The following is a 72,089-nucleotide window of genomic DNA, read 5'->3' as shown; positions in this document are numbered from 1 at the left end:
CCAAAGTCTCCAACTCTAGCTCAGAGAAGATCCTGGGGACCAGGGGAATTTCCCATCGGAAGTTGAAACTTCCAGGAAATTCACACATAGGTCAGCATGTCAGGACTTCCACAGGGTCCCGACATGCATCTCTAGTCGTACGTCCTAGTCCCGACAGTCCAGAAACTGGAAGATTTGCGTCATTGAAGTAATATCAGGATTGCTAACACCTGTGATTCTAGCAACAATATGCTGATTTTGTACTATTGGTCTGCCAGGTGCAATGCACTGAGGTAAAGAGGAGGGCAATACATAGGGCAGGATTTTGCCATTGGCGAGCAGGGGGCGGGTCCCTCTCGCCGACACGTAAAATGACACGGGATGACGTTGGGCAGAACCCCCGACGTCACCGCACCCTATTTAAATTTTTAGGAAGGCGGGGGCACAGCAAAATCAGCTGTGCACCCACCAACCTGTCAACAGCCAATTGAGGCCATTGACAGGATCATTTAAACAATTAAAGGACCTGCCCGTCCAACCTTAAGGTTGGTGGACAGGCCAGGAGCCCCGGCGGGATCTAGAAAAAACATGAAACCTCATCCAGCGGCGGGATGAGGTTTCATGTAGGGTTTTAAACAGTTTAATAGACTTATTATGTAATTTATCAACAGTCCAATCTCATGTCACATTATCACATGAGGGGGACATGTTAGGGAATATTTTTTCTATTTTTAATCTTTTTAAAAGTGTAAGCGATCTCCCTGAGGCTGCACTTAGTACACGTGCGATAAAGAGCGCACTCACGCTTTTGGGGAACTCCCCCCCCCCCCCCCCCCCCCCCCAGCCCGCACTGGAAGTGCATAGTGCAACCCGCCGGGTGTCACGCTGATTAAGGCCAGCCCATGTAAAATGGCGGCAGGGCCCGCTTCTCCAGCGGGGATCGGCTCTCCGCCCGCCGGAGATTGGGTCGGACCCGCCTGCCCGGCAGGCAGAAGGTTCTGCCCATAGTTCCTGGAGAGGGGACAGAGAAGATTTACAAGGATGATATCAGAAATGTGTGGGTATATATATCAGGAAAGAATTGATAGGCTGGGTCCCTATCCTTTTGGAAAAAAATGCTGGCTGAGACTAGTAGAAGTCTTTAAAATCATGAAGGGCTTGACTTTCCTCGGAGTGGCAATCCGTGTCGGACTGCCCATCCATGCCCAGTTTCTTACCTGATTTTTTTATCCCCGGCCTACCTCGCCTGACCTTCCAATTCCGGCTGGGCAAGATCCAGACAGTGAGCACGTTCCTGGTGGCCAGAGTTGAACTGCAGCTGAATCGAAGGGAAGGAAGCCACACCCCCTCCTTTCTTTTATAAGTGCAAACTTCCTCTGGGCAATTGCCCTGCACTCGAAGCCAAACAAAAATACAATTTAAATCATTAACTTTGGATGGGTCTGACTGGGTTACACCAATGGTTACCCAGAAATTGTTAGAAAGATTAAAACCACTTCCAGCTTCTGGGTAACTATTGTACAGGCCCAGACTGACCCCCCCCATAGGATTCACCCACCCCCTCGACCCACACCCGCCACCCCCCCCCCCCCCCCCCCAGGGGTCTCCTCCCACCCCTTGACTACCACCCCATGGGATTCCCTCACTTACCCCAAACCCCAGGGGGCTCCCCCCCACTCCCCCCCTCCCAGAGGACTACCCCCACCCTGACTACTCCCCCACACTGGACGACCCTACCTCTTGAGCTCCCAGGACTCCCCCGCACCTTCCGACCACCCCCCCCCCCCATAGAATTCCCCCCAACTGCATGAGACTCTCACCCTCCCCCCGCTCCTGCAACTCTCACGTAGAATCCGCACCCCTAAGTCGGACCCAACCCAACTGGCCTGTAGCTCAAATTGCCACCCCCCAAAGCTCAACACCCTCCAACGCCCAAGACCCAAAACCCACCTCGAGGCCCTCCCCCGCCTGGCCCCCCAAAGCCCAACAACCTCCCCCCAAGGCCTGACATCTGCTGTAAACCAGGTAAGTTTAAAGATCCATTGAAATTTAAGGGTCCTTGACTGTCTAGGGAGAAGGTAAGTGTGTAAGGCAAGTGGATAGGATTTGAGGGGTGGGCGGAATCGGAGGTCAGGAAGGGTTAATTGGAGGTTGGAGGTGTTGGGGGGAGGTCATAGTGTCATGCAGTCATAGTCATAGAGGTCTACACCACAGAAGAAGGCCCTTCAGTCCATCGAGTCTGTACCGGTCAAACAAGTACCTAACAATTCTAATCCCATTTTCCAGCCCCAGGCCCATAGCCTTGTATGCCATGGCAATGCAAGTGCACATCGAAATACGTCTTAAATGTTATGAGGGTTTCTGCCTCTACTAACCTTTCAGGCAGTGAGTTCCAGATTCCCACCACCCTCTGGGTGAAAAAATTCTTCCTTGCATCCCCTCTAAACCTCTTGCCCCTTACCTTAAATCTATGCCCTCTGGTTATTGATCCCTCCACCAAGGAGAAAAATTCCTTCCTGTCTACCCTATCCATGCCCCTCTTAATTTTATACACCTCAATCATGTCCCCCCTCAATCTCCTCTGCTCCAGGGAAAATAACCTCATTCTATTCAATCTTTCCTCATAACTAAAACTCTCCAGCCCAAGCAACATCCTGGTAAATCTCCTCTGCACTCTCTGTAGTGCAATCACATCCTTCCTATAATGCGGATTGCAGAACTGCAAGCAATACTCTAGCTGTGGCCTAACCAGCGTTTTATACAGTTCCAGCATAACATCCCTGCTCTTATATTCTTTGTCTCAGCTAATAAAGGCAAGTATCCCATTTGCCTTCTTAACCACCTTATCTACCTGTCCCGCTACCTTAAGGGACCGGTGGGTTTAAACTAACGTGGCAAGGGGAATGGAATCTTGAGAGGAGTTTCAGCAAGGGGAGATGCACAGCCAAAATTAGAAGTGAGAGCAAGTGAGCCTGGAAGGCCTAGAAATTATAGGCCAGTTAAGGCACAAGGGAGTTTGGCAAGGCTGGATGGTATTTATTTTAATGCAAGGAGTCTGATGAATAAGGCAGATGAGTTGAGGTCACAAATTAACACGTAAATATGATGTTATTGCTGTCACAGAGACATGGTTGAGAGAGGGGCAGGATTGGCAGCTCAATATTCCAGGATATAGGGTCTTCAGGCGAGACAGGGAGGGAGGTAAAAGAGGAGGGAGTATTGCAATATTGATCAAGGAATCAAATACAGCAGTGAGGAGGGATGACATCTTAGAAGGGTCCTCAAATGAAGCCATATGGGTAGAACTGAAAAACAAAAAAGGAGCAATCACATTGCTGGGAGTGTACTATAGGCCCCCAAACAGTCAGAGAGAAATAGAAGAGCAGATATGTAGGCAAACTTCAGAGAAGTGTAAAAATAATAGGATACTAACAGTGGGGGATTTCAACTTCCCCAACATTAACTGGGTTACTCATAGTTTGATAGGTTTAGAGGGAGCAGAATTCTTAAAATGCACCCAGGAGAGCTTTTTAAGCCAGGACATAGAAGGCCCTACAAGAGAGGGGGCGGTCCTGGACTTAATTTTAGGGAATGAAGCCTGGAAAGTGGTAGAGGTATCAGTGGGGGAGCATTTTGCAGATGGTGATCATAACTCTGTTAAATTCAAGGTTGTTATGGAAAAGGACAAGGAGGGGCCAGAAATCAGATTCTAAACTAGGGGAAGGCCGATTTTAAATAGATCACATATGACTTTGCCAGAGTGGACTGGGAACAGCTACTTTTAAGTAAATCTGCGTCAGAATAGTGGGACTCATTCAAGAAGCAAATAGGGATACAGGGCCAACATATTCCAGTCAAGGGAAAGGGTGGGACCAATAAATCCAGGGAACCCTGGATGTCAAGGCATATACAGAATTGGATAAAGAAAAAAAGGGAGGCTTATGGAAGATACCGAGGGCTCAGAACAGCGGAAGCTCTAGAGGAATATAGAATGTGTAGGGGGATCTTAAAAGGGAAATTAGGAGAGCAAAAAGGAGGCACGATAAAAACATTGGCACGTAAAATAAAGGAAAATCCAAAGTTATTTTACTAGTACATTAAGAATAAGAGGATAACTAGGGAAGGAGTAGGGCCCATTAAGGACCATAGTGGTAATTTGTGTGTGGGGGCAGAAGACATAGGCAGGGTTCTAAATGAATACTTTGTGTCGGTGTTCACAAGTGAGAGGGATGATGTGGGTGTGGAAATCAGGCAGAAGGACTGTGATATAATGAAAGAAATTAGCATAGAAAGGGAGGTGGTTCTAAGTGATCTGGCATGCTTAAAAGTAGATAAATCTCCAGGTCCAGATATATCCCAAGCTGTTGAGTGAGGCAAGGGAGGAGATAACAAGGGTGCTGGCAATAATTTTCAATACTTTTCTGGTTAGAGGAGAAGTGCCAGAGGACTGGAGGACAGCCAATGTGGTACCGTTATTCAAGAAGGGAGGAAGGGATAAACCAGTGAACTACAGGCTAGTCAGTCTAACCTCAGTGGTGGGGAAACTATTGGAAGCAATTCTAAGGGATAGAATTAATCTACACTTGGAGAGGTAGGGATTAATCAAGAACAGTCAGCATGGTTTTGTTCAGGGGAGGTAATGTCTGATCAATTTGATTGACTTTTTTGAAGAGGTGACCAGGTGTGTAGATGAGGGCAATGCATTTGATGTAGTCTACTTGGACTTCAGCAAGGCTTTTGATAAGGTCCTCTATGGGAGACTGATAACGAAGGTAAAGGCTTATGCGATCCAAGGCGATTTGGCAAACCACATGGAGTGGTTGAAGTACATAGCATAGATGTATTTAAATGGAAGCTAGATAAGCATTTGAGGGAGAAAAGAATAGATGGTTACGATGATAAATTTGGATGAGGAAAGATGGGCGAAGGCTTGCATGAAGCATAAACAGAAGCATGGACTGGTTGGGCCAAATGGCCTGTTTCTGCGCCCAAGTAATCCTCTTTCCCTTTCTCCTAGCCCGTTTTTCAGGACAGCAGATCGAGCAGATAAGCTAACCTTATGGAATGCACTACTGATGGAATGCAATGTTGTCAGTCATGCTGTCTTCCAGTTGAGATGTTAAACCAAGGCATGGTAAAGTGGATGTAAAAGATCCCATGGCACTATCTGAAGAATAGACATTTTTCATTGTGGCCTAGGTGTCATTTCTCCATGAGCCAACATCAACAAAAATAGATTAACTGGCCAATTATTACACTTGCTGTTTGCTGGACCTTGCCTATAGGGCTGACATTCTTGCCTATATAAAAATAGTGACAACACTTCAGAAAGTAATCTGTTGCATGTGAGGTGCTTAAGGACATCCTGAGATATGATAACAATGATAAGGTTATAAATAATATGGTGTGGAGGGTGAAATGTTGACCAGGACCCTGAGATACTCCTTCGGTCTTCTTTCTTTCTTTATTCTCCATGAATCACGTGCATTAACACAATAGTGCAAGATCAATAAATTAACAGAATTGTGTGTGTTATCAAAGCTTTAGTGTTAAAATGTCAGAAATATATTCACAGAAGTTTCTGTGCAAATTAAAGAAAGCACTTTATACTTTTTTATGTCATCCGTTTTCATAATTAATGATCCTTAACCCTCTCTTAAATATCAATTAAACATTCCTACATAATTTATGTGTGACACATGCAATAACAGTCCTCAAATTTAAGGTTTCTTTGATATGTTTTCATATAGACAAAAAATGTCAGAAGGATTGCTTTTATTTCAGATTTCCAACATTTGTTATTTTTTTCTCTTCAAATCAGTCTTGCTTTTGTTCTACTTAACATAGCTTACTGTAAATGGACTTGAAACATTTTTGGTCTAAAGCAGTTAACAATGGCACAGTGACAGACCATGTTGGCATTTTGGCATAGTACATCACAGGAGCGTTCCAGACTCTGATCCTAATCTTGATCATGTGATTAAGTGACAAAGCTGAGGCCAGGCACTTCTCCACAGGGAGACAGAAAGAGAGAGAAATAATATAAGGGGACCCAGTGGGTTCCCTATTACTAAAGGTTTTGACTGTTAAATATAATTAGCATTGCATATCACTTCAGGCAAATTGATTGTGAAATTGTGCTTCATAGCATGCTGTACAAATCAGTATAAATTTGAAAATTTGTGCATAATGTGTTGGGAAGTCACAATGGCTGACATATGACAACTTAAAATGTCTTAGTTGATCTCCTGCAACTTTGCTTATAGACAAAAGTGAAATTTGTGTTTCATTGTCTTTATTTAATTGCCTGCTCTTTGTCTCTTACACTCCACTTATTCAATCTTTATGCCCAAACTTTATCAAGCTCTTTTTGTCTCTCTCTTATGGGTCTGAGTCACCTTCTCCTCATGTTGTCCCGGTATCTAATGCCATCAGGTGTTTTTTATATTTTGTGCCTGCCCCTTTTCTGTTGGTGTCCATTCTACCTCCTGTAAACTTGAGGTCATCCAAAACTCTGCTGCCCGTGTTGTACTTTGCACAAAATTTCATCAACCCATCACCCTGTGCTGGTTAAGCATTGTCTCAGTTTTAAAACTTCCATCCTTGTTTACAAATTCCTTCAAAGCCTTGCCCCTCCCTCTTTGTAAACTCCACCGGCCTCACAATTCTCCAAGATATTTTTGCATGCTTCAGCAATAGCAGTTTTTTTTTTTCTATTCTTTCATGGGATTGGGTATCACTGGCAAGGTCAGCATGTGTTGCCCATCCCTAATTGCCCTTAAGAAGATATGAGAAGTTCCAGGAAGCCATAAGGAAGCAAACAAAGAAGGGAAATTGAGGTCAAAGGAGGATTCTCTGGCGGAAAAGCAGAGGTGAGAGGAACTTTGTTTCCAAAAATAGTAACTCACTGAGATTACACCAGTAAGTGGTAGTAATACTGGTAATACTCAGAACCAATAATAATACCATAACTCACTAATAGTCTATATGCTATTGTTAGTAAAAGGTATAAAACACTAATATCTTGCTAGTAATAATCCTATTACTCACTGGTAGCCATGTTATAACTGCAGTCAGAATTCTCCTACTACACATGGTGTAGTCAGGCTCCCCAGTCAATTCCATGTCCCATCTACTTGGCATCTGGTTTGGACTAAGGTTCAGTATGAAGCTGACAACTGTGAACTGGGAGCCTCAGCCAGAGCCAGTCAGTACTTGGCCTTCACACATCAAAAGTGATTGGCACAATCTGACCTGAACCAAACTGAGAGATCCCACAAAGGGCAGCGTGCTTCCTGTTTGGGCTCTTCTCTGGCTACATTGTCCTAAACTCAACTCAGTACCAACATTTTTGAAACACTCCCTGGGCTTAGAGTCAATGATAGGAGGAAGCCATTTTGCCCTTGGTGCTCATGCCACTGCTGTCTGTAACTGCATTCCGCCAAAATCTTATTGTTTTACTTTCAAATACTCCCATTTCCTTTTAAAGGTTGTCCTAATCTTTCTCTCTATAAGTGCTTGTGGTAAAGATCCCATCATTCAATAGCCCGAAGTTCATGAACCTTCCTTCTCCCTTCTTGGTTTTCGTGTGAGAATTCCAAGCCTCTATCCCATTATTCTTTCACCAGTGGACTCAGTGGACTCAGCTTTTAACTATTTACCCACAGTAAAAGTCCCAGGTTTCCCTTGTCCTTTTACTGGCTGCCCTGTGTTCAGTTCCCACTCACCATGTTATTGCTGTTCCCGGTGGTGTAAAAAATCCTTCGATCCACATCCAAGTCAGTCCCCAATCCCCCTCTCTCCATGCCTACATGAACCCCAATCACCCAGTCCTCATTCACCAGTCTCCTGCTCTCCCTCCTGTCCGAGTCACAGTTACCATTCAGCAGTCTCCCTCTCTCTTCAGTTCGCCTGATCCCTCTACGCCCATGCCAGTCATCAGTCCCCCTCTGTCCACCCCTTCATGAACCCCAATCACCCAGTCCTCATTCACCAGTCTCCTGCTCTCCATCTTGTCCGAGTCACAGTCCCCACTCGGCAGTCTCCCTCTCTCTTCATTCACCTGGTCCCTTCGCTCTAATTGACCCTAAACCAATTTCAACACAATGCTAAATAGTTGCAGGTGATTAAAAAAAAAATTCTCAAAGGAAACAAGAACCTCAAAAGAAAGCACATTTGACTTTGGTGGAGCAGTCTATGTAAAAATCTATAAATAAGAGAAAAGCAAAAACACTGCAGGTGCTGGAAATCCAAAACAAAAACAAAAATACCTGGAAAAACTCAGCAGGTCAGACAGCATCTGCGGAGAGGAACACGGTTAACGTTAACTGTGTCCCTCTCCGCAGATGCTGTCAGACCTGCTGAGCTTTTCCAGGTATTTTTGTTTTTGTCTGTAAATAAGAGAAGTGTTTCTGTCAGATGTCTAGACTCTTTTCATTTTAATGGCGCACAATTGAAGACTTGCACACAAAAAGAAACTACATGCGGATGAGTAAAGGGGTGATTAAGGTTTATGATGTTCTTCTGAGTCTGGAGTACTTTGAATGGTGTAAATATCAGAACCCTGATGATGCTGCTCATCTAAAGCAAGGAGGAATGTTCAATATTCCACTGGGAAAAGCTGCTCGGGGAAAGCTGAGAACAGATCACTTCTGTGATCAGCCCAATTATTGCAGTCAATGACAAATGTTCCCCTGTGTGCTATATCTCACAACTGAAGAAAGCCTCTGGCTTTCCCTGTAATTTTTTCAGCATTTATTTCAAAGAACTCATATGGCTCTTTAAGGAATGAGAGCATTAGGGGCTGTTAAAGAAGGCCAGTGGTCTGCGATTTTGGAAGTGGTGGGTTGCGCTTCAAGCAAGGTTGCAGTAGGGCAATAACCTTTACTAGTTAATTTGTTGGGATGAGATATATTATGGCAACTTGTCAAGGACAGCATGCCATGATTAGTTCTATATTAAATGCTTCATATGGCAGCTTGTTATTTAGTAAGTTGTCATCACAATTCCATGTGATTGTGTAATAAACAGGTACCATGGGGATAGTACAGATGCAAAAAGCTGCCTAAGAGTGTTCCGTTTGCAAAAGTGCCAACTCAGTGACCAAATTACTAAGCTCGTTGACCCAAGTGGTGCAAAAGAACTTGGGACATCTACTTGTAAAATTTTCATTAACTTCTTTTTGCAAACCTCTCTGAGGAACTGCATACTTGATACAATTCATTACTGTTTAATTAATTTTGCTGCAACTGTGGTTGCATTCCATTCTATGGGTTACATTTTTACTGAAACCCAATTGTGGGGGTGGGGTTTATGGAGCCTGCAAGAGCAGGAAATGTGGCGTGTGGGGTGACTGAATTAAACAGGAGTCGATTTCGATTTCACGACAGCAGAGATAAAATTAGTGGCATGTCAGGCCTTGCACCTCCCATGGCCTGATCCCCACTTGTAATATGCCATGAATACTCATTAAGGTAAAACTTTTTCTAATTATGGCTTACCTTCTAGATGAAGTCAATGATGCAAGAGAATCTCATGGCACCTGTTTCACGTCCGTTTAAAGAGGGGAGCAGAGAAAGAGGCTCCAAGCAGAAAAAGGGCTACAGTTGGCAAACTTTGAGTGGTGATGAAAGAGGGCTCAGGAGAAGCCTAGGTGATCAAAGAGGGCAGCAGAAGTTTGGTGACTCTGTGCTGCAGGGCATTGGGGTGAAGGTAACCTTTTGGAGCTTCTTTCTCTGATCGTCCTTTTTAACTGGGACCTCTCCCTGTCCCCTTTCCCTAGCTCCTGCCTGGGACTCTTCTCTGAATATGGTGCCCCGTTCCTGGTCACATGATTGGGGTTTTCAAGCCGTTTCTTTCTTTTGCTCTCTTCACGCATCTGCCCTGAGAACTCTAAAATGCTGTGCTGCACATACGTAGCCCGCTCCCACTCTGTACATGCATGGAACTCCTGAGGCAAGCTGGGAGTTGTAGTTCCCAGCCTCCCGACAATGAGGTTAGTCTGAATCTCACAACAACAGTCAGTCAAGGTAAGAAAATCAGGGGCCTATAGGGCAATGCCAGTACTGTCCACATGTTGGTCCATCTCAGAGTGTTGGCTCTCAGAATCCTTACAGGGCTCTGAGATCAACTACACCATTATCCTCACTGAGACTGATCTCGGACAATGTTCCTTACAATGCATAGGAGGGAGGGCCACCTGAGCCTGTGGTTCAGCTATGGACACTAACACTAACATTCAATAAACAGTGAACAAAAAAACACATCATTGTTTCTTCCACAATAAAGGAAATGTCTCTAACTCCCCTGTAACCATTGATATGTGCAAACCATGAGGTGTCCAGTACATTTAGCTCTCTAACTGAGCTAGTCTCAACAAATAATGATGATGCATAGATGAATAAAGTGAAACCAATGTAATGTGAAATATTTACAAGTGAAGTTTAAGTTTGGAAAACACCCCGCCATCTTTGTGCTCGCAAGTCTTATGTTAATGGCAATGCAGGTGTGCAGGAAAGCTGTGGGTGTGACGAAGAGCCTCCCTCTTTTACCAGGAGGCTCTTTTGTAGCCTGCCCATACATGCTGCATTGCAACTGATGGCAGGTTTCACCACAGAAAAGCTTCCTTACCCTGCTGGAAACCATGAAACCCAGTCTATAGAGTTAGTCATAAAAATCTAAAAGAAACTTAGCTTTGTGTGAATTAAAAGCACCATCAGAATGCTTGACTTTCAAGACTAAGCAAGGAATTGTCATAAGTCATGAAGCAGTTTGGAAAGTTTAATGTACAATTTTTGGGCCTACATGTCTCAGGATCTGAAGCTGCAGTCAGTGAAATCCTATTTTTGATGATTTGGCAGAGTGCAATCCAAAGTTAGATAGTTATAAAAACAGTGTTTGGCAGATTCCATTAAGGTAAGAGAAACAAAGTGGAAAGCACATCTTTAATTATAAATGCAATGCATGTTATATCATGTATATACTGCAACTGAAACTGATCATATTTAATCAGCTTGTTGTAACTGCGACTTAAATTAAGATGGCATGGTACTTGCACTAACCATTTATGGAGATAATAAGATTATAGTCATTCTCATTAACTCATTAGTATCACATCAATGCTCATTACAGCTGAATTAGGATTATGTTTCACTTTTCTACCCAAAGACATATGGAGATACTTTCCTCATGTTGAGCGTGCCTCTCACGAGCCCAACAGGCAAGCATCAATTCAGCAGTTCATGGACTGAAGCCTCTTTCACTGTTAGCAATACTTCTTTTAATATAAATTGTTGCTAACAAAATAAATTAGATTGATTACAAGATCACTTGAGCTTCATTCAAGGCACATTACCCAGGACGTTCAGAAAATAGACTCTGTTCTCAAAGATTATACTGAGTGTTCTGCAGTCCTTGATTAAAACATCGCGTGAATAGCTTGAAAGCTGGCATAGAACTGGGATGCATACTGTGTAAGTGTCTACATTTCAAGCATCTCTTAGACAGTTGAGAGTAGCTTTGTTCATGTGCCAAACTTCATGCTGATACAAACATATTTAACAAGGAAAAGTGCTGTTCCTGATTGATGAATTATGAAATAAACCTTTACTACATGAACTTTCATGTATTTATTTGGCACAACTCAAACGCTAAAATTGTGATTTGTTTTGTCTGAACCATTCAACTGCTGTCAATATTTGTGCTGGTGCCAACTGTTTATATTCACCCTGTTGCCTCAATGTGCAAAGAGACCGCTGGAGGAAGGTTGAAAATTCTGTTTTTGAGCCCTTGCCAAACTTATAGATGATGTAATGGATGGATCAGTTAATGGTCCTAAGACTGATCTTTAATCAATGTATTGTCCCCGGAATTGAATTGAAAGGAAAATGGGCTGGCTAAAAATTTGTAATGATATTGAAACATTTTGAAATGGCCAGAATAAATTTGTATCTTTGGAAGATTCTTCCACACCAAAAGCACTATATAAAATAAAATTTATTGCTGCTGTCATTGTCATTAATGATATTTGTTAATGGTTTCCCTCTATTTTTCCTCCTAACACAACTCATATTTATATAAAGTTTTAACATAATGAAACATCCCAACGCACTTCAAAGGAGCATTGTAAGACAAAATATGATACTGAACGATATAAGGTGATAATACAAGGTGATATAACTCTGAAGAGGAGTCATATGGGCTCGAAACGTTAACTTTGTTCCTCTCTCCACAGTTGCTGCCCGACCTGCTGAGCTTTTCCAGCACTTTCTGTTTTAATTACAGATTTCCAACATCTGAAATATTTTGCTTTTAATTAAGGTGATATTAGGACAGATGACCAAAATTTTCATCAAGGAGATAGGTTTTAAGAAGCATCTTAAGGGAAGAGAAGGAGGCATAGAGATAGAGAGGTGTAGTGGCGGGCGAAGGGTGTGTGGTTTGTGGGGTGGGGGAGTTCCAGAGCTTAGGGCCTAGACAACTGAAGGCACAGCCACCAATGGTGGAGCAATTAAAATTACGGATTCTCAAGAAGCCAGAATTAGATTAATGCAAATATTTCAGAAGGTAGTGGGGCTCAAGGAGCTAACAAAGATAGGGAGGGCTGAGACTATGGAGGTTTTGAAATTAAGGATCAGGATTTTGAAATCCAGATGTTGCTTGACCGGGAGCCAACATAGGACAGCAGGCACCAGGGTAATGGTTGAATGGGACCTGATGTGAGTTAAAACTTGGGCAACAAAGTTTTAGATGATCTCAAGTTTACTAAGGGTAGCATGTGGGGGGCCAGCTAGGGGCACTTTGGAATAGTCAAATCTAAAGGTAACAAAGGGATGATTGAGGGCTTCAGCAGCATTTCAGCTGAAGCAGGGGTGATGTTAGGAAATGTTAGAGGTGTAATGCAGAGAAGATAGGGGGTCTAGTGATGGCATGAATATGTGGCCGGAAGCTTAACTCAGGGTCAAATTTGATACCAAGGTTGCAAACAGTCTGATTTAACCTCAGGCAGTTGTCAGAGAGAGGGATGGAGTGGATAGCTAAGGAATGGAATTTGGAACAGCGTACCAAAAACCATGGTTTCAGTCTCCCTAGTGTTTAATTAGAGGAAATTTCTGCTCAGTGCAGGATATCAGATAAGCAGTGTGATAATTTGGCAACAATGGAGGAGTCGAGAGAAGTGATGGTAAGTCTGTTAATAAGAACGTAAGAAGTAGGAACAGGAGTAGGCCATTCGGCCCCTTGAGCCTGCTCTGCTATTCAATAAGATCATGGTTGATCTTCTTGTGTTTCAATTTCCACATTCCTATCTAACCCCGATAACTTTCAATTCCCTTGCCTAACAAGAATCTATTTACCTCTGCCTTAAAAATATTCAATGATCCACCACCTTCTGAAGCAGAGAATTCCAAAGTCGCACAACCCTCTGAGAAAAAAAAATTCTCTTCATCTCTGCCTAAAAGGATGACCCCTAATTTTAAAACAGTGCCCCCTAGTTCTGGACTCACCCACAAGAGGAAACATCCTTTCCACATCCACCTTGTCAAGGCCGTTCAGGATCTTGTAAACTTCAATCAAATCACCCCTCACTCTTCTAAACTCCAGTGGAAACAAGCCCAGTCTGTCCAACCTTCCCTCATAAGACAACCCACTCATTCCAATTATCATGGTTTTATCTCAGGATAGATTAGCTTTTTACTCTAGAAGAGATCTTGCTGGAGGCAATGATATTTTGGTGAAAACACATTTATTTACATATTAACTATTTGCAAAGGTTAAGTAAGACCAAGAGCTAGCTGGAGCTACTCTCCTTAGATGCTTCTCAGCCATATTCTCTTAGTGAGTGACATCACTCTGACATGGCTCCTTACGCGCATACTTAATAACTATCATTAGAGTTAACCCTTTATGCTTCAGTAAAGTAAAACTGAGTGTTGTCAACATACAACTGAAAATTAATGCTAAAAGCAAAAAACTGCAGATGTTGGAAATCCAAAACAAAAATAAAAATACCTGGAAAAACTCAGCAGGTCTGACAGCATCTGCAAAGAGGAACACAGTTAACGTTGCGAGTCCATATGTTCCGTTGAAGAGTCATACGGACTCGAAACGTTAACTGTGTTCCTCTCCCCCCGGAAGTCCTCATGTAAGGATTGCATGACGGTTGTCTTGGAAGTTCAAACTTCCATTGGACAATTACCCTGTACTGGGAACCATTTGATACTCAGATTTAAATTGCAGACTTCAGATGGTTCCAACCCTCTTACAGGAATAGTTACGCAGGAAAAGCTAGAAGAATTAAAGCCACTTCTAACTCCTGGATAACTGAAGTATTGACCCTGTCTCCGCGCCCTGACTACCAAAGGTTCCTCGGCAACCATCCCTTCTCCACTGGACCCCCTCCCTGACCACCCCCAACACCCAACTACCCCCCACCCCACAACTACCCCAGTCCACCCCCGGATTACTTTCCTAATTGCCCTCCCGACAACCTGATTACTGCCTAGTTCCCCTGACTACCCCCCCCACCCACCCCGGACTTCCCTCATCGACTGCACACCACCCCCTACTGATTACCCCCTCTCTGCTGACCAGCAGACAACATCCCCACCACCCAACGCCCCACCCGACCGCCCAACCCCCCCCCATGATCACCCGGCCCCCCTGAATGACCACCTGACCACCCCCAATGAGTGCCCAACCATCCCTAATCACCTGATCTCCCGAATAACCACCCGACCACCCCCTGACAACCCAACTCATCCGACCCCCCAACACCCACCCCCACAACCTGCCCACCCACCCACCCCAATACTATTCATTTATCATCCACACTTACCTTCTCCCTGGCTCCTGAAAGTTGCTGGACCTTTAAACTTGCCTGCTTTATGGCAGCTACTGCTGTAAAAAAGGGAGCGTGTCTTCCTTCTGTCCAACTCTCCTGCACTCAACTGAGAGGATCCCTGGACTCCTGTGCTGCACTTTTCTCACCCAGCCCAAGTCAGAAGGTTGGGTGAGAAAGGTGTGGCTGCGTTTTAGCCTAAGTAAATTGGAGCAGGGTGACAATCCGACTGTGATTTCCACTCCATGGATGTTATGACCAAATATACCACCCCCCTTTCTTTAAAATGTGTATATATAATGCCTCAATATCAATATAATTGTTTCAATCATTAATTTTTTTTTTCTAAATTAAACAAGTTAACAACTGACTTTTTATTTTAAAAAATCTGAACGCCTTTAGAGTCTTTGATACTTTGTTTTCCTTTCTACAAGTATAATTCATGGTATTGCTTCACTGGTAGGATGCTGTGTCTCCTTCTCTTTGATTTGGCAATGTTCACTCTCAGAGTTGGCACACTGCACAGGCGATGTGTGTGTTGCTTCTACTGTTGTATGAGTCGTGCTTAATGTCACTAATGTGTCACTTGGTGGTGATGTTGTTTATGTTTCACTGCTTGCTATTGATGTTGTCTCTCTCTGGTTAGTGATGTTGCTGGTGTTTTTGATCATCTTTTCTGCTTTTTCAGCTCAGGACTCTATTCCTTCCTACATTGCATATAGACCCCATTCTTTTGATGTCTTTATAGTTGCAGTACACAGCTGACCTGGCTCTCAGCTTACAGTTTTCCATTCCCATGTGATCTTCTTGCATCTTCTGGAGAAGTAATTTTGGTATTGTTTTGGACATGATTATTCTGGATCTGGCTAGCAGAACATCACCTTCCAATGAAATGCCATCTCTGATAGACCAATACTACCATATTGCTGGCTGCGTTTTCTATATCTTATCAGGCCATGGACCATACGTTGAGGGAGCATCTGTAAATCATCATCTTTGCTGACCTCATCTCTAATTTAACTTAGTTTCAGTAGTGATGGATCTTGAGGTGTAGATTTTTTATGTTGTGTTTCTCCCATGGTGTCAACCAAGATAGGGTAACTGCTAGAAACATTTCTCTTTCTGGCTTGTATTTCAGAATGGAATTGTAACTCTAAAGCCTCAAGACTAACCTCTGCTGTCTTGCTGTAGCACCACAATAGATTTTTCTTGTAGATCTGCTCCAGTGGCAATCATCATTCTACACTCTGATCTTTCCCACATAGAGATTTGTATGGAACTTTTCATATACATACGTGACTGACAAAAGCTTTCTTTCAATGTTGGCGTATCTGTCTCAGCTGGTGTTAGAGCTTTAGTTGTGAATGCTACTAATCTTCCCTCTTGGATTAGGGCTGCTCTCAGTCATTTTGTAGAAGCACCTATGTGCAGAGTAGCAGGTTTCTTTCTGTTGTGGTGCGGTAGACTTGTTTCTTTGCAAACTACTTTGAGTATGTTGAAGCTCCTCTCATGTGACCTCTTCTTTCATCAGCTCTTGAAGGTTTGCAGTGCGTTGCGACATGTGAGATTTGAAAGAACTCATTTACCAGATCAAGCTGAGGAAACTTCTCAACTCTTCCTTGTCTCTTGGAGCTTCCATCTCAGTGATGGCTCTGATTTTGCAAGCCTTGGCTTGACTCGCTCAGCTGTGTGCACCATTCTGCAGAACTGACATTCTGTCACCTTCACAGTGCATTATCTGCATTTAGTTTGATCCCAGGTTTCCTGATTCTCTCCACGGCTTCATGCAGATTGTGGTCATGATCTTTTTCATCTACAATACACAAGGCAGGATTTTCCATTCATTGGGCAGGCTTGGCAGGAATGGGCGGGGCCAATTAAGGCCCGCCCTGCGCGGATCGTGAGTGGCAGTATTGAGCACTGCCTGTGCAGGCGGGGGGAGGAGGGAGAGCCGGGCCTAGCGCGTGGTTCAAGCATGCGCGAGAAAGAGTGCTTCAGTCTACCTGAAGCACGGAGCTGCCTCAGAGACTGAAGCACTTTATGAAAAATTAATAAAGAGCAGAAAAATTCAATGGAACGTGTCTCCTCATGTGACTGTGTCACATGAGCTGGGACATGTTTTTAAGTTCAAATGAAACTTTTTATTTAATTTGTAACAGCTTCAGGAAACCTCATTCCGCTCGTGGATGAGGTTTCCTAATAAACGTAAAGGCCGCTTGGCCTTTTCGTCTGCCCGCCAACCATTAGGTTGAACGAAATATCGCGCGACTTCACAATGACGACAGGATGTATCACCCGACATCATCGCATGTCATTTTACCTTCCGGCATGTTGGCTCGCGCCCGCACGCCTAATGTAAAATTCTGCCCCGTGGCCTAGATTTTTGCCGAGTCCGACTGACCTGTGAGCCTTTTAAAAATAGCAGGTCCAGTCCCCATTCCGGGACTCCTGACCCCATTCCCGGGCTGTCCGATTTTCAGGAGTGCTTTTTAAAGCTGCAGACTGGTTCAGGTCGCGGCCGGCTCCATTGCGAAGACAGGCGTGCCCCACTCCTCTGCAATCTTCATGGAGGCAGGGCAAGTTTTTAAAGAGCCATGGTTCACAGTAACTCAGAGGTGTCATGAACCATAGTTTGCATTAGGGGACCTTTCAAAAAGGCTCTCCTCATGCCACCCCCGTGCCAAGGCATCCTCCTCCAGCCAACCCCATGGCCCCACATGCCCCCTATGCTAAGCTATACCCTTCCACTCACCCCCATGGCCTCCCAAGCCCGCTAAGCCAACTTGCATTACCATTGACCCACTGTACAATATATCAAACCAATGAGACCTATAGGGCAGAATCTTCTGGCTTGTGTGTGGCTGGCGGAGCCCGCATGCCAGCGCTTAAAATGTTGCGTGAACATCCCGATATTTCGGTTGGCGAGCGCGCTATGCAGCGGGACACGCGCTCGCCATTAATTAAAGGCCTCATTAAGGCCCTTAACTTGCCAACCATCGACGATTTTGAGGGGCCCGTGCGAACTTCGGCTCGGCGCACAGACCCAACGGCCAGGCGGGTAGGTGATTTTTTTTTTTACAAATCTCATCCAGTGGCGGGATGAGGTTTGATAGCGGTTTTGAAAAGGTTTAGTAAAGTTTTTGTTTATTTCATTAACATGTCCCATCTCGTGTGACATTTTCACATGAGGGGGACATGTTAATGAATTTTTTATTGTTATATTTGCCAGCCTTTCAGCGATCTCCCTGAGGCAGCACTTTGCCTCAGGGAGATGTGTGCTCTTCCACGTGCATGTGCGCTAAAGAGCACACACTGACAGTTTGGGAATCCTTCCCCCCGCCGCACAGGAAACGCATAGCGCTTCCCGTTGGGCGACCCGCTGGGCGGGCCTTAATTGGCCCATCCACTTAAAACAATGGCGGGGCCTGTTTCGACGGCAGCGATCGGCTGCCCGCCCACTGCCAAGCCGGTGGGGCCTGCCCACTCCGCCCACCCCACCCACCCTTCAAGGGCAAAATTCTGCCCATAGTGACAATAGGATGTGTAAAAAAAAAAAGTTTTTAAAAAGTCAATTCATTACTTTCCACTATGTTAATAAAGCTCCTTTTTACTATAGACCAATAAAAGTTTCAATATCCAGACCCTGTGATTGATCAATAACAGAAACTGCATGCTCTTGAAACCTCATGACCTTGCACCACTAAATGTAGTGCAATTGACAGCAGAAATCAGAGAGCCAGAGCTGTCAATCAAGCAATGATTTCTCTGGGGCTCAGGTGTTTCAGCAGCATAATGGATGTCTTGGCTCTCAGCCAAGAATACATGAGGCCTGCTTCTGCTGACTTAACTGAAAGCTAGTCATCTGGGTAGTTAGCAGTTTCATCCATCTATTCATGGCTTTACATGCTGTGGCAATGCCTACAGCCTGCAATATTGTGAGTTTATCCCTCCTGATCAATTCTTTTTGTAAGTCAGGGTGTGCAGAGCCCCATATGAGCTGATCTAGCAGCCTTTCATCCATGTCCTTAAATTTACATTTTATGGCTGCATGTTGCAGTCTTGTTAAAAAAAATTGTCACCAGGCTCACCTGTTTCTTACCTCTGACCTTTGAAATTCATATTGGTAAATCTGATGATTTGTTTTTGACAAATGTGTGCTGAATTTTATTTAAAAAATTGCCTGGATTTCTGCTGTCTGCTTCACTCAGTGTCCACTTATTAAACAAACTGAACCTTTTCACTCCTGCCCACAACAGATGTAGCTGACTCTTATTGCTTCAGTAGTACCTTTTAGAAAGATACTGAATGTTAGCCTACATTTTTGTTTATGCTTCTCTGATGCCTCCTTGACACCGTCAGCCTCCCAATTCATCATGGGCTGGAGGTGTGTGTTCCTTTCATGGTGGCGGCCATTTCACATTCACGCCATTCACTCAATTTTTCTCTCTCCCTCTGGCAAAATTTGAGTTGATTTCCAACCTAATTCAGCATTAGACTTGTTTAAAATGTTTGGGTTTTATTCACCCCACTGCCACCATGTTATGTCTTCTGGTTCCCATAAGTTAGAAATAATTACATTTTAGTTTTAAAATGCTGGATCTTCATCAAGTGCATTTCTTTCAACTCTCCGTGTGGCTGGTGAACTAATAAAGTTGTACATAGTTGCTCAGCCATGACTCCAATGCAGCAGTAACATGTGGCACCCCAGATGCCTGTTCTCATAACAATTAGTTCCTATTTCTTTACAAATAATACAGCAGTATAACAGGAACTGGTTATTCGCCTAATCTCAATGCACTAGACATATGAAAAATAGTGCTCTTTCACTTTAGCTACTCTTCATTTTGTTATTAGTATCTACTGAGAGAAAGAGACATGGCATCAGCTTTTCAACTCAATTTTCATTTTAGATTTTGCAACGTTACTTAGTACATTAGCAATATTGCTTTTAAAAGCTCCTGCCCATGCAATGTCATATAGAAGGTTGTTGGAAAAATAAGAGAGTACAGGCTGGGAGGATGCCTGTATTGCAATTTTGAAAGAGTTACCAAAACCTTGGATAGAATTTAGCCCTCGATGGGCGGGCGGGCAGCTGAACTCTGTCACCGGAATGGGCTCCGCTGCCATTTTGAGTGGGTGGGCCAATTAAGTGGGCTGCTCAACAGGAAGCGCTATGTGCTTCCTGTGCGGGGTTGGGGGGGCTGTGGGGGAGAGGGATCCCCCAACTGTCAAGGTGTGCTGTTTCGCACATGTGCACGAAAGAGTGCACTGCTCCCTGAGACTAAGTGCTGTCTCAGGGAGAGTGCTGAAAGTTTAATAAACCTAAAAAAATAACAAAATAAAAAAATTATTAACATGTCCCCGTCATGTGACAATGTCACACGAGATGGGACATGTTAATAAGTATTACATAAAGTTTATTAAAGTTTTTAAAAACAGACATGAAACCTCATCCCGCCAGTGGATGAGGTTTCATGCTTTTTCAGAAGCCCACTGGGGCTCCTGGCCTGCCCGCCAGCCTTAAAGTCCTTTAATTGGGTTAATTATCCTGTCAATGGCCTCTGGCCATTGACAGGTCAGCGGGCGGACAACTGATCGCGCTGTCCGCCCACTTTCTTGAATATTTATATGAGGTGGAATGATATCGGGGGTTCCTCCCGACATCATCCCGCGTCATTTTTGCGTCAGCGAGCAGGCCCCGCCCCCTTCTCACCGACAGAAAAATTCTGGCCCTTGTGTTCAATTATCATTAAATCACACAAGAAAAATCCATATTACATATTATGCTACACTTTAAATGTAGAATGCTATGTACGCATGCAGCGTGACTTATCTTCGCATGAAAATGGAAGTCTAATTGATCTCAAAATGCTACCTAATTTACAGTTTTTACCTCCCAAGTCATATACTGTTGACATATTCTACATTATTTATTCTGAAGATGAATTGCAATTAAGCTAATTTGCTTAAAAGCAACCTCCTCAGACTTATCTGAAAACCAATTGACTTATGTGTCTCAACTGAAAATGTAAGCCTCCCACCTGTATTGCAGGAGTTAGGAACACTAACATTACCTTATTTAGTGTGGGAGTTTTGTTTACATTCTGCAGATTAAACTATTCAAAATTACAAATGATGGAGCTTCATGCATTTCGCTGTTGTGGAAACAAATCTTTCGCATCTGTATTAATAACCAAATCCAATTCTGGCCTCTTGTGCATTCTCAAACTTAATGGCTGCACCAATGGAGGCTATGCGTTCAGTTGCCTGCACCTAAGGTTCATTTACTAAACCTCTCTGCCTCTTTACCTCTCTTTCTGCTCCTTTAAGATGCTCCGTAACCCTACTTCTTTGACCAAGCTTTGGGTCATAATATCTCCTTATGTAGCTTGGCATCAAATTTTGTTTCATAATGCTCCTGTGAAGCATCTTGGGGTTTTTGTTATAATATGTTATATAAATTGTTGTACATCTTAGGTCAAATTCATAGCTGATGTGCCCATAATCAGCACTGAAGTTTTTTTGTATAAAGTGACCAAGTGAAGCACAATTGATTTCATTGCTGTCAGCTGAATTATTTCCATTATAGGTCACGTACTGATCGCCACCACCGCTACTTGTCAAATTGTAGCAGCAGAAGACTTTCATTGTTTATCTGGGTATGTTGTGTATTATTGTAATAACATTGTAATTCTCATTTTGTACCTTCTGAATAACTTGGACGACGTACAGTCTTTGGTTTGTACCACTTAATTACTTTAACAAGATACTTAAGTGATGAAATAAAAGACACCCTACAATGACCATTTTCTGTTTCATCTGCTCAACATTTTGCTAATTTATTTTGAGTATTGTACACTCATTTGTTCAGGGGAAGCTAAATTTCTAAAGTAAATTAACATTTTATGGCAACTTATATGATAAAAGCATTTTAGCGGATTAATAGATTAATTGATAATAACTAAGAAATCGGCAGAACATGTATTTTTCCATAGATGTTGTCTGTTGCTGAGGGCCCTCCCATGGCATTTCTGATAGGTAGTTTGATTCTTGGAGCAAGTTAAATTAACTACCTGGGCCTGTCCCTGTAAGGTCATTGTCCAAGAACACTCCCATGGGAAGAGATCCAAGTAGATTAAGCCAAGTCATTGTAATCGCTTTTGTACTTAGGAGACCAGTAAGAGGGCAATTGTAATTGATTGTAAATTTCAGGCTCCAGGTTAACAATTGGCTTTTAATCACTTTTATGTAAGATTCTTTTGCATCTACAGAATGTGAGACTGATGGCACTATGCTTAATGCAAAATTTTGTTGGTTAGAATTTTGTCGTGTTCACCTGGATGAGAATGTGGCAGTTTGGAATGAAATGAACATTGGATAGTTTCTATAAATGTCAGGAGATCTGCCATGTCATACTGCCCAAGGCTGTGAAGGAAAGAGATTATATAGTCTACATATTCAGATAAAATTAATAGTTCTTATCCTTGACAAGCCTTAATGCAGATGCTTTACAGATGAGATGATAGAATCAGTTTAGGCAGGTAAAGGTGCAGCTTTAGAACCTTGATCCCAGTACTGAGAATCCAAACTGTCAGAGAGATACAAAACACACATTTATTATAATTTGTGGATGCACCCAAAGAACTAGAAATTAATTTGCTCTAGTCATAATTGTTTCTTTTCAACACATTCTTTGGCTTATTTTGACACATGTTCATGTTCAGTTCTGTTGCTCTCATAATTTGAAGTATTGCTAGAAAGTTTGTTGCATTGCAAATTTGAACCTACATTTCTGTCAAGCTTTAACAGTGAACTAAATCTGAACTGAAGTTAATTTTGAGAGTTGGAAGTGTTCTTCTAGCCTTTGAAATGAGCTGAATGAATGAATATTTTATCTTTCAAGAATGAGCTGCAACAGTTTGTAATGCAACTCAACAGCAGCATTTCTGGGCATTCTGAAAAAAGTTTGTTCTGAGAGGACTTTAAGGTTTTCCATTATAGAAGAACTGCAGTCAGCACAAGTGTGGATCTCCCACCATTGTTGGTACCTGAAAAAAATAGGTTAAATGCACTGATCCAGTACTCCCAATAGGGAGCAATGTTCAGAAAGAGCATTTATTACAGGTAGGCCTGACAGCATCTGTGGAGAGAGAAATAGAGTTAACGTTTCAAGTCTGTATGACTAAGAGTTAACTCTGTTTCTCTCTCCACAGACGTTGTCAGACCTGCTGAACTTTTCCAGCATTTTCAATTTTTATTTCTGATTTCCAGCATCTGCAGCATTTTGCTTTTAAATTATTACAGGTATTGTTGATTCTCCAACATACGTTTCCTTCACACATGTCACCCTGCTGTGAGAATGAGATAGGTGAACGTACCATTGCAAGAGTGCCAATTTACTTTATTTTGACAGGAGCAGAGGCCTACATTTTTGAGGAGCTTTGTAAATTCTTACTGGATTCACTTGATCTGCTTTTGTCTGGTGTCTAATGTGCCACGTGTAAATGTAAACAAGGGGGTTGGCTGATATGGCATTCCTCTCTGAGAAATGAAACCGCAAAGTAACACTTCTTTTAGGCAGGTAAAGGTGCAGCTTTAGAACCTTGATCCCAGTACCGAGAATCCAAATTGTCAGAGAGATACAAAACACACATTTATTATAATTTGTGGATGCACCCAAAGAACTAGAAATTAACTTGCTCTAGTCATAACTGTTTCTTTTCAACAGATTAAGCGACTTTTCAGAAATTTATAACATGGAATGAATCCATCAGCAACTCGTGTTACACATTTGTTTTCTTTTTTGATTATATAATATCCTAAAGTAGGTCAAAACTGAGAAAAGATGGAACCCTCTGTTAGCATGGTTCAACTGGCTAGTTGGGCTGAAGATGGATTGAGTGATGCAGTGGATTAGACATTGCCTTTTTAGCTCTGAGACCTAGGTTTGGGCTAGAATGCAGTGTAGATTTTTGGGACATAAACCCCCCCTCTTATCTGTTGACTATAAGGGTACAAAATTAAATAGGTTTGAGCAATTAGATTCCTAAGAGCATGAATCCCTATTACAAAACTGATCCTAATTCAGCACTAATTGCCTCTATGCTAGTAATCTCACCCAGCAAATTCAATGTAGCTGGTGCAAGAAATGTAAAACTATTCAGTTTGAGGTGATCTTATGAGGTCGATGTTGGAAAAGAGCAAGGGAACTTTACTCTGCATCGAATAATGTTACATCCGTCCTGGAGGTGCTTGATGCAGATACTGGATGGCTTAAGTGTTATGTGCCAACATCCCTCACTTTAATGAGTATGAGAGAAAAAAAGATTTGACTGTTGTAATAATGGAAGAAAATTATTGTAGTAACTCCAGTGAACCAGATAAAAGAGATTAAACCATTTATTTATATAATCAACACACAACTTGTACAAGTATTGATTAACTAATATTACAAGCTGACTACATAAGAAAGATATTGCTTTTATGCATCACGATTTCATGTTAGGGGAAAAAGTATAACACTTTGAAAGGAATAAAGATTTCTCTTTCCATATGCTCTTAGATATCTACAGGCCTACTTGATTAGGGTTCAGCCTATCAGTTTACGTGAACATGATATATTTGTAGATGTCAAGCATCATAATTTCCCTATTGACAATGTCTTCATAGCTGTTTATCTTCAGCCTTCATTGACAGTTTCAGCTCAGGCACGTTCTCTGTCTCCAGCTCATGCTGTGGCGATCAATGCACAGCTACAGCTGGTTGAAGGGGACCAAATCCATAGAAGAGTTGATTTGGTTCCATTTTACCAGCTTTAGCAAAGCATTTGACTCAAGAAAGGGCAGTTGTTTATCTGAAATATTGATTTATCAATTAAAAAAACATTCACATTTTCTGTAAGAATGTAATCGATTATCATATCTTAATCAGCATACAGCCACTTTGCAGATCCACTGCTACGTAGAATAATATTGTACTTACCAATTGCACTGGTAAAATTTCAGCCACATCAACTTTTTAATGGTATTTTAGCCTATCACTGTTCATTTACTGTATGTAGTTCTCTAAGTATTCGACTATTCTATATCTTATTTATTGGCAGATAAGCATTTCGCATTTGAAAGTTTAAGAACAGACATTAACGTCTCCTAGAAAATTGCAGACAGGCACTTTTGTCCTCTTCAGAGTTTCCTAGTTATGAGCAGAAAAAAAAGGAATAACATTAAAAGCAAAGGTGGTTATTGTTTTCTGCAGATCAATTTGTGATCTCTATGACAGCACCGTTCTGTAACCGGCACCACCTCTTAAATTGTACATCTCTGATGAATGTAAGACCCGCATTCTATCATAACTACAAATCAGCATTGAAGCACTTATAATTCAAGAAGTAGCAAAATATATATTCAGTTAACATTAACTTCCTTGTGCTAGATAGAGATATTCTCTCCTCTCCCGACTCAAGCAATTAACAGGAATTTGTAAGAAATATGCAAAAGTTAGGAAAGGCATAGTGGAATAAAATGAATAGCTAAAAGGAGGCAATAAATTGCAATTTCAACACAGTGCAGGAAAAATTAACACCCAGAAGCTGACAGGTTGAAAAATATACCCAGATGGCAATTAATCTGCAAATATATATTGGTAATTCTTATATGGTTTCTGCAATTAACAAAACAAAACATCTGATGCAGTGTTACTGATTCCCATTCTAAGCTGCTATTGAACTAAAACTATCTCCTTATAGCATAGTACCTTTTGCTGTCATGATGCGCCAGAATAAACATGCAGAGCTCAGCAGTAAGTTCAAGTAAACACATTCTATGATTATCCTAGGGCAATGGAAAAATAAGTGCTGGTTTAACTTGGATCTCCAGAATGGTCCTGGAGAAGAGAATGGTTTGATAGAGGATAGTGAGCAGGACTTGATCCCGTCAAATCTGGTGATGGGCACTACGTCAGCTGTGCATCAGGAAAGGTCCAGTCTGTATCCCTTTTACTGAAGGAGCAAAAGATGAAGGGCTTGGATTTTCATCCTCAAGATGGGTAGCGGGAGTTGGGAAAATTCCCAGCTCGGGAGAAAGTGCCCACAAAGGCGGGATTTCCATTGTTTAGTATGGGGAGGTAGTAGGTGCAGGCTAGAGTCTGGCCAGACAAACTGGGAAAGAGTTCTGAGGCAGCCATAGGAGCTGCTGAGTTTAGAGGCGGACTGCTAAAAGGCCTGCCTCGTTGGTGTGGGGCATCGTCTCAGTTAGAATAGAAATAGAAAGGCCCTCACCCCTCACAGCCTCTCGCATCCACACACTCCCCATGCCCCATCCATGCCTCCTCATATCTCCCACCAAGCCCCTAAACAGGCTTATGGATTTCTGGGTTCTCAGCATGCCTCATTATTTATTCCTGGCTGAGAGCCCAGACATCCATTAGAATACTGAAGCTAAATGAGCTCCAGAGAAAACTGTGATTGACAGCTCTGGCTCTCTGAGCTCTTCTGTCAACTTCACAAAGATAAAGAGGTTTAGCATGCTTGCAGGTGTTAATACTTCAAAGGGTTTGGAGAATTGACATTTTTATTGGGCTAGTAAATAGGAGCTTTTTTTTAAGAAAGTGGAAAGTTACCAATTAATGACTTGTTAAAAAAAACTTTGTATTTACACATCTTACTGTCGCTATTGGATCCGTTGGTTCTATACAGTGTATAAGTGAGTGAATGCCATGGAAGTGTGATAGTTTGGCATGGTGGGGGGGGGTCATGGGGAGCCATAGAGATTGTTGTGGGGGGGCAGGGGGTGTATGAGGAGGACCTCTGAATTTACTTTTTAAAAGGTCCCCTTGGTTCATGACACTTCTGAGGTACTGTGAACCATGACTCATGAAAAATTTGGCCCAACTTTATGAAAATTGCAGAGGACACGCCTTTTCCCGCAATTGAGCCAGGGTCTACGCTGATGACCCAAACCAGCCCACACCCTTAAATGGCACTCCCAAACATCAGAAATCCCAGGAATGGGGTTGGGAATCTAGAAATTGGGACCCGCCTTTTTTAATTCATTTACTAGGCCAGCATTTATTGCCCATTTCTAATTTCCCCTGAGGAGGTGGTGGTGAGCTGCCTTCTTGAACCACTGTAGTCCTGTGGTGTAGGGAGGGAGTTCCAGGATTTTGACCCAGTGAGAGTGAAGGAACGGCAATACATTTCCAAGTCAGGATGGTGAGTGGCTTGGAGGAGAACTTCCAGGTGGTGGTGTTCCATGTATCTGCTGCCATTGTTCTTCTAGATGGTCATGGTCGTGGCTTTGGAAGGTGCTGCCTGAGGAGCCTAAGCAGTGCATCTTGTAGATGGTACACTCTGCTGCCACTGTACGTCAGTGGTGGAGGGAATGAATGTTTTTGGAAGGGGTGCCAGTCAAGCGGGCTGCTTTGTCCTGGATGGTGTCGAGCTTCTTGATGTTGTTGGAGCTGCACTCATTCAGGCGAGCAGAGAATATTCCATCAGATTCCTGACTTGTGTCTCGTAGATGATGGACAGGCCTTAGGGAGTCAAGGGGTGAGTTATTCGCTGCAGGATTTCTCACCTCTGACCTGTTCTTGTAGCCACAGCATTTATATAGCTAGTCCAGTTCAGTTCCTGGTCAATGGTAGCCCCCAGGATGTTGATAGTGAAGGATTCAGTGATGGTAATGTCATTGAATGCCAAGGGGCTATGGTTACATTCTATCTTGTTGGAGATGGTCATTGCCTGGCACTTGTGTGATGTGAATATTACTTGCCACTTGTTAGACCAAGCCTAGATATTGTCCAGGCCTTGCTGCATTTGGACATGGACTGCTTCAGTATCTGAGGAATTGGGAATAGTGCTAAACATTGTGCAGTCATCAGTGAACATCCCCACTTCTGACCTTATGATGGAAGGCAGGTCATTGATGAAGCAGCTGAGGATGGTTGGGCCTAGGATATTACCCCGAGGAACTCCTGCAGTGATGTCCTGGAACTAAGATGATTGACCTCCGATAATCTCAACCATCTTCCTTTGTGCTAGGTATGACTCCAACCAGTAGAGAGTTTTTCCCCTGATTCCCATTGACTCCAGTTTTGCTAGGGCTCCTTGATGCAACACTTGGTCCCTGATGTCAAGGGCAGTCACTCTCACCTCACCTCTGGAGTTCATCTCTTTAGTCCCTGCTTGAACCAAGGCTGTAGTGAGGTCAGGAGCTGAGTGACCCTGGCAAAACCCAAACTGAGCGTCAGTGAGCAGGTTATTGCTAAGCAGGTGGCACTTGATAGCACTGTTGATGACCCCTTCCTTCCCAACTCGGTGAAAATCCAGGACTGTAAAATGAGAAATAATCAAAAAGAAATAGAATGAAGGTTTTGCTGGGGGACAAGGCCATTAAACCAGAGATGGATCAGAAAGTGGATGAACAAATCAACAACTGCAGGTGTATCATGCTGAATCAAAGGCCAAAGGCTAAGCAATTAGGAGTTTGAAAGTGCAGTCATGAGTAACCAGGTAGTTTTCTCTGGCTACAGAAGGAAGTTGAGTTGGAAGAGGCTGGAGGTGGGTGGATGGATGGTGACTCACCATTGGTGAGGGCTTCTTGCTTACAGGAGTTTTTTCAATTGTTTCTTTAATGAATTGATGAATTTAATGAGTGAATGCAATGACATTTTTATTTTCATAGGTCATTAACCTCAATAACTTTGCTGTGCAGGATTTAAGCATCATTCTAAGTAAACTATATCTGAATTTCAAATAGATAAGTTTCAGAAAAAATACCATGATGTATGGCATGGTATTTTTTAGGAATTGTTTTCTTTATCTGTTCACGTTATTAACTGGAACATTGACAAGTATGATTAAAATCTATTTGTGACAAACGTGCAAATTGAAAAATAGCAGTTCACTGAAATTGAATAATCAAGGGGTATTTTTTCAGTAATGTTCCACTGACTTAACAGAATTTAACACATTTGAACAATCTGGAGATCTCCATATCAGAAGATGGCTCTTTACAAATGCTGAAACACTGCTGAGACATAAAATGCCTGATTTTCAGATATATATTTGCTTAAGTTAAGGCAAATATATGAAATATGGATAGGTAACTATATGATTACTGTAAATAAGGTAAAAAAAAAGTTCCAATATATGACAATGAATTAACAGCTTTGAACCAAAAATATAACAAAGGTTCCTATTTAAGTACAGATCAACAGTGCACACTGGATTATCCAATAATAGTCATCTAAATTGTCTATTTAATTATGTGTTTCAAAATTTAGTCTCCATCTTTACAGGTACTGTCATTTTGTGATGTTTTAAATTGAGGCAATTCTCTATAAGCTCAGGAACCAAGGATAATGGTCATCCCTATCATTTCAGGCAATAGTGTCCCACTGTTCCAGTTGCTAGTTCCCCTTCTCGTTTGTTAAAGTGCAACTTATGAGGCAAATTGCAGTGGCAATATTCTCTGTAAGGACGAGCGCAAGATGCAGGATGCCAAAATTTCTGGAAACTATTAATTAAGCAGTGCTGTTCATGAATCGAGAATATCAAATATACAGTTGGTGGGCTCATACTGAATTATCTTCCTGGTTTTCTGAGCCGCATCTACTTGTATATTTTGGCAATTACTGTTATTTATAAAAAATACTTATCAAAGGATAACATTACTTCGTATAGCTCAGTGTGTGTAGTTTGAAACTTGTGTTAAGAATATTTGTGCAATTTATTTCTGCACGATGGGTAAATCATTACTTGGGTTATGTATCACAGTTAAGCCAAAATTAATAATCTGGGTTATTGATCATCTTTAGGTTTATTTAAGAATATTTTTGCAACACTGAGAATACTATTAGAAACATGAATAAAGAACATGTGAATATTTGTGACCATTACCAGATTAGTACCAGAGTTGAGGGACTTGTAGAGACCAGAGAAGCTGGGACTGTTCTTCGAGCAGGGAACATTAAGGGGAGATTCAATAGAGGTGTTCAAAATTATTAGGGGTTTTGGTATGGTAAAAAAGGAGAAATTATTTCCACTGGCAGGTGGGGCAAACGCAAAAAGACACAGCTTTAAAACAATTGACAAAAGAACCAGGGGAATGATGAGGAGAAAGCTTTTTTTGTGAGTTATGATCTCGGATGCATGCCTGTAAGGATGGCAGAAGTAGATTAAATAGTAACGTTCAAAGAGGAATTGGATGTACGCTTGAAAAAGAACTATGGGAAACAATTGGAGGTCAGACTAACTGGATAGTTCCATTAAAAAGCCAATAGGCACAATGGGTCAAGTGACCTCCTTCTGTGCTGTAAGACTGGTCAACTTTCAAAAGTTTCTTGGTAAATTTTACAACTGTAGAGCTGTCAAAAAAATTCAATAAAGTAGAAATATCCATACTTAAAATTTGACAGATGAATTGTTCCTGAATAAAATTTCTCTGTCATAATTTAGTTCCTTTCAATTTTGCATCTTTTTGCATGTGATTGTTGCACCAAAGGTTTGCTAATTCGTGATTTATTAACTAATAATTCAATCAGTGCAACCGTCGTAAGGAATCCCCTCCTGATTTGACTTGATTTGTGTGGCTTCTAAAATGCAACAAATCCTTACGTGTTTTATACTTTTTCTTGAAGAAAAAAATTGATTCCTTCCTTGTGAGAAATGGATTTTAAAATACTTTTAAAAACTTGGCAGTTTTATGATGATTTTTAGTGGCTAAACTATGCCTATGCAGACACTATCATTAAGGCACAGATTTCTAGTTATTCAGTTTAAATGTTTTTTTATTGTGATAATAACTTTTATAATTCGTTTAAAATTCCTCTTGAATTGTAGCCTTTTTATTTGTAGTATATTCACCAAATACAAGATAAGGTTCACTTTTGACTAAAAAAATATGAAGATGGAGGCGCTGGGTAGTGGAGTGGCATGGTACTTTTTGACCTATCTTTATTGTAACCCTGAAGTGGTGAGATGCAAGTTTAAATTCCCCGTGCTGTTTCACTCCAAATTGGAGGAATGTGCTAAATAAAAGCAAAGGAAGTGGCAATTACAGAATGGATCATACCTCTGGACAGTAAAAAGAGTGGAATTGTCAGAAGCTGGGAGGTAGCTACTTGACTTCTCAGCTACAGAATGGTTGAGGGCTTGACTTGATCTATCTCCGTTCTATTTTACTGAACAAGAGCAGGTCTCTGTTTTTATATTGATTAAAGTATTCATGCTTCCCATAATCGTTTTTGTTAATGAGAGATAGAGTCAGACTTTGTTTCAGAAACGGATTTTGGTGACATTATTCAGACTCATCGTTACTTCATAAAGGCTGTTTTCATTAGTTGCTAAAACTAACGTTTGTATCTCAATGTTTGAAATATTAACCCATCTTTCTCCTTCAACTGCTGACTGCCCTGCTGTGTACTTCCGACATTTGGCGTTGTAGTTTCAGTTTCCCAGCATTCATTTTATTCACCTCACTGATGTATGTATATCTTAGATTATGTTGGTGAACTTGTTAATCTATTATAAATCTTTTTTTAATTGTTTTAACAGTAGACAATGCCTCCAAAATAGATTTCAACCAAAGAAAAAACAATGTGAATTTGGGTATTTTCATTGAGATTGTGATTAAGATTCAGACCTCAACAGTGACAGTAACTAGGCTCGTAATAAAGCATATTATCTGTTATTGGCAACCTTAAAACCTAACAACTCTCCCAATCTGCTATAAATAATTTGGAACCCATAGTATTAAAAAAGGGCAGAAACATGTGGTGCATTGAACTTGAAGAGATGCACCACATAACAATTGTTAAAGAAAGCATTTGAAGTATGAAAACCATTCAAATTGTTTCCACCATTAATGAACATGATGACTCTAAAGTGTCATTTTGTGTTAGCTGTCATTGAAAATGCTTTTGTAAATGTTTGCATGTGTTGTATGATAGAAACCACACGTTTCAAAAGCTGCAGTGGTTTGATGCTTCAGAGTTTAGGGTGAAACATGAACAATTTAGACACAAGAAGGACTTCATCTGAAGGATTTTAACTTCCTTGACATTTTTTTTTACTGAATTTAGCTAAGAGAGCCCACCACAAAATGTTTACTGCAAAATCCATTTTGTGCTACCGAAATGGACATTCTTTGTTAGTTCGGTTTTTTAAACAGAATTATTTCATCAGCCGTGAACCATAATGGCCGTTATCAGTGCAAATCAAAGCACAAAAATGTGAAACGAGTTCCCACAGCTATTACTTTGAACAGTTATTGAGCTATTGTGTTTAGTTGAAGAAATAATTTTAACCTAATTGCATCACAAATAAGTGTGAATTCTCCTCTTAAAGTAAGTAATTGTATCAATTAACTGTAATACAATCCAAGGTAACCTCTGCGGAATATTCAACGTTTCAGCTCTACATGCTGACTTCAATATTTTTTAAAGACAAATATAAAACATTGTCATTTTGAGCTCCTTCTTAATAAATACTATTACCACGTCTCTGCCAACATTTGTTACATTAAATTTTAATGCTTAAAAAGTATCTAATTACTTTATGAATATGGGAAAGATCTTCTCAGCTGAGACAGTGGATTTTTTAACTTTAAATCAGCAACAGCATTTGTTTTATTTTAATGTGATATGTGCTGAAAAAAAATTAATAAGACCCGGAAACTTTTCACATGACAAATTTAATTATTTAATGAGGAAGCTGCTCTGATAAAATATTAATTATTCACTTAAAATCTCATTTAGGCAAAAATGCTCACAACATTGAACCAAATCAATGAGAAAGAACATTGACTTCAGATGGTTTAAATGAGCATTTAGGACAGAAACGAGTGAGTACATCTATTTCCTGTTGCTCTTCATACAACATTGAATAGATTCAGAGTTTCTCCTGCCAACTGGCCTGAATTTGACTATCAAAGAACACTGTTTAGCAGAACGAATGAAAAGTAGCTACTTTAATAAGCTGAAATAGGCCCACGGAATGAAAACTTAGAGGCTCAGTGTCACATCTAGTGTGCTCAATTGACTGTGCGGGTGACTTTAATCATATAACCATGTACCCGCTGTGCTCCCCAGCATCTAATTCCAACATATTAAAAAATGACCCATGAAAAAGAAAGTTGTAAAAGTTTTTCCAAAGACCCTTATAAAGATTACATTGAATAAATCTTAAAGCTTTCCAGTACAAAGTAAGCATTAAATAGGATTTGTTACTGCTGTGTATGGTATACCAAATTTAGTTAGACAAATTGTAATCATGCAGAATTTCATTTTGAAGATGTAATTCTATGTAATACTCATTTGTTTGATATAAATAGGTTAACAATGACCACAGGTAATATAGAAGTTTTTTATAGTTGTTAATGCATGCTATTTTTTTCAATGTGTACAGTCCTTTAAGATTGGAAAGTTCATGAGCTTTAGGATAAAGAAAATTGTCAATATTTCAAATATTGTTGACTTAGGTGTGATAATTGATAGGTAATGCGTGTATAAATATTATAAAATTAGTTTTGACAGCTTTAAATTTAAGCCATGATGGCCGACAACAGGAATAGTTCAGATTTATCTTGCCCAGCTGTTCAGCTACCAATCACTGTACACTACTGCATTTGGTTACCATGAAAAGCATCTCGCTGTTCCATTACAGGGGCTGGTTAAGTAGGATTTCGGCACAGAGGGCAGCTGAGAATGAGGACTATTTATATCAGCTGTCATGGCGTTCTTGGACACTTTAGGCTGATGGGGTGCTTATTTAGACAACAGAGCACTTCCATGTGCTGCCCATATCAGGGCATGGTGAGCTACTTGCTCAGACAGCAGAGCGTTTCATAAAAAAACTGCATCTGTTCAGAACGTCAATCAAGCTTCCTGAAAAAAAAATCTTTCAGCTACAATGGTGTCAGCAAATGTTCAGACCTCTCCACCTTTTGGGAGGGTAGAGTAAATAGAGAAGAGGATGGGCAGGGGAGGGGGAAAGTTAATCACACTGATAGATAAGGCCCTTCTCAGCAGAGAGCATGAATGATGCAACCACACCAGTGTGGTGAAATGTCTTTGTGGGTCTATATGGCCTTTTCTCTACTTTTATCTGAATATAACTGTGGAAATAGGGCAAGATTAAATAGCCAGGCCGGTGTCAGACGCATAAAGAGATACTGCAGTGCAGTGCTAATCTTTCTGCAATAGGACGTGCACAGCCCAAACTCTGACTCAGCAGATTTTTTTTTTGATTTGTTGATCCAGGTACCATACTCTCAATTTATGCTAAAACGGCAGCTGCCGCTTCCCTTCTTTAACCTTTAACCACACATAAAATGCACATTCTGGCAACCCTGTGCATTTTACATAAAACTCGTTCCATTCTTAAATGCTGAACACGTGCTTCTGATTTCACTTGCGCCCTTTTTTAAAAACAAAAATGTCTTTCAGTTTTCCATCCTGATGTGAGAAAACTGATCGACCTCTAATGCAGCAGCTGAAATATCTGTCCTTTGGGTCAATCTAATCATGCTTAATAGTGGTTTCCTTCTCAACACAACATTTTTCACTTCGGGACGACAGCTTAAAATGAGATTGCTTATGCGCTATTCACTAATGCTTACGCTGGGACCAAATCTAGGATTTTAAACACTAGCACAATAAAATGGTGACTGGCTTTGATAGTTGAGCTATTAAATTTGGAATGTAAGCTGTCTCATTGTTTGTAGACACTAGAATTTACTAGATAGCAAGTTTACCAACTAACGTTAATTGAAAGATCTCATTGGCATTTCTTCGTCACGTAATAAATGAATAATAAATTGACTTCATAAAGGGCATCTTTGGTTCACTTCCAATATGCTTTTCACCACAAAATATCTAATGAGTTACAACTTTGGATTTTTGCTTTTAGTTGGAAAGAAAATCTGAAACTTAAAAAAGCAGTGTAAAGGGTTGGGCAGTTGTTACAATTATTTTGATATGAGATCCTACATTTTGAAATTTAAAATCGGAATTGATTGGTAAATAGGTTGTGATACAGTCAAGAAAAGTCTCTCAAAAGCAGTGGTCTGTACCTTCCTATTAATAAATCATAAATTCCCTGAAGTGCTGGCATTGAGTGGTAAATAAAATGCATTAACCAAACAGCCCAACATGGTCATGAAATGCTATTCAAATCTGCAATGGCCAAATGGGCCAAGACCTTAGCAGAGAATGCAGACTTATTCTGTGTGACTGTGCCTGTCAAGTTGGATTGAATACAACCCACAATGCCTTTCTGTCACCCTCGTCAAAGGTCATCCATTTATACTGCAGAATGTTCTCAACCTAGTCTGTTTCCCACCTGTTGCTGCCGCAATTCCTTTGCAGGGCTTAACATCAGTGGGATTCTCCTGAAGAACATGTATCGCATGACGACTGACTAATCAACAACACTTACACCCTCTGACCTTTATCAAAAGTTGCCAAGATTAAAGCATGATTGCCTTTCCATAACAGTACGTCAGAAAACCAATTATTTTTCTTTTGCTGGGTTTTAAAATCTTACAATCCTGTTTCAGAAATTACAAGTGGTTTTCATTTGTAGTCTGTTCCTAACTAATGAGTTAATATCATATGACATGACCTACAACTTATTTCCCTGTATAAATTCTAAAATGCACCGTGCAGCCATGCCTGATAGAAGAAAAATATGGTAAAGAAACATGCTACATGTAAAGCATCGACAAAACAACATCTCATTCACAAAAACAACTCTCTCCAGAAAAAATGTGTAGGATTTCAATTTCCGTTTTTCAGTAATGACTTAGTTTCATATGGACATCTGTTTATGGTAAGTCTGCCAGTTAAATTGAGCCTAACACAAAATTTTAAATAAAAAGATTTGTGACAACATATAGGTTTGCAATTTTACTCTACGCCATTTGCATTCTCAAAAACAAAACAAGAAAAAACCGGTGAGGGTTCACATAATTAGTTAAATCTGGAAAGTCTGGTGTAACTTTGCGGCAAAACTTTTTTGATACGCAAGTTGGCTTCTAACTTAGCGCAGACTTTCCAAAAGGTTCAGCCTTCAATATGGGGGGGGGGGGGGGGGGGGTGGGCAGTGGTGGTGGGGCAACTCTCTTGCTGGTTTATGTTTTGGGAAATACGTTGAAAAAATGTCTTTGAGGTACGGTGACATTTGGATACTCTGTAAAATATTTGACTTAAAATTTGCTGGAAATTCTTAATTTGTTAACTTTGACAATAATAATGGCAAAATACAAATGTCACCATCTCAAGCTGAAAAAAATCAGATTTAAATACATTCCCCCTGTTCTCGAAAGAATTAAGCCTGCTGCTATATGCTGCTAGACTGATCTGGAGATAAGGGTACTCCTGCAATTTGAAGTACAATGTGGTGACTGCCTGACTAAACAAAAATTGTCACCATTTACTTGACATTATTCCCCTTTCAAAATAAATAAAATGAATGCTATTTTGATTCTGGTTTGTTAAAACAAATGTGGACAGGGAGCTTTTCTCTAGCCTTGCATTTCAAAGCACTGCCGCAGTCAGCATATTGAATATTTAATGTCCTGATGAGCAATTCCACCTGCTGACACAGGAAAAGTGACAGAACAATACATGCACTACAACAAGCTCATCAATTGACTCCACATTCAGGCTGCCCTGTCAGGCAATTTTTTTTTTCTGGAATGGTCACTCTTCTCCGATGAACCTTTCCTACCAGAAATACATACTTCTTTACATTCCATAGCTTGCAAGGTTCATATGGGCATATAAAGAAGTATGTGCTCCAAGTAGGCAATTGCTGGATGCGCATCCTTCATGTAAAAAAAATGCTGATTCAGAATCCATGCTCCCCACGGTCTGGGTTACATGCAATGAATTTAAAGGAGTTAGAAGGGTTTCTTCCCCCACCCCCCCCCCCACCTTTCCAAACTATTGTTAAGAACTACAAAATGGAAATGCAGTCTACTTTACATATTTTCCATAGATTAGTATATAGTAGAGTTTGGAGGGGGGGTGGGGTTGGGGGTGGAGGGGGGTGGTGGTGGGGGTGGGAGACACTGGGGAACACTACATTTCACAATGCTTTAAATCAAAGACATTCTTACAGCCAAGACATGTTGCATATTTTATTTCATGCTAAGATCAAAAAAGACTTTTTATTATCCAAACTGGTTGTTTGTCACACAGTTTAGAAAAGAAAAAAAAATTTGCTTACCTAGGTTCAAATGACAAATTCCATTAATTATGGGGTCTCCTAAACCAGAATTTTGACTGGTGGGTATGTAATTTCTCCCGGGATTACTTCTTGATTTTAGGGTGCATGCACATTTAGTCTTGGTGCAGCTGAAGCACACATCTGTTGCCATCACTGACAGTTCACTTGTAAGTCGCTGTTAGACAGCAAGGCTTCCCCACAACAGAGATTTCATAAGGCCGGACGCAGCACCGGTTCGGCCCCTCATGATTTCCAGTCCCATCCTGTGCTTTCAGTCGCTCTTTCTCAGTCTCTGTCTTTCTCTGTCTGCTTCACAGTCATTCCGGGCTGAGCTTTAAACCTCCCCTAACAATGTGGCCAGAGTGGCGACGCTGAAAATGATGATCAGACTGAATAAAAGGCTATTATGGGCAGGATTTAGACACTAAAGCAAAAGCAAGAGGTCACACAGGGCACTTAATGCTCATTCAGCATTGCTGTAATGGTATGCTCTGCTCGTCCACTCACCTGCTTTGTTGACTGCTACTCCGTCCAAGCCTCACAGATCAATACCAATTTGCAGGCAAATGCGGAGCAAATGTCTTAGTGTTAATGAATTTTACAATTTCGCACGTTCTTCTGATCAAAACTACCAGGGAGGCTTTAAACAAACTTCAGCGGTGAACGTTTGAAGCTGGGAGGAACATTAATTTTCCAGAAGAAAAATTTCAATAAGGCCCTGCTGGTTCTTTTTTCCCTCTTTTGCTGCTACTTTTCATTTTAGTAGTTAATTTAAAAGAGAGAAGTATCTTTCAGACAAGTTATAATCACAAGCCTGCTAACTTTCCTCAGATGTCAGGGATAGTTCAGCTACACTGCATTCTCTCAAACACTGGTTAGCACCTTTAAAATTTCACATGATAATAGCAGCACAGGAAAGCGAAGATAAATGTGTGACACATTCCTCTGCCATTTGACAAATGAGGAGGATAGACACTGAGAAACAAATGAAATCAGAAGCTGGCTACAGATGATCTCACTAAGGAAGCATACATGCAATGAACACGAGGACAGCAGGAAATTGACACCACCCCCCCCTCCCCCACCCCCCATACCATGCCACCCCCTTAGAATATCATTCTTTGCATCAATATTAATTTATGAGAATTCCCCATACAGGACATGGGATGAAAGTTTTTATTAAGCTATGATTAAAGGGACATGGGCTTTTACTAACTCTAGTCACATTGTAATATATGCTGCTATTAAGTAATTACTATTATTCTTGTTATTTATCACTGTGTTTTATTTACTACATCACTTTGGTCAGCATCCATCAAGCAGCCTGTCTCAGCATTAAGCATAAAAGGCTTTTTAACCTTTCAAAGTGATCGCATGTCAGAGGTCTCACATTTCTGTTTAGATCATTCCAGCCCATTGCTTGCTCTGCAGGTTTTTTTAAAAAATACGAAGAATTATACCCTTGCAACCTCCTGCATTCACACACATACACACACACATACACACACACATACACACACACACACACACATACACACACAGCCTCCCATCATCACACTAAAATATATGTACAGACACAGACACACAGACCGACTGACACGCGCACAGATATATCTGGGAGCATGTTGCATGGACAAGGGCTTCCTGAGCCCCACTGTCAGATACAAATGCAATCAGAGCAGTTAGAAGAGAAGGAAAGAAGAGAAAGACATACCAGATCAGAGATTCTGTTGCAGCAGTTGTGTCACCAGAGCACTAGCTGAAAGCTGAATCAGCTTTGGAGAGTTAGGGATGCATAGAGGAGGGTCACAGTATCACGAGGTAATAATGCACTTCATGCAGCAGCCGTCAGCCTTCTCTCATAACCAATCTCTTATGCAGAAAACGGGCCCTGTGATGGTATTAGTCCTCAGATGTAGAAATTCTTCGGAATTTAGCAGCCCCAACTCCTTCTATCCTGCTGCAGCACAGGCTTGCCACATTGATGGGTGTTAGAAGGTATAGCATACAAGCGACAAGCAGTAGCTGAAAGGCACAGAGAGAGGGAGAGAGAGAGAGAGCAACCGAGAGAGACAGAGACAGAGAGAAGAGAGGCAGACCACGATGAAGGACAAAACCAGGAGTTTAGGAGAGGCAACCTTCACTTGAATGGATGCTGCAGCACAGCACACCTTGATACATATGAGCTGTGCTGAACAGGACTGCGAGAAGCTACCTTCTCCCCTCCAGAGGTCAGTAGAGGTCAGGACTCACGCACGCAGGAGGGGGCTGCTGAGAATACTTTCTAATCAGAAAGTGGGACCACATTTCTAGTACTTATATACCCAGCTAAGCATCTGAAACATGCACTACCGACAACCAGTCTCTTCAGTGTTGCTGCCTCCCTGACCATATTTAGTCAACCATGGCAAAAAATAGCCTGTCAGCTGCAGATTGCCGAACCGGGAGTATTTGGAGTTCAATCGCTCGCTCAGCCCATTGACTACTTGTCCTGCAGTGTCCTGACTCTGCCATTTGACTGCTATTTTTAGCCAGGCCAAATAAAGAGGTATCTCATCTTACCACTAACGTGTCCTGGTGATTCTGTAGGTCCCTACTATGTATGGTAAGCATCGATATAATAATAGATCTTGACAGAAACTGTGCTGTATCTGTTGAACTTTTTTTTTGCCGAAGAAAACAATGGAAATGTCTTGAAACAGCGGAACTTGAAAGGGTATCGATTTTCATCTGCTTCTCTCTCCCTTCATCTGGCTTCTGCGATTAAATGCAAAATACTTGGGAATGATTATATTAAAGATACAAACCAACTGGGGATGGCCACCCCTCTGTGAATCGGGCTCCTTTCATTAGTTTGTAAAGATGTTTTTCAATATCATTAGGAAAGCACTTGTTATCCGTGTGGTCGATTTCCCTACAGTGGCAGGAAGATCAGTTTAGATAGCACGCTGTGAAAGCTCCCCTTGGGTCCTCCTGAACTGCTCTGGTGAACACTAATCTACTGTAGGACTTCCTATCGGAGCTGAATAGTGCAAATCTCAAGAGATAGCAGTTTAGGTCACCAGTGATAACTGACCAAGAGAGGGTCTCCAGACTCCAGAACTAGGAATTCAGTTCCAAAGATAACTGCCCACGAATAAGACCAGAGGGAATGTAATGTTTAATGATGGATTCTTTATACAGAGTTGGGGGTAATGAGAACGTTGATTTATTTGTTTGCAGCAACCAGCTGTTCAGTACTATAAAAAAGCATGCAAGCAGGGTTTAAAATGTAAGCGCACAGCTGTAAAACTAACCAAGTTTCACCTTTCCCCTGTGAGCCATAATCTATACAATATATTTGTAACATGTTACAGAAGCAGGAAGATTTCTGATCTTCATTATTGGTCCCAGGCTTCTTGTTCTTGTGACCGATCTTACACCAAACACAACTGCACCATACAACAGACACAGTATTGCAAACTGCAGATTATATTTTATCTGTTAGTTATGGATTTTGCTCTTTTCTTAAAAACTGAAAAGTGCAGCTGCTTGAGCTGCTTTCAATGCATTCCTTCGCATTTCCTTACCATTTATGTCAATCTTTATACATCAGAAATAAATATAGACCCATGTCCAAAAACCACACATACACACAACCACCTATCCATTCATGCTGTAATTTCCGCACAACTGTATGCAGCATCGCTGAGAAAGGTGGGCCAGCTGGAAAAACCTATGGATATTTTGAAACCATGGTGTACTGCAGGAATATATTTAGCACAAACAATGCAGCTAGTTTGGTTGGCATTGCACACAGCTACTGGTGAAATAAATCATACATTTAAGACAATTGAGTTGCATTAGACTATTAGTGATGAAAGATCTTATTAATTTCCTACCTTTCCCTTTCTCAAGGATATGCACTGCAGAGAAATCTTACTGACTTGGATGGAATGATCTATATATTATCCCCTAATGATTCCAGGTTGAGGTGGCAAGAAGGTAAAACGTAGGTAATAATTTTAATGCCTTATTGTTGGAATGCCTGTAGTTTAGAAATACAAAGCAAGATTTATAGTAAGGCCAGGAATATGTCAGATATTACTTATCCTCTGTGTAATAAATTACAATTTTAACCCTTAAGAGAGTGCAAAGAACAAAAATTGAACTGCTTGAATATGCTCTTAGATAGTTCCATTAAAATTTGCTCTGTCCCGTGACTGTGAAAGCATGGCCACTAATTTTTTTCCATCCATCATTTATATGGATAATTCATTACCTTTCTCACAGGAGAGTTGATATCACACAGTGAAGGAGAAATGTTTATTTCTGTATGTTTTCCCTGTTCATTAGACAGTAAACATTCATAAGCAGCAGTGTATTTTGTTTCTGAGATTCTTTCCATAGATTTTTCTTCAATTCAGTTTTCATATTAAATGTTGTATCTTTCCCGGAGAGGGAAACAACGGAAAATTGTATGCATAATTTGTCCGCCTAAAACATTAATATACAATGTGTATGAACATCAACACTTATTTCAGTATCAAGATTGTGCAGGGCGGAGTGGGAATGATACTTTAATGGCATTAAAAGGCTTGTTTTATTTGGGATATTGATTCACTTGCAGCTATTCATTGAATAGTGTCTTTGCTGAATGAAGGCACAAGGAAATTAAAATCGAAGAAAAATAAATTGGCAGAGAAAAGGCAGAAAGGAGATTATAAATATTGTTATAATTTACTCCTGTAAATAGGCACTGAGGGATTGTTAAAAGATCCATTTTCATTCTTGCCATGACCTATCATAATTTTAGTTTGAATTCATTTAATAATACAGGTTTCACTAATTTTCTGTTTTTCGCCACCTTAACTACACCTAACTGATTCAACCAAAAGTAAGATCTCAGTATGCTTATTTGTTTCCTTGAGAATGTAGCTGAAACTCAAGAAAGTACATTATGAAGGACCTTGAAAGAAAGACAACAGTGTCTGTCATTCATTCAACTTAATTTATGTCTTGAACTTTGTGGTAAATCTGAAATTGATAACACAGAATTGATTTTATAGCAATAAACAGTTACATTAAGTCCATTAATACTTGTACCCTATGTGACACCAGTACGAGAGACTTCAGGTGCCACTGAGATAAGATGTAAGGTCAGGCCGATGGTAATGCAATGATGTCATACCATGTCACCACACTGGCATCCTTTATTGTCTAGGGATAAGCAGTACAGCTGCAATGTGGACTCTAATATCACACTGAAACTACATTTCCATTGTGTTAAAACTGATGTGATAATCCCACAACCAAGAGGACTAGATTTTTGAGTTAGCGGGCTCATTTTCTCCTTGGATGACGGTGTGGATAGTGTGGCAGTGTCACATCAGCAGCCATTATACATCTGAAAATGAAAATTGGGAGAGTGTATACCAGCTGCCTAATGGATGTCACCCATTTTATACTGTCACCCAAAGCCCAAATTACCCACATTGTGCTGAGTAGAGTTTTCTAAAACTCTTCCCCAAGAATTGAATCTGGCACCCTCCCTAGAACAACAAACATTTTAAATAAAACATTGCTCCCCAGTGTCCCAATGAGCTTATCAGTGAGTTGTTGATCCATACAGACTAAATTTAATTTCTGAGCAATGCTGAATAGATTAATCTCAACTGACGAGATTACAGAGGTTCTATAATTGGCTTCTTAGTGTACATTGGGAGAGAAGATGAGACTGTCTAGGTTTCCAAGCAGTATTCCCACTTCCTTCTTCCCATGACTGAATGGCCTGCTGACATTCACCGTCAAGGCTCAGTTCTGAAGACCTGGTCAAAATTACCAGAGAGTACCAGGTACTAATGGGATCATTACACAGCAAAGAAACATCTTAGGAACAGTGCTTAAAATTTATGAGAAAAAAAAACTGATGGCACTATTTGTGTACCTAAAGTTCAATGGTTATATGTACCATCTAGTGTGTCAGTGAAAGTCCCAGGTCTGTAGAGCTTAGTTGGGCACTGAAGGTTGGCATGAACACAGCTACAATTAGTCTTTGTATCCTCAGCCTAAGATGGGGGTGCAGGAAGGAGATGGAAAGCAACCAGGGTTCACAATCCTAAATTCTTTCCAGCAACCCTTTGGTGGAAAATACAGGTGAATATCAAGTGAGGATAGAGAGTCAGGCTCAATTATGACCCTTCCCTGTTGACGCTCAGGCCTGAATTTTTGCAGAGTCATTGAACTCTGCAGACCTTTACATCTCCTGACTGGGCTTAAAATAGTGTGAGAAGATGTCGACTGAGTGTTCTGATGTCACCCTACAGGTGCGTAATCTTCAGGTCAGTGGGCGCGCATGGGTGTCAGAGCCGCGGCCACCATCAATTAAAAAGGCCACTTAAGGCCTTTGAAAACCCAATTGAACCTGATTTAACATTGTCACGTGGGCAAAACAGGCAGGCGGGCAGCCCACATTTTGCAAAACCTCATCCAAGGGCAGGATAAAAAAGGGTCAGCAGCTTTGCCAGTGTGAGTAGTGAGGAGTGTAGAGGCTGAATTTTCCCCCCGTCAGGGGCGAATTTGAGGGGCGGGTGTGCACAGGCGCGCTTCCCATCAGTGCCCCCAATCGGGGGCTTGGCGACATTTTATATGGGCGGGCCAATTAAGGCCCACCTGGTGTGACGTCCGCATGGAAGCGCTATATGCTTCCTGTGCAGACAAGTTGGGGGGGGGGGGGGCGGTGGGGATTCCCAAAATCAAGAGTGCGCTCTTTCGCACATGCGCACAAAAGAGCGCATTCATCTCCCTGAGGCTAAGTGCAGTTGTAAATATAAAAAAGCTCAAAATAAAAAAATAAAATTTTCCTAACATGTCCCCTCATGTGACACTGTCACATGAGTTGGGACATGTCCATAAGTTTTACAAGAACTTTATTAAAATTTAAAAAAACCCACATGAAACTTCATCCCGCCCGTGGATAAGGTTTCATGCTTTTTCTAATTCACGCCAGGGCTCCTGGCCTGCCCACCAACCTTAAGGCTGGACGGGCAGGCCCTTTAATTACTTAACTGACTCTGTCAATAGCCTCAATTGGCCATTGACAGGTCTGTGGGTGCGCTGCTGATTTTGTTGCGCCCCCGCCTATCTGAAAATTTAAATGGGGTGTGGTGACGTCAGGAGTTCCGCCCAACGTCACTGCGCGTCATTTTATGTGTCAGCCTGCTCGCCAACAGGAATATCCTGCCCTTGGAGATAGTTTGCTGTTGGTTGCTTATTTGAACTTGACAGCTTCATCTGCATTATGAGCTTCATTCTTAGCATTTCTAGGCTTCATTTCAGGGCTCACTGGTGTCTCCAAGGCCTCAGAGGATTTTGACCGTGTGGATCCTTCCAGGTATCAGACATCCTTCTGTCACCCTGGTCATGGGGAATGTGGTCTCCATTGGTGGCACCGCCTCTGAAGAGGAAGAGAGGGGCAGAAGGGAGAGGAGGCCAGGTGTCCTAGTGCAGCTTCTAGAATAATGACCTGAGGAAGGAGAGGTGCAGGCATAAGGGATGCAGGGCCAGCCAGTCTGGAAATGGTGTATATGGTTTGTAAAAATGTCAAGCTGTGAAGTTAGTTAAATATTCAGCCATTTAAAAATGAAAAAACAACCTGCCTGTATCAGTGAGGGAAAAAAAACTGAAGCTGTAAAATGATTTAAGTCCCCAGCCCTTTAAAAATTTTAAAACTATGTTGCCTGTGTCAGTGAGACTTGAAAAAAGAATTGTTCTAGCAGGTATAATCTAGCTGTCTGTTGACATTACCCCAAGGGCTATCATTATGTCATTATTAATGCTTGGCTGCTTTCCAACCTACAACTATCTCAGTAAGGCAACCTCCGTTTGCAGTTTGACTGACAGCTCAAAGAGGCAATTAAAGGGTTAGCTGTTTTTGATGTGGGTTCGTGAATGCAGGTCTGTTTGTTTTTATAAGCAATTAAATACTTGAAGGGACTTAAATGTTTTAGTGGTCTTTCATGAATGGGAGCATTTTTTTTTACCTATATTAAAGACTGTAATAGATATTTAGATCTTTATTTTGTTTTATCACAAAATATCTCCTGCCCATGGTAAGATAGTGGGTGAGTTGGCATGGAGGATGTAAGGGCAAATGGTGATGGGTTAAAGGGATATGGGTTGCCATGAGTTTCTATTAAGTTGGCATGGGGCCTATAAAGGGCCATGGGGTGGACGGGGGCATGAAGATTTCATGGGAAGTAGTGGGGTTGATAAGCTGTGAGGAGCGAGAGCTAGGTTGCCTAAAATGTAATGAAACAACAGGGGCGAAGTCTCACAGAAAAGGTGGCCCTTTTCAAATAGCCCTTCTCAGCACTTGGCAACCCCTGTAGCTGCCTCCAATCTGCAGCCGGGTTGGCTGGCCTGACCCCCTTCTTTATCCACCCCCTCAGAACGAAGATTGTGCCATTTGGGTGGGGGTTCTTCCAAGGTGGGTGTGGTGAGCCTGGGGATCTCCCAACTCACACTACTGCCTCAGGAGCGAAAGTCTGGGCTCAACGTATCTGGTCTCAATGTCTACGCTCAGGCATGAAGAATGATCACGTGGGCAAGGTGCGTGAGAATTACCAGTTTCATAAAATTGTGCCCCAGTAATGCCTTTGGGAGAAACAAGCAGTGGAAAAAATTAGGAACAAGACATTGACTTGATGTCCAGGCTATAGCAATCTCTATCCACTATACAAAACTTCCAATGTTGCTGAAAGCAAACCAGGTATAGTAGGAAATAAAGAATACAATTAGATTGGGTAGAAATGATTACTTGGGTTCTTTTAATTCCTAATCAGGCTGTAATATATTGCAAAATGGATCATTTATTTTAGTTGTTCAGCACCTTGAGACATTTCATTTCATTGAGGGCACTACATAAATATATGTTGTTTTTAGTATATAACCTAAAGATCAATGTTTCTGAAATAAAAACAAAATGATAAAAAATTAAGTGCAGGTTATATGGCCACTTGCTAACCAGTCAAATTAAATACTTGCATTTATTAATCTATTTGTTGATATTTAATGAGGTGTGAACCAGGTTGTGATTGCTCCTTTTAAATACCTATTGCAAATGAAAAATTGGATGAAAACACTTATTGTACTTTTCCCGATTACAAAACTTTCTTGGACAAGATATTCAAGTGGCGGTCAGAACTATAACTGATAAAACTTTCATTTATTAAAAGACAATCTAATAATGATGAGGCAAAATTGGAAATGAAGGAGCAGGAACAAACTATTTCTGTGGTAGTATGTTTTTTGTGCAATGAGTTCTTTTTTATTATTATGGAGTTATTGGGCTCCCCATATTAGTCATAAATGAGCACTTGAGGCACTTCATCATCTGAAGAAGGAACCGCTGAGATTTCAAAAGCTCACTTGTGCTATAAAATATGTCAGTGTTACAAGAGGATTCATGGTTATACTTTCAGTATTTTTATTATCAGACTAGCATCAGTGCTTACTGGTCTTAGCAGAAGTTCTTGCGGATATTTGAAACAATCCATTTAAATGCATCTCATATGCACGTATTATTGGGAACATATACAATACCCAAGCATCAGCTGATTGTGTCCTAAAACAGTGCCGCCTTGTTGGATGTTTTATGGATTAAGTAGCTTGCTGGCAATATGAGCTGATGCATTAATATCAGTACTGTAATGAATGACCAAGGATTTCTTATGCTGTCAATTCTGCAGCTTTGGAGATTGATAATTAAATTGTCAACTTATCCAATTATGTATATGGCTCCTACTTATCAGTGCTATTTAAGTTATTTAAAATAATGTTTGATTTCAGAGAAACTGATTGATAATTTCAATAATCAATAACTGACTAGGTATTACGAGTGGCAGGGTTAATAAATGCAAAATAATAGGCATATGGAAATGAGTTACAAAGTTATAATTCAATTCAGGTGGTGTAGGAAACACCATACAGAGATTGGAGTGTAACATTGTAACTCACTCCAAGGGATTTATTACTCTATGTATTATCTGCTAATAGGGTAAATTTAGTGATCCTGCACCTTCAGCAGGCAGATTTACTCAAAGGGAACATGATCAGAGACTTGGCTCGGTTGTAGTGTAGCCTTATCTCTGACATGCAAGCCCCTCAAGTGAGGGTTCTTCACTTGCAGCATAGGAGCATTCGGCTTGCCCTATACTTTTACTTTCTTTTACTGAGTTGATGATTGTATGGTTGAGAAGTAAAGTGCAGAATCTAGGAGATTGCTGATTGGAGATTTGTTGTTATGTTTCAGAGCCTGTAGCGTTAAAACACTTTGCAGCAACACTTTGCTGGTCATTAAGCTAAACATTGTATATATTACAGAAATCTGTAATAATCATCTGACACGAGCTTTTTTTCAAATTAGGAGATTTATCAATGTTCAACCTTTTACGTCAATTGGTTCCAAAAATGCTCACAGCCACTTGGTTAGTGTTATCGAACAAGCCAGGTAATGAACCATGCTCTGCTGTTACTTCAAAAAAATGTACTGCTTCTTTCTTTGGGATAAAGTGAATAAAGCATAATTTGACCAATTGCAATTACTAAAAAAACATGCATTTATATAACTCTTTTCACAACTTCAAGATGTTCCAAATTGCTATTCTGTCAATACTTTTGAATTCTAGTTACTATTGTACGGTAGGAAATGTTCTGGTCAACTTCCACATAGTGTGTCCCACAGAAAGCAATGTGATAATGACCAGATAATCTGTTTTTTATTGATGGTAATTGAGGGATAAGTGTTAGCCAGGACACCAGGAAGAACTCCCCTGCTGTTTTTTTTTCAAAATAGTGCCTTAAGTCCTCTAAGCAAACCTTAACATTACTTCCAAGTGCCTCTGACATTGCAGAACTCCCTCAATATTGCACTAGACTGTCAGCCTAGGTTTTGTGCTCAAGGGGTGAACTTTTAGGTTGGCGAGTGGGGGCGGGGCCTGCTCATCGTCACGTCAAATGATGGGGAGGGCGATGTTGGGCATGTGTCCCGATGTCATCCTGCGTCATTTACATTTTCAGGTCGGCGGGCGGGGATTCCAGGGCTGATCTGTCAATGGCCACTTAAGATCCTTAGAGAAGTAATTGAAGTAATCAACGGACCTGCCGGTCCAACCTTAAGGTTGGCAGGCAGGCCGAGAGCCCAGGCGGGCTTCCCAAAAAAACACGAAACCTCGTCCACGGGCGGGATGAGATTTCATACGGATTTAAAACGTTCCAGAAATTTTTAAATAAAAGTAATGGACATGTTCCAGCTCATGTGACAGTGTCGCATGAGGGGACATGTCAATAATCTTTTTTCCCATCTTTATTCAATGTTTGAAACCTGAGCCGATCTTCCTGAGGCAGCACCTTGTCTCAGGGAGATCTGTGCGCTGCACTCCCGGCTCAGGGAATCACCACACCCCCACCCTCCCCGCCCGCACAGGGAGCACATAGCGCTTCCTGTTGCACCTCACGCTGGGTGGACCTTAATTAGCCTGCCCACGTAATGTAAAATGGCGGCACACCCCCGACTGGGGGCACCAATCGGGAACCCGCCCACTCGCGCACAACCCTCCGTCTGCTCCCCTCCCCGATGGGAGGAAGATCCTGCCCCAAGTCTCTGGAGTGTGACTTGAAGCTAAACCTTCTGATTCAGAGGTGGGAGTGCAAGTGAGCTGTGACTAAAATTTGGGCTGACATTTAGGTGAAACTGCACATGGATTAGCACAGTGATAAAAACTGGCTCAGCCAATAATTGCAGGTTATCAGTTCTACTTAATGAGCCTCTGTTGGGACACTGGGCAGTGCACAAGCAAACAATTCACCGTCTAAAGCAATTCTGAGCTGCTCCTTTGGAGTAGCAAGTGAAATTCTTTCTTCAGTACACCAGCCGCTTAAACCCAACTGTTACTGAATTTATTCCTCTTGATATGCCCAATGCATGTGGGTGCTAACCAAAGTATAAGGCACACATAAGAAGAGCAGTCAGTCTGTTGTCAAGTGTCTAGGTGACCCAGCAATTTTAAGATTCTGATGTAACCTTTCATGTCTAGGTGGAATGTTGCAGGTATTTGACACCCTATCCAAGTAGAATCTGCAGACACATGCTTTGGCATACCTTCAAACAATGAATTCTTGTCTAAATGTACTCTATGGATGTCAGCAAAAATAACCATAAACCTTTCAATTTCACTAAACATCAAAACTCCTCCGAGTAAGTGTTCAATATGCTATAGGCAATAACAGCTGCAAGTGGAAATTTAAACTGGAAGTATAAATGTCATCACACACAGCATTGTCATTGGAGAATGTAGAACACAGATGTAGAGGATAAGTCATGGCCAGCAGCATTGTATGATAAATATCTTCACAAGCGAGCTTGACTGGTTATGGTGAACCTCACAGGGAGAGAAATTTGTCACATCATACTAATAGCTATAATATCATATTACACCCTTCTAATGTATTTTCAGATAAAATATTTAAAATTATTAAGGGATATTAGTGTGCTGGGCACAGGAACATATTTTCATTAAATTAACCAATAATACATGCTCAGATCATAGATGGCATAGTTAGATGCAGTGTAAAATGCATAATACATAATATTCAGCAGACATCAATTTCCCACTTCAGTCATTGTGTGATCTCTCAAGTAAGATTGTTGATTAATCCTGAATTAGGGGTAACTTTATTGTATGGAATGGCACTCACTAGTAACCAGGTCCCACTCTCATGTCATCTGCCATATTGGACTCCCAGAAGGGAAAAACAGCGAAACTTAGACATGACTGATATTGGTCTGAACTGGAGTTCCATTGTAAGGCATGAGACCAGTTCAGACCTGTTCCAGTCATTTTCAAGTTTTACTGCTTTTATGCCTGAAAAATAGGTGTGGCACAATCAGATTTGTAAGTCAAACTGCTGATACTTGACCAACAGTGCCTCTGCCTTCTGTGAATCTGCACTGCACACACTGACATTTCTGACTGGGAGATGGTTTAATCCATTTGTTGATGAGTCACTGCTGCTGCTTTTGGTATGGCAAATATTTTAGAACATAGGCGACTGCAAATTGAGAAAAAGCCATTGGCATATTAAGGTCACTCTGTTACTTTGTATTGCAGTGTTCTATGTTAGCATCTGATCTGAAAGTTACTCAAACATATGAGTTAATGGGGTTGATAAGGCATTTGGTTCCAAACTTAATTTAGGTTTCTGTCAGTGAAATGCCTAAAACTAAGGGGTAATGCTGAGATGTAGGATTTTTTGAAATGTTGAGGAAGCCATCCACATAGAACTTTTCTCAGACTGGACTCTTTCCTAGTCTTCACATTGAGGAGACCTTCCATCATGTTGTGTGGCACACATACAGTGCAAAATGGAATAGAATCGGAACAGATCTAGCAGCTCAAACCTAGATATCCATGGGGCACTGTGGGCCAACAGCAGCAGCATAATTGTATTCCGCCACATTCTGTAATCTCATGGCCCAGCATATTCCTCACTTTTACCATCAAGCTAGGGACCAATTTTGGTTCAATGAGAAAACAGAAAAGCTTGCCAGAAGCAGCAACTATCTTCCCATCAGTCTACTGTCAATCATCAGCATAGTGATGGAAGGGATCAGCGGCAGTGTTAGCAAACAGCACTTATTCACCAACTCAGAGAGAAAGTGGCAAAAAGAACACACCATGACCTGAACTGATAACGCATGACCAGACATCCCACATGAAAACAAATACCCTACGTCTGCAGATCCCGAATCAGCCTCATTGGCCATCTTTGGACTCATGGAAGACAATCATCCTCATTAGTGAGGGTTAGCCAATAAATAATAAAAACTCACCAATAACCTCAGTTTGATTTGCAGTAGGGCCACTCGGCCTCAGACCTCACTATTGCTATGGTGCAAACAAGGATAAAAAAGCTGAATTCCAACATCAAGACAGCATTTGATCAAGTGTGGTATCAAAGAACCCTTGAAAATTTGAAGTCAATGGGAATCAAGCGATAGCTCCCCACTAGCTGGCGTCATAGATAGAACAAAAGTAGATGGTTGTAGTTGTTGGATGTTTGCCAATGTTTGAAGTGCTTAGTAGCATTCACAACTCCTTAGATAATAAAGCAGTCTCTGCTTGCATGCAGCAAGACCAGAACACCATTCAGGCTTGGGCTGATAAGTGGCAAGTAACATTCATGGCACATAAGTGCCAGGCAATGACCCTCTCCAATTAGAGAGTTTAATCGCTCCCCTTGACATTCAATGGCATTACTTCAATGGCATTACCATTTCCAAGTCCCCCACCATCAACATCCTGGTGACCTATAAGTAACCAGACACTTAACTGGACCAGCCACAGAAATACTTTGTCTACAGAGGGCACATAGTCTGTAGCGAATGAGCAACTTCCTAACTCTCCAAAGCCTTTCTACTATTTACAAGGGACAACTTAAGACTGTGATAGAATACGCTCCACTTGTCAGGGTGAGTGCAGCTCCAACACTCAAGAAACTCAGCACCAACCAGGACAAAGCAACCCACTTGACTGGCACCTTAAGCATTCACTCCCCACCACTGGCACACTGTGGCAGAAGTGTGTGCCATCTTCAAAATTCACTGCAGCAACTCGTCCAGGCTTCTTTGGCAGCCTCATAAACCTGCAACCTCTACCACCTAGAAGGACAAGGGCAGCAGGCACATGGGAGCTCTACCACCTGCAAGTTCCCCTCCAAGTTACACACAATCATGACTTGAATATATATTGCCATTGCTTAATTGTTGCTGGGTCAAAATTCTGGAACTCATAATTAAGAACAACATGGACTGCAACAGTTTAAGAAGTACAATATGGCATGGGCAATAAATGTTGGCCTCGCCAGCAATTGCCACATCAGATGAATAATTAGAAAATAAAGCCACCTTTCTGCAATAGAACTAAAGTGGGTGCATCCTTATAATTCTGTAACCTGAATGCAATAAGCATTTTAGTGACCTTTTTGGTTTTTTTTTAACATCAGCATTACATATCCCTTATTAATGTCACATGTACCAGGTGGTTTGTGCTTAAACTATTTCCCTTCCCTGGGCACTTCTGGCATTTGATGGATCATCTATAAAAGCAGTGTCACTGAATTGATTTCACAATTCTTCTCAACAATGTAGTACCAATTGGAACATATGTTTACTTAATCTTTAAATTAGTGCCCAGATTTATTGACATTACCAGTCACAATAAGTTTATGGGAAAGTCCAGATAAATTCCAGCTTTCTGGGCCATCCCCCTCCACCCTTCCCCATGCCAAATTTTCTCCTCTCATCTCCAGGAAGCATATACTTGTTGAATAGGCAATGAACCTTTCAACTTCAGAGGTCTTCATACGTGAGCCCAGGAAGGAAGAGTTGGCAAATTCTCTGACAACGGGGGTGGAGGGTGGGGGGAGTTTAACTGATTCAGATCGTATCTTTATCTGAGGCCCACACATTCTCAATTGCCAGCACAATTCACTGAAGTGAAACTGGGAGTGGGAACTGTAGCTGAGCAGCTTCAACATTCCTGCTCACCCTGATGCTGAAACAAACACCTGTGACAGCCATGTCCTGCCCGTAAAGCTAATTGGGAGATGAACAGTTTACATTTAAAAAGGAAGCCACATGAAAAAATGGACATTGCACCTTCAAAATGGATTCCTGAGAGTCAAATGGCTCCTTTTGTGGTTTCTGGACAGACAGAGCCAATGGGCTGAATTTTCACTGAGTTGGGATGACTTGGGAGCCCATTAAAAATGGCAGGCAGTCCCGATTCTGGGGTTCCTGATCCTATTCCTGAGCTGCTTGATTTTTGGAAATGCCTTTAAAGGGCAGGATCCTATCAAAAATCCGTACCTGGCACTTCCAACCTGGACAGCTCCATTGCGGAGATGGGCATCTCCTACTCCTGTGCAATTTTCAAGGAATCGGGCCACGCTTTTAAAGAGTCATGGTTCATGGCCCCTAAAAGGAGTTGTGAAACTAATCTGTATGAGGGGACCTTTTAAAAAGTGAGTGCAAAAGGTCTTCCTCATGCCCCCTATGCCAAGGTACTGCATACATAATTAGGCTTGGCTGAGAGCCCAGTCATTCATTACTCTTGTTGAAACAGCTACACCCCAGAGAAAACATTGCCCTATTGACAGCTCTGGTACCCTGGTCTCTGCTATTAATTTCACAATCTCTACTTACACAAGGTTAAGTAGTTTTAAGGGTTTGTAGTTTCTGTGATTGATACTTTAAAGGGTCTGGATGATTGGCACTTGTATTACCTTGTAGTGATATGCCATTTTTTAACATAGTAGAAAGTAACAAATGAGCTTTTTCTTACACATCATACTGTCACTTTAGGGTTAATTGGTTTTATACAGTATATGTGGATCAATGGGTATGGAAGTGCCACAGCTTGGCATGGAGCAAGAGGTGCCATGGGGGAGGGGTTGAGTGTCATAATTTGCCATAGGGGTCATGAGGTTGGGTGGAGTGCCATAGCTTGGCATAGGGGGTATGAGGGACCATGGAGTGGGTGGAGGGGCATTACTTGGCATAGGGGGTATTAGTGACCATAGGGGATGTTTGGAGGGCATAGCTTGGCATAGAGCATATTAGGGACCATTGGGGGTGGGGGTTCTGGGAAAGCCAGAAACTTTTAACCTCCATTTTCCCTCAAAGAAACAGTAGAGGACCCTGCACTGTTTTCAATCTCCATCATAAAGGCTGGTTAAACAAGTCACATGTTTCTTATTACTCTGTTAGTAATCTAATTGTGTGTTTCATCTCTAGAAATCATCTTTTCTTGGGTGTGTGTGTGTCTGCATGTTTGGAGAATGGGTGTTTGTCACGTTTACATTTTGGATATTGTGGAAGTAAACGTTTCTCCTTTCTTTTGATTTACACTTGAAAGAAAACATGCTTGTGCCTGTTCTTTAATGTCACTGCACTCAAAAGGGTCAAAACACTCCTTCTCAAAAATACATCCTGTTGTGGTCTGCCAAGAGCCGAGAAAAGGGGAAAAGTTATCCCACTACCTCTCCCCATATATAACACACTATTTTAAAGGTATCAAAGCTACTCATACATTATGAATCATTTTATCACTGTTATATTACCTTACATTTGTACTAGAACTTTACTTTAACTGGACTGATATCAAATTTAGCCAGTTCTATTTCTTTGCTTAAGAAACTAAGGAAGAATGTGTAGGGCTACAGGAAGAAGGTTAGGGAGTGACACTAGGTAAATTGCTCCTTCAGAGAACCAGGGGTGACATGTTGGGCTGAATGGCTTCCTTCTGTGCTGTAACCGATCTGTAACATTAAAATATTTTGCTTTGCTTCTTTCCTAGCCCCCTGTTTGCATCTTAAATACAGGAGCAACATTGAGCCAATCAAGGTCTAGATTTGTGACAAATGACCTGACATGATACTCTTGTATTGAACAGGCTGAATACTGCTGGATGAGTTTATCTTGTCCATAGTGCTGTTATTGCTATTCAAACATGACAACCACATCTCCCAAATGCATTGCACCATACTGATACACTTCCTCCCTCTTGCAGGACTTGCTGGAGGCTGATGGGGTTATAGGAGAATAGAGCGGTAATATTGTGGGATCTGTTGGGTCATATTTTTAGGCCTCACTGGGGCCAGGAATAGAGCTGGACGATGCTAAAAGTAACACCACCAGTCAGCGTGCTGGTTTCCCGACTCCATTCCATTTTCCTGAAAGCGGGTTTGTTAGTGTGACAGGACTACCTGCCTACAAGTGGTGGGTAGTTAATTGAACTAATTAAAGGCCTATTGAGGCCTGCTGTCAGATGCTGACTGGGACATTCCAGTAAGCCTTGGGTGGTGGGGAATGCTGCACTTCTGTCAGGTTTTGAGGTTGAATAGCAGCAGCTGGATAAAGCCCTTAAGTGAGCATCAATTGCCCACTTAAGTGGCTCAGTTAGTGTCTGGGAAGAACTTAACTGGGCAGAGTCACGAGTGCGATGGGGACCTCGCCCCAAACCCTCCAAATCAATTAAAATCCCACCCCCCCCCCCCCACCCCCCCGCCGCCTCCAAACTCACAGCTGTGAGGGAGGAGCATTAATTCTGCCACAGTGTGGACCTCTAAACCCCCTTTGAAGCTGACGGTGGGGTCTTAAAACCTGCAGGAAAATCCTGCCCATTGTGTTTATACTTTCCTTCTTCCACTCTTTCACGCTGGATTTATTTTTAGATGATCTTGCTTCCTTTGACAGAAACAATTTCTTAAAGTTCATTTTTTCAACTTTCTTAACTTGCCCCTGTTGCTCTTCTCCATATGTGTTATCAAATCCTTCACACTTGCACTGTACCAATTATAATCTTTCACCCATTATAATCAATTACTGCTACATTTTCTTTCATGTTTCAGACATTCTTCTTTATTATCCATCTTTTCTTTGATATCCTTTTCATCTTATATGCCTTGACTCATATAAAATGCTTTCATTAAAATATACTTGATTTGTGGGCTGAATAACATTTTTCATTTTATGCAGTCTGATGCTATTATGCTTTAGCTATTCGCTGCAACTCGGCTCCCATTAAGATTTATCTTGGTCAGTAATATGTCATTTGGCTTATAAAAGGGCACTTCATTTGGTGGAATGCATATTTAAGTCTGGTGCCAGTGTTCCTATTCCTCAGATGTTTTTACTGAGCTGGTAGATGGGGGAAACCAAAGTCAGTGCCTCCTGTCCGCACATAACAGCCTTAAGAGTTTTTTTAATTATTCATGCGATGAGACCATGATATTGTGGATCAAATGTCTACACATAGATCTGTGCTCTGGAGACAAATCTTTTTTTAGGCAAGCAAAATTCCCAGTTTAGGGATACAGTCATTGAATTCATTGTCTAAAATTGCCGTGGGCTCTCCAGTATGAGGTCAACGTAATTCCCAGGGATAGAGATAAAGCTTAAAAATGTTTGTTTATGCCATTTCTTTGGAGTTTCTACTCTAGCAGATGATTGGGAGAACCCCATGGAAATTCAGGATGGAGGCTGTTTCTATCTGTTCAGGTGGATGTTAAAGATCCCACAGCATGCTTCCAGTGTTCAGGCCAACAGTTTTCCCCTCAAAAAGAGGTTTAATGATAATTCATCCTCTATTTGTGTGTTGTACTTGTGGTACAGGTTGGCTGTGGCGTCCCCTGCCCAAGAGTCAAAGTACTTCAGTGTGTATGAGACACCTTGATGTATTTTAATGCAAAAAATTCACTATTGAAATAGATATTAACATTAAGAATTCATGTGATATGCTTTAGTGGGTTCTAGCTGCTTACAGATGCCACACTCAAGTACTCATTGCACATATTAATGTCCTGTTGCTATACTTTCCCTTGCCATTATTCCGTGCAGGTTCTGGAAACCTGGGTGGCAGGAAGTCAACATATGTCAACATTGGACATTTAACAACAATTTCCAGTCCAACAATACTGAGACCAATTGTTATGCTCCATCTGATAACTTGGCTGAGGTTAACTAATTCAAGACAGAACAGGGTGAAATTTTCAGGTCTATATGGCTCAGTACCATACAGAATGGTGCATATCCGAATTAAAGGACACCAAGATACTACCACAAAATATTGATTTAGATCACTTTGGTTGAAATGTGCTGAACAAACTGTACCACTTTGTTGGAGAGCAATAAAGTGTAATTTGATACCATTCATCCCATAAATTATGGTAAGTACCAGAAGATCAAATTCTGTTTAGATCTTGTGAGTTAAACGAGATCCTTATCTAAATGATCTAAATAAGTATACTGAAACAGATGAATAGCTATTTGTCATGTAATTGTAATTAACTACTGTTTAGTTAGTTAATAGGAAATGATGCATGACTGCTCACTTGTTTTATTTGGAATATCCAGCAGTTTTTGTGTAGTCAGACTTCCATTTTGAATGAAAAACACCTAGTGCAGAATTTCATGGCCCCTCTTGAAGGTGGGATTTTCCAGTCCTGCCGAAGCCATAGGAATTTTGAATGGCTCATCACATTTTGCGACCCCATCCCTGCCATGTGGGGGCCATAAAATTTTGCCCCTAAAAAGTACATTACATCACAGGTCTCTTAGCACAACACCAATCCATAGTACCTACATGAATAAAGTTTAGAATCATTCAAATCATTTTATGGAATATGGGCGTCACTGACTATGTCAGCATTTATTGCCCATCCCTAATTGCCCTTGAGAAGGTGGTGATGAGCTGCCTTCTTGAACCGCTGCAGTCCCTGTGGTGTAGGTACACCCACAGTGCTGTTAGGGAGTTCCAGGATCTAGCAACAGTGAAGGAACTGCGATATATTTCCAAGTCAGGATGCTGAGTGGCTTGGAGGGGCAATTCCAGGTGGTGGTGTTCTCATGTATTTGCTGTCCTTCTCCTTCTAGATGGTAGTGTCATGGGTTTGGAAGTTGCTGCCTAAAGAGCCTTGGTGAGTTTCTGCAGTGCATCTTGTAGGTGGTACACACTGCTGCTACTGTGCATCGGTGATGGAGGGAGTGAATGTTTGTGGATAGGGTGCCAATCAAGCAAACTGCTTTGTCCTTCCTGACTGTTTTTGGAGCTGCACTCATCCAGGCAAGTGGAGAGTATTCCATCACACTCCCGACTTGTGCCTTGTAGATGGTAGACAGGTTTTGGGGAGTCAGGAGGTGAGTTTCTTGCTCCAGGATTCTTAGCCCCTGACCTGCTCTTGTAGATTAGAATAGTCCCATTCATTCATTCATTTTCAGAGTCACAGAGACTTCCATTTTTAAATTGAGGCTGAGAATTATTTTGGGTCAATGGTGAAAATTGGGTGGTCCTTCAATGTTTTTCTTAAATGGACGCTAGTGCAGATGTAATTAGTAACCCTTATTTGTTTGGATGGCAGATGCTGTTAGTCCATCCTTCTCCAAACTAATTGTACCGCCTTCAGATTGAGATGCTTGATACGCCATCTGGACTGAGATGGAAGCCACCTGTCTTGTGTCCAGTTGCCTTGGTCGTGAGTTCCTCTAGTAATCTGATGTGTAATATACCTTTAAGACAAATGTTGTAATGTAAGATCACATGATCTTGATACCTGATAGCAGAGTAGCACGGGCTACCTCTGTAGTCAGTAGTCTTGAGTTAGAGCCTGAAGAGTAAGGACAGATCTTTGGGCTGCAAACGCACAAGTGTAGCTGCTGAGTTCCTTTGTAAATGAACAGAATGTGTTTATTCAAAGAGCGGTCTACTGATCTTCTCTGTCTTTGTACCACCTCGGTCACCCTGAAACAAGCTTACAACCTCGGTCCTTTAGCCCAACAAACCAGGGCACTAGGCCCAACAGTTCCCCAATCCTACCTGTATTAAATGAAAGTTGAAGTTGAAACCATCCAGAGAAAAATGGTGAGCTCTTTGGAAAAATACCTCCCATAAAAGGTATGCTAAGGGTGCTATCCCAGATTCTGTATTGCCAGGAGCGTTGATGAATAATTGTTTAGATTTATTTGTTTCTGTATCTGAGAACGAACAGACATGATCTGTAAATTATGGTGCTTTTTGTATATTGCTACTACTTATCTGTTACCTTAATAAACCAGTTCCATAGTTTATAGCCACAGACACAGTCCAACAAAATGTTTATTCTACTGCTTTTCAATAGATGTGCCTGCCTCCTCAAGATTCTGCAGGAGACAGGGTGACGGTGGATCTGGTTGCCCGACTGGCTGTGCCAATTAAGCCCCTTGAGGGCTAATTAAGGGTACTCTCACAATTGCCTGGGTTCTTCAGCCAGTGTACAGGCTACCTGTCGAGTCAAGAAGCTGTCCGTGAAACAGGCAACCTCCCAGTGACAGGCCAGAGGGACCAGGGATGCCTCATGAAAGTCCTCACTGAGCCAGGTACCCACCCCTGCAGCCCTCCATAATGATACCCCGGTGGCTGTAGTTACCTCTTCAACCTCACACATTCAAAAGTATTCAGAATGCGCCTCCATCATCTCGGTTCCCCCATCTAGATCAGCAGTACCCACCTCTCCCAGTTGGGCTGCCAATCCTCCAGAGCTAGGTAGCCTACAGCTGGCCCTCCAATCTTCAGAGCCCGCCTGCCATCCTTAATTTGATAGGGCTCCCTATATATGTGTGGCTGCCTCCTCCACATTCTCCCTCGGGGTGCTGCGGCCAAGATTTGGGGGTTCCCGACCAACATTTCATCCTGACAGCGAGATCAAGACCCGGGAACAAATATTCAGCACCTTAAGATAACTTGAAACACATTCAGTAAGCTAAATACACTAACAAAGATTTCTGTTCAATCCATGATGTGCTATTTTATTAATTATTGGATGTAAATAAGAATTCTTTGAATTGTCTAGAGTAACTGCTCGCTCTCGGGAGTGATCAACAGTAGAATATGAGCAAAAGAATGTAAAATGTAGTAGATCATTTCAGAATTGCTGGGTGCCAAAGAGACTAACATTGAGAATGGCAGTGATAGATTTGTTGAAGCTGCAAACACTGATCTGGATTTGGAGCCTGAAGCAGATCTTTGTCCTCCCCTATAATCGGTTCAAGCACTCGTGTAATATTTATTGGATCTGTCACAACCATTCCATTGCAAGTCTGAGTTACAGAGTCCTGTCCTTTTGGGTATAATATGAAAACCTTTTGCAGAGTTAGCAATTACTTGGGTTGTGATCCAAAAACAGGCACTGGAGATAGAGATCCTGCCCATCCATCATTGAAAATGGACTTCTGTCGTTCTTGAGGTGTTTAAAGCCTTTGACAGGAGTTGATGCAGCTATTTTGTTAGCTTAGAAAGTGGCCATTTCACACTTGAACATTTCAACACTTTCAACATTTTCTCACTTTTATTCTGTTGTTGTGAAAAGGATGGTTTATAATATTCATAGGAAACGCACTTGAGCAGGGCCAGAAGTTTGAGGTACTTTGAACATTGCTAATTAATTAGAATTTAAGCGTGGGCCAGGGTACTGGGCCCGCGGCCTGCCTTTCATAGTCAAAGGAAACAGCGAAATCATGCACTGACAAACACACCTACGACATTGGCATGGTTGAGTATGTGAATCAATCGGTAGAGGGCTTGATTCTCCAGAATCGTAAAAGGACAGTTTGATCATCATATTAGCTTTTAGTTTAGATTACAGTTAAAATGGCCTCACTATCTAAACTCAGGTAATTCCTTTGTACTAATTTTATGTAATTCCACTCAAATAAGTTTCCAGCAGGTGCAGTTATTGCATATTTCACAGAATCACACAGTGCAGGAGAGGCCCTTCAGCCCACCGAGTCTGCACTGACATGTGAGAAACACCTGACCTACCTACCCCTAATCCCATTTACCAGCACTTGGCCCATAGCCTTGAATGTTATGATGTGCCAAATGCTCATCCAAGTACTTTTTAAAGAATGTGAGGCAACCCGCTTCCGCCACCCTCCCAGGTAGCGCATTTCAGACCATCACCACCCTCTGGGTAAAAGAGTTTTTCCTCACATCCCCCATAAACCTCCTGCCCCTCACCTTGAACTTATATCCCCTTGTGACTGACCCTTCAACTAAGGGGAACAGCTGCTCCCTATCCACCCTGTCCATGCCCTTCATAATCCTATACATTTCGATCAGGTCGCCCCTCAGTCTTCTCTGCTCCAACAAAAACATCCCAAGTCTATCCAAACTCTTTTCATAACTTAAATGTTTCATCCCAGGCAACATTCTGGTGAATCTCCTCTGCACCCCCTTCAGTGCAATCACATCCTTCCTATAATGTGGTGACCAGAACTGCACATAGTACTCCAGCTGTTGCCTCACCAAGGTTCTATGCAACTCCAAAATGACCTCCCATATGCCTTTTTCACCACCCCACTAACATGCCCCTCTGCCTTCAGAGATCTATGGACACACACACCAAGATCCCTTTGTTCCTCAGAACTTCTTAGTGTCATGCCGTTCATTGAATACTTCCTTGTCAAATTGCTCCTTCCAAAGTTTTCAGGGTTAAATTCCATCTGCCACTTATCTGCCCATTTGACCATCACGTCTATATCTTCCTGTAGCCCAAGACACTCAACCTCACTGTTAACCACCCAGCCAATTTTTGTGTCATCCACAACTTACTAATTCTACCCCCCACATAGTCATCCAAGTTGTTTATATAAATGACAAATAATAGGGGACTGAGCACAGATCCCTGTGGTACGCCACTGGACACTGACTTTCAGTCACTAAAGCATCCTTCTGTCACTGCCCTCTGTCTCCTACAACTAAGCCAATTTTGAATCCATCTTATCAAATTACCCTGTATCCCATGTGCCTTTGCCTTCTTTATAAGTCTCCCATGTGGGACCTTGTCAAAGGCTTTGCTGAAATCCATATAGACTACATCAACTGCACTACCCTTATCTACACAAAATTCAATCAAATTTATTAGGCATGACCTCCCTCTGACAAAGCCATGCTGACTATCCCTGATCAAACCTTACCTCTCCAAGTGGAGATAGATTCTCTCCTTCAGAATTTTCTCCAATAGTTTCCCTACCACTGACGTGACACTCACTGGCCTGTAGTTCCCTGGCTTACCTCTACGACCCTTCTTAAATAGCGGAACCACATTAGCTGTTCTCCAGTCCTCTGGCACCTCCCCCATGGCCAGAGAGGAACTAAAAATTTGGGTCAGAGCCCCTGCGATCTCCTCCCTTGCCTCCCTCAGTAGTCTGGGACACAAATCATCCAGAACTGGAGATTTGTCCACTTTTAAGCCTGCCAACACCTCCAATCCCTTGTCACTCCCTATATCAATTTGCTTAAGAACATTGTAGTCCCTATCCCCGAGTTCGATACCTTCATCCTCATTCTCTCGGGTGAAGATGGATGTGAAGTATTCATTAAACACTCTAGCGATGCCCTCTGACTCCACCCATAGATTGCCCCCTTGGTCCCTTATGAGCCCTACTCTTTCCCTGGTTATCCTCTTCCCATTGATATACTTATAGAATATCTTGGGATTTTCCCTACCTTTACCAGCCAAAGCTTTTTCATATCCCCTCTTTGTTCTCCTAATTGCTTTAAGCTCCACCCTGCACTTTCTGTACTCCACTAATTCCTCCGTTGATTTGCTTCCCTTCCACCTGCTAAAAGCTTCTTTTCTCCTTCTCATCGTAACCTGAATATTTCTGGTCATCCATAGTTCTTTGGGCTTGTTACTCCTTCCTATCACCATAGAGGGAACATATTGAGCCTGTGCCCTCCCCATTTCCTTTTTGAATGCCCCCCAGTGCTCCTCTGTAGATTTCCCCACAAGTAGCTGTTCCCAGTCTACCTTGGCCAGATCCTGCCTTATTTTACTAAAATTCACTCTCCCCCAATCCAAAACATTTTTTACAACTTGTCGATTTCTTTGTACATAACAAACTTAAACTGTACCATGTTGTGGTCGCTATCACTAAAATGCTCCCCCACTGCCACCTCAGCCACCTGTCCGGCTTCATTCCCCAGAATTAGGTCCAGCAATGCACCATCCCTTGTTGGACACTCTACATACTGACCTAAAAAGTTCTCCTGTACACATTTCAAGAAATCCACTCCACCCAAGCCCTTAACACTATGTCTATCCCAATTAATGTTGGGAAAGTTGAAATCACCTAATATAATTACCCTATTGTTATTGTTTTTACACACCTCCGCAAATTGTGCACATATTTGCTCCTCAATTTCCCGCTAACTACCTGGGGGTCGATAATAAACACCTAGCAACATGGCTGCCCTTTTTTATTCCTAAGCTCTACCCACAAAGCTTCATTCGATGCCCCCTCCAAGATATCATCTCTCCCTACTGCAGTAACTGCAAGCATTGCAGCTGCAAGCATTCCGGCCTTGGTACAAGATTATCCTTTCAAGGTAATCAAGCATTAAGAAGTGAGCTCCATGAGTTCTTGAGAGGGGCTAACATAACTACATAGAGTTACCTGGTCATGAAGGGGTGTATCATTCAATCACTGTGATCTCCTGGAGTTTGTTTTGAGAGTGAGAGAAGAACCTCCTTAAATTGCCATAATGTTTTATTGCTTTTCCCAGGAGATTGCAATGCTGTGTGGGTGGGGAGTGAATGCTGTGCAAAAGTTGCGTCATACAAGGATGGAACAAGAAGAACCAACTAGTTTTACCTGTTCCTCCATATTTTATGTTCGTACATTTAGGAGATTACTAACTCTTTCAATTCCATTCTGTCATTAGATTGAACTACTTCCCGCAGCTGGTGATGAACATATACAACAGACAGCAATGACAAGATGGATAAGTATCAGGTGAAATGCCTGTACAGGAGGTATTGTGAAATACAATACTCCCTAGGCATTGAGACTAGTCTAAAGGGCCTTAAAAGTCTTTTCCAGTGTTGTACGTTCCTATATTCTCCTATTAATTCTAATTATAGACAAATTTGAAAAAGTTCCTGATAAAAAGATTAATAAGGGGTAGTGATGGAGAGAAGTTTGAGGGGGACTGAGGGTGATGAAGAGGTGCAACAACAAATGAATCAGAGAACTGAATGAAAGGAGGTGGATGTGAAAGTTGTGACCTTGATGCAGACCTCCCCTAATTGTCCAGGAGGCTCTTCTATAGGCCACCCGGACCTGCTGAATTGTCATCTGAAGGCAGGATCTACCAATGAATGCCTAATCACACTTGTCTCACATGCCCGCTATCGGCCTTTTAAATTTAAATTTTAAATGCATTGGCACTGACTCCTGACACACAAGTAGAAGTGGCACCCACTTTGGTTGCGCTGTTGGGACCCTCGCGCCTCTTATTAAATTCCGCCCACAGTTTTTACTTATGGTGGTTCTCTTTTCTTCACTGGAAGCCAGCTCTGTCAGGTGCTTGACTTTATTTGTTCTGCTGGTAGCAGATTCTACACAGACAATTTAGTTCCATTCAAGTGTTTTGTCAAAGCACAAAGTTTTACAATCAACATGTTTAAGTTTATCTTGACTCCTGTGCACTCAATAAAGTTACCAGGGTTCCTATTACACACCATATGTACAGCTCTGCATTCCTTACTGAAATAGATGAAGGATTGTCTATGTGCCCTTTGCCAGATTCACAGAGATGAAAGTAACAGTTGTTCGGAACTTGCTAATAGCTTTGCCTTCTGATTTTTCATTGCCTTTCCTTATACCAATATACAGTCCAACATCACCATTGCTTCAACAGAAAGAATAGAATTACTATCTGTTACATTGCTGAATAAACTCTAAAGAACTGAATTTGTCAAAGATATGCTATCATTCTCAAAACTAGATGTTACTATTACGCTAAGTTGAATTCAACTTGTTATTATACTGTAATTCAGAACTTAGGTTCTGTATTTTAAGTTGAACCCAGTGATGCTGTAGATTTGAAACCAACTTATTGTTCCATTTTAAGACTACATTCATAATATTATTGTTTGTGCAGATGTAGTGAAATAAAATAGTTGTGAGTTATACATCAATATGTGTCCTGTTGTATTTCATATGAATAAAATGGGCTGTCAATCAATACTTTACTGCATTTATTTTAAAGGCAAAGTATTTGCATTAGTTTATTTAGGATTATCCAAGAGCCAGTTTAAATATTAGAACAAATCCATATACAAAAGTAAATCCCAAACTATGTATCCTACAAATCTTCCATGCATATTTACTTCATCACTCACATTCAGTCATCAAGATTCATAACAGTGCTTTAGGAAGCACCTCGTATTGTTGCAATTATAAGGTTTATAAGAGTATTATGTTTTAGGACTATATCTTTAATTTAATTTAATAAGACAGTGTCTTTAAATGATAGGGGTCATGTGACCTGTTCTGAAGTCTGCCTGACAACAGATCTGGATGATGGGGCTGTTAAAAATTAAAGAAAGGCCTAGATTGTTTTACTGGAAAGAAGGTGTAAGGTAGTTATACTTGCAGATAATGGTGAAGGCAACCGATGTGCTGGTGGGCAGACTGTTCTAGGGGATTGTTAAAAATGTCAGGTTGTAAAAGGGTATTCTTTGAGCTGTCCATTTGATTCCAGGATAGGAAAGATTTGAGGCCTAAAGAATAGCCAACCAGCATTTCTACCCGGATACAGGGCCCATGTGATTCACATTGTCATGGGGAAATGTGCAGAGGAAGATCAGGTTACTGGCTTTCCTAAAATATCACTCAAAATCACAGACAGGTTGGTTAGTGTGCAGGATCTAGAAGAGGGAGAGCAGTTATGGGCAGCAAGCTGCTGTGGTTCGCTATGTAGGAATATGGGTGGGAGCTCATGCTTGGATTGGAGAGACCAAATTAGTGTGGAGTTGAAAAAGACCGGAAGATTTTCCTAGCTTAAGTTGGAGGGAGAAGTTTCCAGGAAAATTCATGCCATGAAAGACAGTTCTGGAGTTCTAGGCTGGGAAAGAAAAGGATTGGAGTAAACCGTGGAAGCTAAGAATCATTTTGGACTGATTCTAGGAGAATTGAATGTCTAATTAAAGGACAGTATAATGTATACCTAATAATGTTTTTTTTTTTTGCTGTGCTAGAAACTCTGTTCTGTAGCTTAAGGTATAAATTGGCTACAAAAATAGTGTTCAGTCAATAGTGCTTTTAGCCTTTGTTACAGTAAACATCTAAACATAAAATCTTGTTGTGCCATCTGTTCAGCTATTAACTGAAAGTTCAAACTTCTTTTTAAAAGCTATCGGTCTCTACTTGGTTCATAACAGTAAGTCATATTATTCTGGAGTTCAACTGTTTCATTCTGCTCCAGTGTGTGTTTCCAATAGGTTACAAGAGGTGAACCCTAAAGGTATCACCTCTGCATGGCAAACAATAACACTGAAGGGGTGATTTTACTAGCTGTTGGTCCTGACAACTTATTGAACTCTCACTGGTTCCTCCCAGTGCCATATCCTGTGACCAAGCCTCAGCCTTGAGAGAGTAGTGATGGAGAAATGACTTCTAACCAAAACTCAAACCCTTTGTGGCCGCTGAGTTGATCGATGGGAATTGGTCGTAATAGTAGTAGTTCAGAGTAACAAAAGACATGTCTGAAACATTTGTAGCATTCTTCAAAATTTAGTTTTGATCACATGTTATCACAATGACCTTTACAGCAATTTAGATTTTCGGGAATCCGTCCCTTATGTATCAATCTTTATGACTGTTTCCCCTTCTCCATTGGTAAAAGATTGCTTGAATGTCATTACAGTTTTTTTTCTAATTTATGTAGGCTGTCATTAGTATAACTGCATAAAAAATATGAAAAATTGCCCTCTTTTTTCTACTTTGATACCTCATAATACCAAATTCTCTTTACTGCTTTGGAAAGATGGGAACATTTGAAAACATACTTGGTCCCACACGCTTGCACGCATGCATGGATTGGATACAGATAAAGATAGTGCATTTTTACAGATTACAGTTAATTCACTATCTGATTTATGATTTCTGGTCTCCCACGTGGCAGGCCTGTCATTTCTTGAATGGATTTGAGGATTTTAAGTTGAATTGAGGATCTTGTAAAATGAAGTGTTCAGAGCAGATTGTGTGGTTTCTTGTAGTCAAATATCTAGCAGGTTGGTTCTCAGGTGAACTTTGGAACTGGAACCGATTAACCTAGTAGTCATGTGATTCTGCACAATTGATCAATCCAGCTGCCACCTGGTTTGTTAACCTCGGAAAGATTCCTGGGGCATTTTTGAGGCCGAAGGGTATGGACTTTGCCATCTGAGGTTACAAAGACTGAGATTTCTCTCACTTTGTTTGTCGTGGGGACTTGCCAGCACCCTTTCAAAAGGTCAATTTTACTGAGATAGACAGAATGACTCACTCTATCTATACAATCCTCGATGCAAAGGATTGGATATGAATCAGTTTGGGTCACTGCATTTACCTTCCAATAGTCATTGCAGAGCCATTTGATCCATCTAGTTTTGGGACTACTACAATGGGGGCTCTCCAGCTGCACTGGGTGGGCTCAGATATATCATTGTCTAGCATGTGTTATTTCTTGTCTGATCGGAGCCAGCTTGTCAGGCTCAGTCAGTAGGGATTTAGCTTCATTGGTTCGGTGTCCCCTATGTCAACATCATGACTTGCCAGCGTTACATCCCAGTTGGTCCCTAGAAATATCTTTAAATTCCCTGAGCAGGATGGTTATATCCTTCTGCTTCTCTTCTGTTAGATAGGTTAATAGGGCATTTAGATTTTCCAGAATTTCTATGTCCTCCAGCCTGACAGTCGAGGGTTTGACCTGGGAGCCCTCCAGTCCCTCCTCCTCGTCTGACTCTCCCTGGCTGTCCTCTGCTATCTCTATCCTTTGGCAAACATTTACTGGTTGACTAGGCCCCCATCTGTGGTATCTCTTTAACATGTTAACGTGGCATAACAAATGTTTGTTTCTCTGGTCAGGGATGTGGATCAAATCATTTACTTCACTGATCCACCTGGCCGCCAACATGGACCACTAAATTTGTCCTGGAAGGATCATTTGGCAGTGGCCTGTTCTCCTGGCTGGAGAGTTCGGGTTTCAGCGTGCCTGCCTTTCTATGACTTGCTGGGAGGCTTTTAAATGTTACTTGGCCATAGTACAGGCGTTAGAGAATTGTTCCTGAAATGGGAGCAGCAGTGAGGTGACCTCCCTGGGCTTCAGAAATGTTGTGTTAAGAAGATTCAGGGGGCTTCGCATTTCATGACTGTAAATTAATTCAAATGGACTGAAGTCTGTGGACTCATTAGGTGAGTGCATTGTGGCAAAGAGCAGGAAGCTGAAGCCCTTATCCCAGTCATTCTGCGCAATAGGCTTGAATCATAGTTCTCAGCATCTGGTGATACCTCTCTATGCCCCTTGGGTTTGAGGGTGGTAGGCTGGTGACTTCAGCTGGATTATTCCCAGGCTGCGGACACCCTCCTGAAACACACGGCACGTTAAACTTGTCCTCTGATCTGAATGGAACTCTTTGGCAGGCTGTACCGAGTCAAGAATTGGGTCAGTCCCTCAATCACGGTTTTGGCTGTGATCTTTTTGAGGGGAATGGCCTTGGGGAATTGAGTGGTCAGGTCCATTATGGTAGGGGTGTACTGATAGCCCGTCCTGTTTTTGGGTGTAGCCCTACGCAGTCTATCACGGTTTGGTCAAAGGGTTCACCATGGGTATGGGTTTGAGAGGGGCTGGTTTAATTGTGACCTGGGGTTTTCCCACAACCCTACAAGTGTTTCAGGTTTTGCAGTATATGGCCATATCGGACCAGACTGGACATGAGGTCAAAAGAAGTGCCTGCTTATGAGGCCTAAAGTTTCGTGGATAGCCCCTACACCATCTGGTGAAATTTAAATTCAATTAATAAATCTGGAATTATAAAGCTATTCTCAGTAATGGTGACTATGAAACTATCATTGATTGTTGTAAAATCCAATTTGGTTCCCCAATGTCCTTTAGGGAAGGAAATTTGCTATTCTTAACTGGTCTGGCCTACATGTGACTCTAGACCCACAACAATGTGGTTGACTTTTAAATGACCTCTGAAGTGGCCTCGTAAGTCACTCTGTTCAAGGGATAATTTGGAATGGGCTTCAAATGCTGGCCTTACCAGCGATACATACATCCCATGAAAGAATAAACATGTCCAACCATGGGAATAGCCCGGGAAATTCATAAGATTTCCTTATGATATTATGGGGCACTATAATCTGATGAAGCACTATCCACTCCTCATCTTCGGGCCTCCCAGGAGGTCTCCACTTCCTCATTACCAACCCATCTTGTAAGTAATAGCACTCAGGGACCTGGGCAGCTTCTACCTCACAGAAGGCAGTCTGTACCATGTGCTTGAATTCAAGACTGTCCGTTTTGCCTTGATGAAGGAGGCTTGGCTGAGTGCTTCCTCTCCTTCAGACAGGTTTCCAAAGGTGGTCTCAGCTAGCCAGACCTCCGGCTTATCCAGCTGGAGTGCTGGTTCTTCCTCATTTAAATTTTCCTGCCTACCTTTGAACCAGGTCCCTATGCAATCAGAGAAAATCACTGGAACTTCTTCCTTTGACTGCTCGGTTTCCCTTTTCTTGTTTGCCCAGCCTAGGATTATGTGGCATGCTCCCACTTTACTGTCAGCCAAATAATTCCCAAGCAAAAAATCTATCCTAGCCACTGGCAGCTCAGGGGTGATATCTACAATGATTTGATCCAAGACTAGGTTACTCTGTAGGTTGACCCAATGGAGGGGAACAAACATATATTGTCTCCAATTCCCTTGATTTGCACCTGAGCCTTCATGAAGGTTTCTGGGGGAAAGGTCAGGTCTCTGAGTGGTCCCTGCAGCAGTACAATGTCCCTGAGCAGTACCATGGACTTGCTTGTTTCCTTCGAGGGGTATGGGGACACCATTCCTTGAAGGACAAATCTCGGGTAGCTCTCGGGAATTTTGTCAGGTTCCGCCAAACTAGGACTACTAGGGGGGCTAATTCCTGTATCTAGGGCCATTGCCCGATCTGCTTCACCACTTACAGGGGCATCCTCCTTGGGGCTAATCTTGTGGATTCCTATAAGACCCATAGGCTTCCCTTTGACTTTCCAGCAGGCAATATTGGTATGTCTTATTTTATTGCAGGTAGAACACACAGACCTCTTTGTGTCATTTTGGCTGTTGGTGTCTTCTATTCAGCCTTCTGGGGGGTTGCCTCTCACACCCTCAGTTTTATTTTCTTTTTCACGGCTATCCCACCTTCTATTGCATTGCCCGTTAACTTTCCCAAATTACTCGGGATCATTATGGAAGGGTCTGTCTGAGTTCCCAGGCCTATGGTTGAGGTCATAGTCCTTAGCAAGGGTGGCAGCATTCCTGGCTGTTAAAAGCCTGTCCCTCTGAGGCTGGGTGGAAGCAGTTTTTAAACTCCTCCAACAAAATTAATTCCCTTAATCCTACGGTCTATTCCCTTAAGCTACGGTCTATTTATAGGGCTCACACTCACTGGTCAAATGCTAACTGCTCAATTCTCTCAAATTTAGGAAAGGTTTGAGTGTGATTTTTATGAGAATACTGGAATTATTGGTAATATGTCTCTTTTACGATTTTCATAGACACTTAGGATAGCAACTGTTGTCTGGTCATAATTTGCAGAGCTGTCTGCAAGCAGCATAGAGTAGATCTAGTGGGCTTTTTCCACTAGCTGACCCTGCATTAGGCGAGTCCAAGACTCTGCCAGTCACCTTAACTGATCTGCCAGCTTCTTAAAAGCTATAAAGAAGGTTTCCACATTCTCTTCCCCTTCTTTCTGAGCTAGGGGTGGTTGAATTTCCAGCTGTGTCTCCACTAGGTGAAGACAGGTTCTCCCTAGCTGCTTCAATTTGCCATAGTTCCCTATCCTTTTATGCTTGTAATTCTTTTGCCAGCTTCTCCAGACAGAAGGCTGATTCCTCCCTTCTCTCCCGGGATTCTCCTTTTTCTCCTACCTATCACATTCCTCTTTTCTTGCCTGAAACTCTAACTCCAGTCTCTGCTCTCCTAGGCAAATTTTGGCTAAGGTAACCTTCTGCCTGTTCCAAGTCTGGGGTGAGGCCAAGATGTTCAGCCAGCAGCTTTAATATCTCGGGCTTCCAAGTTTAATGACGTATATTAAGTTCTATCTTCTTAGCCATGGCTTTTAGCTGTTCAATGGTTAGGGATGCTAATTTAGTCCAAGTTAAGTCCTCGGTTGCATGAATGCCTTTACATCAAAGTCAGCCATGTTACTTTCTATTGTTGGTATTTACAAAGCTAACTGCTGAAATCCCTTTTGTTTTTGTTGCAATAATTATGGCTATGCCACTTCTCCCTTCTACTTTTCCTCTAAAGTCAGATTTAACTAATTTACTTCAGTGAAATTAACTCCCAAATGCAGTCCCACCATGGATAGGATGTATGTGCTTTCTTAATGCCCATTATCAATATAGTTTGCATGGAAAAAGGCATTGCCTTTTCCTATCCTTGGAGTGTGTATGCCATCTAAATAATTCAACAGTAAGCCTTCGTGAACTTTAAATAAAGAGGGTTATTTATTCTCATACACTTAACACAAGTTAACGCAACATCACATTCTGGTCCCCACGCGCTCGCGCACACAGAGTGAGAGATTGGATACAGATGCACTTCTATAGATTGCAGCTTCCATAGGCCATAAAACATAGGAGCAGATGTAGGCCATTCAGTCCATCGAGTCTGCTCCACCATTCAATGGGATCATGGCTGATCTGATAATCCTCAACTCCACTTTCCTGTCTTTTCCCCCTAGCCCTTGATTTCCTTACTGATTAAAAATCTACCTATCTCAGTCTTGAATATACTTAACGACCCAGCTTCTACAGCCATCTGCAGTAGAGAATTCCACAGATTCACTACCCTCAGAGAAGAAATTCCTCCACATCCCTGTCTTAAATGGGTGCCCCCTTACTCTGAGATTATGCCCTCTGGTCCTAGACTCTCCCACAATGAGAAACAACTTCTCAGCATTGACCCTGTCAAGCCCCCTAAGAATCTTATACATGTTTCAATAAGGTCAGCTCTCATTCTTTTAAACTCCAATGAGTACAGGCCCTACCTGCTCAACCTCTCCTCATAAGAAAATCCCTCCATACCCAGGATCAACCCAGTGAACCTTCTCTGGGCTGCCTCCAATGCCAGTATATCTTTACTTAGATAAGGGAACCAAAACTGTTCACAGTATTCTAGCTGTGGTCTAACTAATGCCTTGTATAAGTTTAGCAAGACTTCTCTATTTTTACACTCCATCCCCTTTGAAGTAAAGGCCAATTTGCCTTCCCTATTACCTGCTGACCTTGTATGTAAGCTTTTTGGGATTCATGCACGAGGACTTCCAATCCCATTGTGCTGTAGCTTTCTGCAGTCTTTCTCCATTTTAATAATATTCAACTCCTCTATCCTTCCTGCCAAAGTGCATAATCTCACATTTTCCCACAATATATTCTATCTGCCAAG

At 41.7% G+C, this 72,089-nt stretch overlaps 2 long non-coding RNA genes across 3 annotated transcripts; one reads left to right on the top strand and one right to left on the bottom strand.

Annotated features, from left to right (window-relative positions):
- Positions 1-24,198: 24,198 nt before the first annotated feature.
- Positions 24,199-39,427, bottom strand: LOC121287658. Of its 2 annotated transcripts, XR_005945201.1 has the most exons (4): positions 38,758-39,425; positions 37,044-37,414; positions 24,797-25,006; positions 24,199-24,668 (listed from the first exon to the last, which is right to left on the bottom strand). It is a non-coding gene; the product is annotated as an uncharacterized LOC121287658 (long non-coding RNA). The 2 variants fall into 2 exon arrangements; XR_005945200.1 differs by having other exon boundaries at positions 24,199-25,006; positions 38,758-39,427.
- Positions 39,428-39,566: 139 nt separating this feature from the next.
- Positions 39,567-64,601, top strand: LOC121287660. Its single transcript, XR_005945202.1, has 3 exons — positions 39,567-39,648; positions 40,941-41,034; positions 63,344-64,601. It is a non-coding gene; the product is annotated as an uncharacterized LOC121287660 (long non-coding RNA).
- Positions 64,602-72,089: the final 7,488 nt, after the last annotated feature.

This window comes from Carcharodon carcharias, chromosome 14 (genome assembly GCF_017639515.1).
Source record: "Carcharodon carcharias isolate sCarCar2 chromosome 14, sCarCar2.pri, whole genome shotgun sequence".
NCBI lineage: Eukaryota > Metazoa > Chordata > Chondrichthyes > Lamniformes > Lamnidae > Carcharodon > Carcharodon carcharias.
Note: the sequence above shows the minus strand (reverse complement) of the source record. Positions and strands in the feature narration are given on the sequence as shown.